The following is a 72,089-nucleotide window of genomic DNA, read 5'->3' as shown; positions in this document are numbered from 1 at the left end:
ATGTATTGTAAACATTTGAACTGGAAAATTTGAGTGTGGAGAAATGCTAATTTTAGCTTTATTATTATTATTATTATTCACCCATTTTATGAAACAGCTTTTCTAACATTCCTTTCCATACGAAAGTTAAAAATATATATATTTCTCTAGCAAAACATGGAGTTCACTATTCTATCTTACTGTAAATGTAAATGTTATTTGCAAGAGAGTCTACGTGGTCCTTAGTAAATGGAATTCTGTGCTACAGCAAAGTCCAGTAATACATTAGCTTTGCACCTAATCTGAAAGAATTGTATTTTCACTGATATTATTCTAGAGAGGGACATTAATTTGTGTTTTAAAGACATTACATTTTCAGCTGCAGCCAAGAGCCATGTATGCAGTACACAAATCCCTGTTTTTCTGACTGGCTTAACTCCACCCTGACACAAGTCAGAACAGCCTGGTGACACCTAACTGATGCCAGCTAGGAATGATCCCAAGGGACCCAAGGGACTAGCTGAGAATAAATGGAATGCAGTAGCAGTCCTCCCTCCTGTCCCCAACGTGGCCCCTATCCTTGGCACAGATGTAGGAGCTGGCACAAACTGGGAACTCCCCCATGCTGTAGGAATTCTTAGCTGGCCATATAAGGCTATATTCCGTCCCATTTGCACTGCTAGGTATGGCCTTATATGCTTGTGTTTGCTTTCTAAGCCTCTCTACTGCTATGCTTCTCATTCTCTTGTGCCCACCCATGTTCTGAGGGGCGGCACATTAAAAAATCACATTTCCCAGATTTTTTTCACCAAAGTACATTACATTTTCTTTTCACATATGCTGGCATGGAAACAGACAAAAAGGTGAAACTAATACTGACAATGCAAAAGAGCAGTATAAACAATATCGCTTATATCAATCATTGTTAACATGGTTGGCCAAAATTGCCACAGCTATAACTCCAGTAGAAGTATACCAGGGATAGAATGGTGTTTTTGTACAAAACAAACACTTCTGGTTGGCTTCCAATTGGTCTGAGGCTTCTTAGTCATTTATGGCATGTCCACAGGGCCTTCTAATCACCATAGGGAGCCCCATAGTAAAGCATGGCAGGCACAGTCCATGCACACTGAACATGGAAATGTAACCACCTGAAACGTAACCACTTTAAAGGGCACAAGTCATCTCTTCTCCTGTACAGAAGTGATGCAGACATTGCTTGAAGCACTTCTAAAAAAATGTATCCTGAGATGCTAAAAAGAGCACAATGGTCTTTGCATTAGAGAGGAAATCAGCAAGTGGCAGTCTTCAAGTCAAGTCAAAGGTCCACCCAAGCCTAACAGTAGTAGTAGATAACCATCAATCCTTCTGGATCATGATGTATGTATGAGAAGTCATCAGGACCTTCACACATATGCCTTTTCAGAGAGTAGAGGCTGCCCAGACCTTCCATCCCTCCTTTAGGCCATTGAGATCCAGACATGCAATGCCTCGATGGCTGCAGTTATATACACATTCAGGACTTGGACCCAGGTCTCCTGTGTGGCAAGCAAGGACTCTACCACTGAACCACAACAGCAAGTCTAACAGGCCATTACAACAACAAACCTAACAGCCCATTAGGGTTCAGACACACCAGCTTCTGTGGCCAAATACACACAGCAGCGATGGGGCTAGTACCACAACAAACTGCCTTTGACTCCTGAGCCAAAATGTCGAGCTAACCTATATTGAGCAGCAACTATATACACGTGGGTATTATTTACCAGATATAGGTATTCTTCCCCACTCTCACACAGACAGCATGCAATACATGGGGTATATTAAAAATGGGAAGAGAAGACAGCATGCAAGATCAGTGCTGAGTCATGGAATAGTACATCTAATCAAGGGTACTTAAGACAGCATTACCACTTCCCTTCCTTCCCTTCACTTCATCTTGTGATGATATGCCCTCTGATCTTACCTAGGAAAGGGTTACAGATTGCAGCCAAAACCTAACAGACAACAGGAGTCAACTCTCAAGGTGGCATTCTGCCCACATTGTACAGATTGAGGTGGGGGATAAGGTGGCACAATAATAATATATTTCCCTCTAAACACTAGCATTGTGAGCTAACATGTCTGATGGTTTCTAGCTAGTGCCTTATGATCATTTGTCCACACCACAATAAAACTACCACACAGCATGCTTGCCTGTCTCTACCCAAGAAAGGCCCCAGTACTAAAACAGCAGGGAGGTTGCAGGTAAGGAATCCAAATAAATTAGCTGAATTGTATGTCTACAATGTCTGCCTGCCCTGTGCCAGCATGTTTTAGTTTTCCATCAGATCTATCAATTTAGCTAGTGGGTTAGGGGGAGTTAAAAAGAAAACCAAACCTATAAAAACCATAGCAGAGCTACTGCCACAGCTGTACTGCAGTGTATAGAAAGGCTTTTTGACATGGCTATTCTTCTCTTACCAAAAAGTGATATAGTTAGTAATAAAATAATAAACATATCAGAGTGATTTCTAAAACATACAGCAATGAAAAAAGCTTAGTATGAAAGAAAAGCCTGATAAATATTATTTTAAAATCAAGAAACCTTAAAAGCAGCATCTTTGCTGTAGCCACGTATGAGATAGGTACAATTAGTTGTTAAACAACTCATTTTAACAAATGTTGTTATGAATTTTAAAAAAGGGGATACTGAAACAAAATTTACCACATTTCTCCTCTTTAGTATATTTGCTCAAATACATTTTTGAGCCAAAAAAGAAGAAACATTCTAAGTAGTTTTCAAATTTGACATACAAAGTCTAATATGTTAATGAATTGGCCACTTAATCTAATTGGGTAGGAAAATTCTACTTAAGAGAAGCAGCATCACCCAAAATCAAACTGTAATATTTTCATGAGAAATTAGGTGGAAACAGTTTCACCAGTTTCAGTCAGCTCTAGTTCTGTCTATGATTCAGCCAGTCACATCCTGTGGTAATCTCTTCTCTTTCACTGAAAGAAGAAGCACTTAATCACTTAGTGTAGATAGATAGATTGAATATTTAATTAAAACAACTTATTTTAAGTGATCTTAAACAAGAGATAAATGTATTTATTGTTCTAACATTTAGAGTGGTACAGGATAAAGCAGAGGAATAACAGCCTCTCTTGGTACTTGGTATCAGATTGCTTCTTTTATGAGCCATAAGGTAGTGATTAGGAAGCTTAGTCCCTAAAAGCTTGTATACTACCCTATAATATGCTGTTATATTTTCCCAAGTTTTAGGATTCTGCTTCCCAAGGTAAGGCAGAAGACAAAGGCAAGTTGCATAAGATGATGTTTTAGGAGCAAAATCATTGATGCAATGTAATATCTTCTCAGCGAGTTTCTATTTCATACTGCTGTATAGGAATGTGTGTGCGTGCATGTGTGTGGGCAAGCTGATGCATGTATGCTCATGTGTGTGTCTTTCAAAGCTGATGGCCCTGAAACAAAACCCCAGATCCAAACAGCAGCTGTTGCTAAGGAAGTTCTGATCCATATCTGGCCCCTGCTTCTGTAGCAAGCTGAACAAAATCCCTAGATCAGACTCCCTTGTCCCTGAAAATATCATTGAAGTTTGGACTTAAAATAGGCCCCATTTCTCATGTTTTCACTCTTCTTGACTTCCTCCTCTCTGCATTCTGAACTGTGCAAATAGTTTAACAACTATTAAAACTATTAAAAACTATTGTTTTTTTTTAAACAAACAGAAAGGTTGGACTTACAAGAAGCTGATAACTATTAATGATGTGTTTGGAAACACAAGAAATAAGACTATACTCTTCTCACAAAGAGTTTACCTTTCAAGTTAAGATATCCAGGCACTCTACCTGAAATAAACAAAAGGTTCTGGTTTGCCTTCTTAGCGAAGGCAGATCTTGACAATTATTTCAGTGCTAGCTTTTAGATACGTATAGGGCAGGGGTGGGAACTTATTTTGCCTAGAAGGTGTCTTAACAAATTTTGACGAGCTGTTGGGGGCCTCGCATAAAATCTTTCAGAAGATATCATTTTAACAAGTTATAGACACAAAAAAACCCAAACCATATGCTAAAAATCAAACATCTACTATAACAGATTTTAATTTTATTTCAAAAAATATTTTTGTCCTGATGTATGTGTTTTTGAGTAGTGTACATAGAGACAATTGCATAATAACTCAAAATAAAGTCTTGCTCTTGTATATTGTGTAGAGAGTTGTAGGGTGTGTGTGTGTGGGGGGGTGTATGTGAGAAGTGGGGTATATGGGAGGTAAGTGGGGAGGGTGTGGGAGGTATGTGTGGGAGGTGTGGGGGGTTTGGGGGGTGTGCGGTAGCTGTTGGGGGTTAGGGAGGTGTGTGAGGGGTTGGGGTGCTGGGGAGTGCGGGATATGGGGTATGTGTGGGTGTCAGGGGGGACCTATGCCCTAGGTTCCAGGAGCTGGCTGCGGGTGAAGGAAGGCAGCAGGGACAGGGGGCACAGGCAGCAGAGCTCACCGGTGTGGTGCAGGTGCAGCCTACTCCCCCATCCAGCCTGTGGCTGCCTCCATGGCACTTTGTTGCCTCCTGCCCTGGGCAGCCCATGCTGTGCTCCCACTCATGCTACTGCAGCCTCTTGGGTACTGCTTAGCTTCCCCCACCTCCAGCAGCTCCTCCTGCTCCTCCTCCTGCTTCTGCTGCACCACTCAGGGCAGCAGGTAATGCAGGGAAGGGTAGTTGCTGTGGGGATGTACTCTGGGCACCACATGCCCAGCCAAGCAGGGGAAAGCTGCATCAGGGCAGCTCCTGCCCTGGTATGTGGGGATCCAGCTCCAGGCTGCCTTCCATCTATTTGGCTGCCTGCAGGTGTCTGCTCATCAGGCCAGGCAGGTGGAGTGCATGGAAAGTGGTCAGGAGCTGGAGCTGCATCTGGACACCCATGCACTTGGGCAGAAGATGCCCAGCTGAAGCTTCCCCTCTGCCTGGAACAGGAGCCATAGGAGGCAGGGGGTGCTGAGCAGCACCTGTGTAGCTGCAGCTGCACTTGAAGCAGCCCCCGGGGAAGCTGTGTACACTGGCCTGCAGGCGCGGGCAGGAGCTTGGTGCAGGCTGCCCCAGGTAGCAGTGGGTGAGTTACAAGCAACTGGTAGGCACCTGCCAGGCTGAATCTGGCCCCTGGGCCGTATTTTGCCCACACCTGGCATAGGGTATGCAGGCATTATGCATTTATGCCCTCAGCTGCAGATGTTGAATGAAATAACAATATTCCCATTGAATTTACTGTGCCATAATTTCTGCCCAGTGTTCATCTAGGTGCAAGGATTGATGACTGCTAGAATGCCTGTAACACTTCTGAGGGAATACTGGCCTCAGATTGTATTGAAATGGCTATTTAATGCACAGACCATCAACACAAGAGCTAAAACCAGATTCACTCACTTATTCAGTAAACCACCTGAACTCTGGTTGTCTCTGTGTCTTTGTCTATCCAACTACCTCCCTCCATTATGCTTCTTCCTATCTATAAGGAGTGCCTACAGGCTGGCACTATGACAGCCTCTGTACTAGGTATCGGTGCTATTTGCTTGTGAGAGAAAACATATCACATCCATTTAAAGTGAGTAGCAGCAGTAGGAGTTCTTGCCTCTAAATTTCTAGATCAGTGATGGCCAACCTCCTGCCCACAGGCCAGATTAAGACTATGGAGTCATTCTCCTGGCCTGCAGGGCTCCCCACAAGTCCAGAAATTTGGTGGTGGAGGAGCAGTGGCAATTAAAACTGCCATCACTCCCCTACTGCCAAATGTCCAAGCCCCGCGGGCCAGATGACATGACCTTGCATGAGCCAGGACCACAGGCACAATCCAGCATGCAGAGTTGGGGCCTGATCTAGGGTGGAGGACTGGGATGGCATACAATCCTGCTCATGGAGCCAGGGACTCATCTGGTATGTGGAACCAGGGCCTAACCAATGCATGGGGCCATCTAGTATGGAGGGTCAGGGCCCAATACATCTAGTGTGTGGGGTCAGGGCTTTGTCCCAATATGGTGCATAGGACCAGGACCCAATTTGGCACATGAGGCTGTGGCCACTTGCTAGACTGGTCCCACAGACTGATCCCATACCACTCATCCAGCCTGTGGGGTGCCACTACTCTAGGATATTTGACCATTCCACATCACCCTGATCATAACCCCACTGCATCCTAAAGGAGGGTAGTGATTTTAGACAAACTTCCAATGCACAGAACAGTGACTGGTATCATTAGATTTCTCCAAACAAAAGTGCAATTCAGACCTAGAGTGCTGAGTGTTTATATTAAAAATTGACAATCTTACTTGAAAATTATGGAGCCTGACAGCTTCAGGAGGAAAAGCTGCAACAGAAGAAAAATTCAGGCCACCACCCTTGACACTGGCGATCACCCCCCTGGTGACCACTTCTTCCCACAGCCTAGTTTTATAATGCTCTTCCCACTTTAAGAAAATGTATCAGAACATAAGAGTGAACCTGAGAGTTGATCTGACCTGACCTTTACCCTACTGCTGAACCCTCTTTCATGTTAATTCCCTTCACAAAGGTCACCACATGTAAGGTCCCTGCAGTGCTTTGTCTTATTTGGCCCTCAATATTATTATTATTATTTTTTACAGCTGATAAGGTACTGATCAGGAAATTCTTGGAGCACATTAAATATGGGGTTTGTTTGCTGCCATTGATAGCTTTAGTGCAGATAGCTGGCCAGATGTTTTCATTAGAGAAGTTGTGAGGAAATGAGAAGAAAAAACAGGAATTCTATTTGTAAGACTTTCAAACCAAGACAAAAGGTCTTAAAGAAGCTACACACCACCATTGGCCCCTGAGTGTATATTCCCTGTGAAGCATTTTCAGTAGTCCTTTGGAGCTTTTTATACAGTTGCATGGGTGGTACTTTAAGATCTAGGGGAATGGTGAGTTGATCTGTAACTGATCCATCAATGAGACAATACTGTATTGACTATGATAGCAACCTTATATCAGCTCAGCTGCTACTCCATGGTTGATAGGAGGTTACACTCTCAAAACTGTTGTGTAAATCTGTGAAAAGTCAATTCACTGAGGATTTTCATAGGAAAAAGGATCTGGGACAAAGAAAAATATCTCTTGCAATATGAATGTGTTATTGTATGCATATGTATATATAAGTTACACACACAATATATACAGTACTTACTTTAGATAAAAATATGCTATTTAAGAGCTTTTCCATGATTACATATGTAAGATATTATCTGTTACATTTAAAATAATCAGGATTTTCCCTTTAAGATTATCATGAGGCTGAGGGGGAAACTGCAAACAGGGAGATAAGTACTGATGAATATGCTACTATTCTAAAACCAATAACTGTTAATGTTGTGTATTACAATCCTACTTTGATTAATTTCTTCATATCAGATCAGAAATGGTCTAAGGATGGATCATGTAATTTCCCTTTAAGTATTCCACTGAGACAATACTTTTTGTGCACTGTAAAAGCTGTAATTTTAGAAACAAAAGTGATTTTTTTACATAATTTAAAGAGTAACCTAAAGGAACCAAATGGGTAGTGTGAGCAATTGTCTTGCAAGTAAGTAAAGTTGCAGTGTAAACATAAGTGAGGACAAAGCAAACCTATTTTTAAATTGGAGTGAATACTTATGGGAATGTTTTGGTAGTTTTCACTCAACCCTTACATTGGTCTTATCCACGTAATCCTTATATGTAAAGCCAGGGAGGGCAGTCTTATGATTAGGGTGCTACCCTGGGTTCCAGAGATCTCAAACTTCCTATGTAACCTTGTCAAGTAAGTCTAGATAAGGATCTGGTTTTAAGGCATGCAACCAGAGCTATAGTAGGCTATACAAGCCGGTTTTAAGCCATACAACCTGGGCTATACAACTACACGTTATCCACTGCGTGGGTAAGAGGGACCCTACCTTAGCCTTTGCTTGGGGCTCCCATATGTCAAATGTTTCTAGCTCTGCTTAGATCCACAAAGGAACACAAAACTTAACTTCTAGTTATCTGATTCCTGGCAAGGAATCCAAAACTCATAATAAAGTGCCTAAACTCACTGTACAGTACATGCAAAGTATGTACAGAGGCTAACTTAGAACAGAATTCACAATAACCAGCAGGCTGAAAAGGGAGATGCTTAAACTGACCAATTGAAAACAATGAAGACAGAGGTGTGTCTGAACTCCCACTCCTCTTAGGGGTTAACTCCAAGCTTTAGGGAGGTGCTTATGTCAAAAGAGATTTCATAGCCTGGCACTGTCTCCTGATGTTAGGCAGCTAATTTGCTGCTGTCAAAAAACAGAGCAGAGGTCATTCACTTCCTTCAAGACACAGCTGCAGGTGCTGCCCTGCTTTTACCTGTTTAAGAGCACTAACCCAAATGCGGGGAAAGCCAGGTTCAATTCTCTTCTTAAGATAGGGATTCTGATTCACATCTCCTACTTCCCCACAAAGTGCTACCGATTCACATCTCCTACTTCCCACTAACAGGTGTGGGAAAACTCTGCGCTCCTCCTATTAGCTGTTTCACTGTGCAGAAAAGAATGGCAGATTCACTGGACCACAAGGAAACAACAAAAGTGGGCATGATCCTATAACCTAAGGTAAAGGCATTCACTTGGGAGGAGAGGGATTATCCATGTTCCCAAGTCTCTTTCTATGTATTAATCAGTTCATATTTCATGTAAATTACATACATGCTTTAATAAACAGTTCTTAAATAAACACTTTTGGGCACTGGGACCCAGTCCCCTCCAATACCCAATGAATATCTAGGCTAGAGAAATTATTTTCAGAGAAGCAATTTAAAACTGGCACAATCTCACCAAAAGTAAGTGCTCAAACTACTAGGACATGAAGTATGAGAGGCTGAAGAAAACAGACACCTAGGAAATTTAGGTTTGACAGGAGGAGTTAGGCACCTCTTCCCTTTGTGAATCTTCTTGCCTATAACACAATACCAAATATGTTTTTGAAAGGCCTTACGAGGGAAAATAGTTTTTCCAGGGTTACAGCGGTAAAGACCAGGGATAAAGCCTAATCTTTAGCTAATTCATCCTCCCTTTCCTGCTTAGCTAAAATCCTAGCTGCTGCTAAAGTCTGGTCTGTGTTGGTGGATCTATGATCTTAAAAAGAGCTAGAGAGCTTTTTACATAGGAGAAAAAAACCAGAAGTCCTAGCAGACAGGAAAACTGCCCTAAGAAAGGTTAGCTTGATTAGTGGAATGACAATCAAAAAGGAGAGATGATGGTTAGCACCTGCAAAGTGAATAACACTGGGCCTTTGCCTCAGTGGCCCATTAATTGGCCATTGACACCCTCAGCTGCCTGAAACAGTAATTCCAAATCTGCTGCACTGTGGAGCAGGAATCAAATCAGACAGCTTCTATTTTGGATGAAAAATCAGCTTCCCTGCTTAATACATGCAAGAAAGGTATGTGCTATATGTGAGCAAATATGGTAGCTCTTGTTATACTATATGATTATTTTCTAGATTCTTAAAATGCTTATTATGATTATAATGCCATATAGTACCATGCTCTTGTACTATGTGGTGCTAGAAAAGATGATGCCATGCATTTTTCAAAGTTTATTAAACTACACAAGAATGCATGACCAGTCACTAGGACCTGACAGTTTTAGATGCATGGGATTCCCAAGATTATGGAACTGTTTCACTCCCATCCAGCCATTTTGAAAACTACTGCTTTCATTTCCGTAAATGGAATGGAAGTCTTTAACACTTCAATTGACTTCTGTGGAAACGGTGATTCACGCCTTTCAGTGCATTGACAAAAACATACAAAATTGCCTTCAGCGGATTTTCCAAACCCTAAACAGGTTCATATGCCACAAGACTCTCTTGTGTGTACAACTGTCTAAAGGATATCTCACTTTATATGAGCTGACAAAAAGTACACTCGCCCTTTTGTCAAAGGATAAAAACCTGTAAACTTTAGACTGAGTTCCAATAGTTTTTACAGTGTCATAAAACTTGAATAACTCCATGGAAAAATGAAAATAGGATCTCACCCATTAATTAGAACTCTGTGAGGTATGTATTTAATACAGGCAATATTCAGATTGGTGCAGCGAAGGACAGACGTTTCCCCGGTCAGTGGGTTCCCACTGCTTCTCCGCCAGGCCCAAAACTGCCACCAAGGAACAGAATGTGTGTCCCTGTTCCTCATAGACATAGCTCCAGAGCAGAGGTGCATGCTCTCAGGCTGCCCTAAACTGTCTACATTGCCTAATTTGGCGGCTTAGTGATAGATTGAGCAGGAGTGGACAGAAAGGATCATGCTTTTTGGCAGTGGTACCAGGCTTAGTGGAGAAATATTTATAGACCTGGCCTGCGTTCGGTAATGTGCTAAGCAGAAATCAGTGGGCAGGGCCAAACTTGACAGGGAGGTGGTAGAGCCTTACCTTTTAGTGGTGAGGAAAGAAAGCATTTAACTCCTGGCACTCAGGCCATTTTAGTATCAGGAACGTATCACCAGTAACTATATGAGAGGCAAAAATTTTTGTGGGTGATACTTTATTGGACCAACTACTTGGTTGGAATAGACCATCATGAAAATACACTTGGAAGCTGTATTTCTAATGAGCACAGGGAGGATAGATTGAAACAAACAGGTTCTGAAACATTTCAGTTTACATCATTCTTCTGGTGTCTAGTTTATCTCCTTTATGACACACTTACAAAAGAAGGATGGTTTTATGTTCAAAGCCCTGGACTGAGATTTAGAGATGAGTTCATGTCTGCAAGACAGTCTAGGTGACCTAATTTCTCAGCTCCTAACCTGTAAAACGGAGCTACTATTTTGTTTTTCTGTCTTGCCCATTTAGATTACATAATTTGGGGGCAGGAGCTGTCTTTTGCTGTGTGAGTGAATCCCATTACAGCTGTAGTCTTGATTTTAATCTCTAGGCTCTACTCTAGCACAGGTAATGATAATTTAGATTGGCATTTTTTGCATGGTCATTATTTTAAATACCTCATAACTACTAAAGCTAGGTGGAAGCCGTTCTTTGAAACATCTAATGAATCAAAACAAAAACGTTTTGTGGAAATGTACAAACAAAATCTCTTGTGCAAAAGTTTTCTCAAATCCAGGATGAAATTTCTCACCCAAAGCGGAGAGAGAAAATAAAGAATAGCAAATAACTGGGTGGTGGATGCAGCCACCTGGATTGATGAAGATCAGCAGAGCAGAGGCTTAACCCTGTGCTGGCTACCCATATTCCTGGTGAAGGTCCTAACCAACAAGGTATTTTGCTCTTGACATTTGTGGGGGAAGTGGGGAGAAGGACTTCAAAAGATCTTGATTTTCTCCCAGTGCTGAATAGGAAAGGTTTTGAAACCTTTCAAAATTTTGCATAATAAAAAACATTACCCTACACTGTTTTACTCTAGAATCCTTTTCATGACCAATGAAAATATCACCAGTATGAGAAATAGCTCTAATTGTGCATTTCCCAGACTTTTGCTCTTTTCTCTTAATTGTGAAGTTCTGTTCAAATAAATGAAGTTTGTAGCCCTTTCCTTTGTGTGGATAGCCTTCTCAATCCCTATACAACTCAATATTCTGTTGTCCTGTTAAGCTAGCCATGCAGAAAATGGTTTCCAGACAAATAATAGGAGTAGCAAACGTATGAACTCTATACCTCAATGAGGTGTTAACTTCAAAGCATATTTACTTGGGAGTCGGGGCCATTTAAATTGTGACATTATTAGGCAAGGAAGTCTAAGGAACAAGTGCTCAGTGGGAGTCGAAGCACTTTTTAAAAAGCATTTTCTTTATGCTCATCCTACCCCAATTCATTTGGGATGAGCTCTTGTTCTATGCCTACCAGTTCCCTAATTAAGACTTTTCTGCTTGCCACAATGTCTAGGTTAGAAAGAGCCTGAAGTTTTCCATGAACTCCTTAATGATTGGCATATTTTTTCTTTCCTCCATCTCCCCCATTGTAATTACAATACAGTGGCTTATCTCTAGCTCAGAGGATGGGTAAATTGTTCTGTTATGCATATAACTGCACCTAACAGCTGTCAGGACAGGCAGGAAATGCTGTGGACTGACCTGAGCAGCACTACACAACAGTGAACCAGTGCAGCAAAGGACAAACTGCGTTCAACACTAACTGCCATTACAGAGTCTCATCAGGGTTTAATCCAGATTAGATGACCTGCTGCTCAGTTTATTGTCGTCTTCTTTGGCCCGTATGTTCTGATCAGTATCATTTCAAATTCTTTACTCACAATCATGTCCAAGCATGGTACATTTATGCAATATGGATAGCCCTATATAATTTTGCTTCTTACATACCCACAGAAATGAAACTCAAATCTAGACTCGAATTTGAGTCTCCCACTGCACAGAACACAATGTCTGTGAACAATGTCCTGTGAAAGGTGGGGTGCACCTACATCCCATAAGCACAACAGTAGTATGTGCAGTTATACCATAGGATTAATCCAGCTAGGAGTGAAGCTGCAGTTGCTCTGGCTTCAGCCACCAGGTATATCTCTAGCTCCAAAGCAGGTTTGTACAACCCACCCTGAAGTTCCTGCTGCCACAGGCTCACTGATATCAGCTGGATTAAAGCATGCTTAGGTACATCTATATATACTGAGGTCACACCTCGAATTAGGGTGCGGACATGCCCAAAGAAAGAACATGTTAAATTCATGCCATATTGGGAGTGTTAGTATAAAAAGCAGCCGTGAGCCTTTTGAAAAGACAGGGAAAATCCAGTGAATTTCATTACTTAAATTCTTATCATATGAATGCTTAAATAAGTCTGTAGATCTGTGATTATTATTACTATGATCTGCAAGTGTGTAACATCTGTTCTTATACATCTTCATTTGCAAATCCCACTAAAAGCAACCAATGCTTTTATGCAGGCTATTTTTAGTCCACACACTCTGAGTATGCTATGACAAAGTGGTACATGAGAGTTTCTTGAATAATTTTTTTCACCGGAGTAACTTCAACCTTTCCAATTGCTCGATGATCACAGCCCATTCTGTTCAAAATGTCTCTAGAAATAATCTTCCTCAACCACTGGAAATCTCTTCATTGCCTACCTTTATCTTATATCTCAAACTCCTTCTGATCATCCTTGGGCTTTTTCCTCAACTGTGTTCCTGTCTATATATACATTCGTTCTTCCTTCCTGTGATGCGTCTCTTCATGCCCTTTCTCCTGTCTGCTCAGCTCACCTGAGTGCTCCTTTTAGCTCCTTCTTTCTTCCATTCTAATCACACTGCTGTCACTTTCCTAATCCTCCTGGGACACCTTCAGAACTTCCTCCTTGGAAAACATTTCTTGCAGATTGACTTTCATCACTAAGATACATATGTATCTAAAAGCCACTATTCGTTATCACTCTATAATGATCTATGACGGCCTCAGCTAGAAAAAGTCAACTCAACAATTGTCCATTGATACCATTACAATATCCTCATGCTTTCTCAGTCTCACTTAAATTGTCTTCTATACTGTGCATAGTGATAGCACCATATGAATGAGATTACCAAAAGTTATATCTATCCAACCAGGAGTGGATCCAGGGTAGTATACCCTGGTTTGCTTGCACCTCTCTGACCCCCTTTGATTGCTGCTCCACCCAAAGTTTAAAAACAACTCCCTTGAGGTAGCAGCAGCATGTCTAGTGAGGGAGTCAATTAACTTCAAGGCTCATTACCATCAACCTGATTTATTCTAAACCAGGGATGGGCAAAATGGGGGATCTAGCCAGTGGCCAGACTCCATTTCTCAGCAGCCTCTGCCCCTGTGCTATGGAGATCTCAATAGTGGCAGTGCCATGACAGTGCGGGGCCAGGTTTTCCATGGAGACAGGCCCCAGCAGTGCTGGCAGTGTGCACAGCTGGGTGGGTAGCTGCTCCAGGGCTGGAGCTGGGATCTTCCAGTGGTGACAGTGTAGTTCTGAGGTGGGGCAGAGCCATGATTTGCTGCCTGCATGCCCCTGCCTGGGGCATTTGGGCAGTGGATTACAGCTCTGCCCTAGTTCTGGACCACAGTCACCGCCATAAGATCCCAGCCCTGGAGCAGCTCCCCGTCAGCTGCATGCCCTGCCTGCACTGCTAGGGCTGGTCTCCATGGAAACACTGACCCCATGCTGTCACAACCCCACCACTCCTGGGGTCTCCATAGAAACCAGCCATAGTGACGCGGGCAGGGGCTGCTGGGAATTACAGTCTGCCATGGACCCAATCTGGCCCACCCCTCTTCTAAGCTCTTCATTCCACAAGTGTTAATGACCTTCTCTTCTTTTTAATGGTCTTGATGTTCCACCAGTCAGGCTGTCCTTTGTTTTGCAATTCTTCCATCTGTTAGCTGCTCCTGGTAACAAAGCTCCTATTTCACAGTCCTGCAGATGATTTTTCTCTCATTGCAATGAAGTTATATATTTTTTTGCTTCAATCTTAAACTGAATAATATCACCCTAGGTCTTTAGCATAATAGTAAAATTTCTCATTTATTTTTACCTGGAGAAAAATGTAATGTTTTATATGTAATGATGCATCTTACCATCTACACTCCCCTTTTCACAATTCTAGATCCACCCATGTACACAACCTCATGCACTTAGTGGGACTGAACAGGTGTAAATAAGGGGCAGGGTTTGGTTTTGTTAGCTGAAGCACACACAAAACTATTGATATATTTTGATTGGAATTAAAAAGTCCAAGATTCTATTTCTGTACCTTGTGGCAACAAGACCAAAATGAGCTGAGCAGCTATTCTGGAAAAAAAATCCTCTATGGGCCCTTCTGCATCTGCTCAAGATGCATAGTACAGAGCTGAAGGAGAATCAGCTGTTCTCATGGTACCAGCTCCCTCCCACCCTCCCCTCAAAGCACAGCCATGTGGTATCAGAACAAAAAGCATTATTCAGCTGCTGCAAGCAGAACACTGAGGTCTATGTTTCATAGTCTATTTGAAGCTTGTGATTTTTAGGGTCAGCAGCCTCCCCCCAGCACCTGTATCTCTTTCACTGACACCCCCTGGGCAGGACAGTGGCAACAGGAAAGTTCTTTTTGAAACCTGGAGGTCTTCAGGTTCCCAGAATTGGCAGCTACCATGTGCCAGAAAATTCAATGACATGTATATTTGAGACCATATTTGGTGTCAAATATATTTACCTTAAGCACTCCAATTATACTGAGGCAATGTTTAAAAGCAACAATATTTTTACCAAGACACCATGAATTAGTCATCTACTCTTTATATCTTTTCCTTCTGAGCATTGCAGATTGCTAAAATATCCATGCATACTTTTTTTTATCATCTGCCTCTTCCTCCTCCTGCCTTGAATCTAGAGACTAGTAGACTGTAATGTGCAAGCTGAGAAATACTAGTTACATTTGAGTGTATGATTCAGAGAAAAACAGGGGGGAAAGAAAACCTGACATTTTGATTGATTTCTGTAGCATTTTAGTCCTAATAGGCATATTAAAAACAGAGACATATACAATGAAAGAAAAATATACAAGAAAATATTCATTATGAGCTAAAAATATGTTCAGCATCTCTCCATTAAGGCCCTTTATTATATCTAAACAAATATTGGTGAACTTGACCTCATGACACAACTGCCCAGGCAGAAAATATCATTAGTCCCATCTGACTGAAAACAAAGACCCAGGTCCCTTCCAACCCTACCAACTATGAAACTATGAAATAGTTCTTATCTTGTCTCAAATCACAGAGTCCATGAAGGAGGCAGAGATTGAACCCACCTCTCTTGAAACTTAGTGTAGTGCTTTAGCATTAGAATTCAGAATTTTGGATGCACACTGAAATTCATAACCATTCTTTGCCTGCTCCAAGGTATGTGATTGGTGGTTCTCAGTAATGGATCTATCACAGATCGCTTTGAGGTTAAGTCAGAAGTTAAGCAAGGCTGCATCATTGCTACAACACTCCTCTTGATATTCCTTACCACAACACTACATCTGACTATCAACAAGCTTCCCATTAGAATAGAGCTAAACTACTGGATGAATAGTAAACTGTTTAATCTCAGCCAACTCTGAGACAAAACTAAGACCACCCTGATCTCAATCATCGAGCTCCAATATGCTTATGATGCTGTAGTGTGTGCTCATCCAGAAGTAGACCTTCAGGTAATTGTCAACGTCTTTACTGAGGCATATAAGAAAATGGGACTTACGCTTAACATTCAGAAAAACAAGGTCCTGCATCAACAAGCTTTTAATGAGCAGTCCCCAGCTCCAGCAATCAGATTCACAGTGAGACTCTGGAAAACACTATTTCCCATACCTCAGAAGCCATCTCTTGCAAAAGACTAACATCAATGAAGAAATCTAACATCACTTCAAATGTGCAAGTGCGACCTTTGGACACCTAAGGAAACAGATGTTTGAAGATTGCAATGTTAGATCTGAAACCAAGCTCACAGTTTATCAAGCCGTCATGATCCCACCTGACTGTATGAAGCTGAGACATGGACAACGTATTGAAAACGTCTTAAGCCACTGGAGATGTACCATCAACGTTGCTTGGAAAAGATCCTTTGAATCCAAGGGGAAGACTAATGCACCAACATTAGTGTCCTCTCGCAAGAACACCATGACCATCAAGGTGATGATCAATCAACATCAGTTTCACTGGGTCAGCCATGTCCTCTGGACACCCAGCTCCAGACACCCAAAGCAAATAGTGTTCTCCCAGCTCAGTCATATGCTCAAGAGGAGGACAGAGAAAGCGCTTCAAGAATGTCCTCAGAGTATGAAATATCAACATCAACTTGTGGCAAACTATTGCCCAGGACTGCCCCACCTGGAGAGGGAGTCTGCTGGAAGGATCTCCGTACTCCAAAACCTTACAATGACAACAGGAGATGGAAAAGTGGGAGTGGCAGAAATAGTGTGTCTCAGACTAAATCAAGACTCCAGAGCCACCCACCTCAGATGGAAACATGTGCCCAAGCTGCAACAGAGTCTGTCAATTCTGAATAGTCCTCATCAGCCAGCTTTGGACCCACAAATAAGATAATCATGGAAGAAAATCATCCTTGACTGCAAGGAATTGCTCGTGCTGATGATGAGTACATTAGCACAAGTCCATAGAACTTTTCTTACATCCGAACAAAAAAAATGTTACTTAAACCTGTCTACACAGACATTTGTACTACTATAAGTATATAAAGTTATACGGTTATATCAGGACAACTTCTTCTCTCCCTTCCAATGTGAACATGCACAAATATAAAAGTACTTACACTAGTATCACTTATCCCCATAAAAAGCACTTTTTTACCAGTATAACTGCAACCACCTTGGGAATTGTACTGATCTGCTTACTGTATCTGAAAAAAAATGATACCCCTAACTGCTATAGTTAAATCAGAACAAAAACTGCATGTAAACAAAAAGTGCATCAGTTCTGTGTATCTGCCTCAACATTTTAATTGTTTAAACAGGCCTCTTTCAGAGGCTCATTGCCTCCAGTGCCTCCTACTGCTGCAACCAGCACTTTACCATGGTGTACACAAAATTCAAAAGCAAATGAACAAAAAGAAAACACAAATTAGATGAGATGAAGGACATTGGCCCTGCGGCTTTGTTGGATATAGCACCTTTGTTGTAAATATGTGGGAAAGGAGAGCCTAACCACAGCTCGCTCAGATTCCTTAGACACACGCCCAGTGATACGTATTTGTGAATATTTTCCACACTTATATCTGCTAACCAAAGTAACCAGTTTTTACTTGTTTAATTACTGCTGAAGAAAGAGGAACTGTCAGTGCTTTAAGAGTTATGCCAAGACACAGGGTGGGTTCTCTCTGATTCATATGCTGCATGGCTACAGAAACCAAGACCCAGCATCAGGAATGCCAAGCAGTTAAAAAAGAAGAAGCAGTCAAGCTCTACAACATATTTTTTACAGTCTAATTCTCAGGCAGTTTCTTACTTTTCCTTCAAGTTCAGCCTTATAAGTGCCAGAATAGCAAAATATACTGATATAGGAGGATCCTTTGGGATATATAAATGAGATCTACCAGATTTTAGAAAGATAGGTTAATGCATTTTTTTATTCCTCTAACTCTTTGTATATTCTGTCCCAACTACAGCAAGTAGATTAAATCTATCCCTGTGTGGTTGACAACACAAACACTTCAGCATAAGAGTGAATTTCATGTAATACGAATGCCAACTGATAAGATGTGAGGATGAGTCACAAGCCTTACTTGTCCTCTTTGCAGGCCTGAAAATATTCCACAAGCTTCTGACTTAAGAGCTCAGATCTGAAAGGTCCTCAAAATCTCCTGGGAGGTAGTATATATAAGAAATCCCAGAAGTCATATATCATACATAAGCATAATATAAAGACCATGGGAAAGGTGGATGGTAAGCACCTTCTAAGAGAGGCTCAACACTGACAGGCCCTAAACCAGGCCTAGGAGTGAGAAGAGATAAAGAAATATGGTTTTAAAAAAAGGGGTTTTCTTCATCTGGTAACAATGGACTGTTGAAAGAAGTATCAGCAGAATGGAAAATAATATAGTACACTTCTATGTCATTGTCTTCATAATTACAAAAACTATTCATATATGTTCCAAGCTACTATGTATCAAAAAATAAAACACACATATTTTTATGTTGAGGAATAGCAAGAGATAAAGAAGGAGATTGCCACCTCTTGATATATCTGTATGAAGTCTAGACTGAACCGTGCTGCATACTGCAGTGAATTTCCAGTATGAACCCGTACAATCCTGGAAACTCAAAATTTGTGCCTGTCATGGAATCCCAGTCCTTGATCTCCCACTGACCTCCTTCATGAGTTGACCAGGTAATTTAACTTTTGTGCTTTTTTCCCATATGTAAAACAGATATAATAATATATACCTTGCAGAAGTGTTTTGAACACTAGCCAGGTATTAGTTGTTCTTGTGGATGGGAAAGGGGAAAGGGGTAGGGGAAAAGTACCAGAAAGATTTTATGTCAAGGTCAGAATCCCTTTTGTACCTTCTTTTGGGACACAATGCTCACAACATTCCAGTAATTAAAAATAATTATTCATGACCAGTTCACATTTGGGGAAACCTAGGCATATACAGATAAAATATTTGCATACCACTATGAAGAGTACATGTATCTCAGTTGGGATTAAAACCAGGAGCTTTCCAATTCCAGTGCAATTCTTTAACCACTAGACAACAAGCACCCTCTCTAAAAAACGTCATAGTGATGATGCACAAAGCTCTTGGGTTAGAGGTGATATCTTTTATTAGACCAACTAAACAGTAGCAAAACAATTCCTTTCTTTGCAAGCTTTCGGGCACGTACACCTTTCTTAAGGCTGAGGAGAATTCAAAGACTGTAAAAGTCCTCCTAGGTAGAAAAGAAACTCCATTTTGCACGGGGGAGGTAGAGAGCAGAAGTTTATTCTCCTGGGTATCTCAGAGTCCTTTTGTAAGAGTGTTGCATTGTGAAGTGCAGATTAGGCTGTCTTCTTCCCTGGAAGTGTCCAATGTCAGAGTAAGACAGGGAGGTGAAAAATCTTTCTTTCTTGGATGAAGGACATTCATCGAATATAGGCTCAACCCCATCACCCTGTGATGAAAGATCTGCTTCTGATATACACTGGTCTAGACCAGAAGTAGCTCTGGTAACAGAAATGAAGTTATGGTAATATAAGAAATTATATAGAGAAGCATCTGGTTTTATTAACTTGTCCTCTACCAACTGAACTAGACTGTCTAGACAGTGTCTTTTATGCTGCACTAGCCTGTATATAGAGTAATGGTTGAAGCAAGAAGCTACTTTGGAAACATATCCAGGATTCAAGGAATAACAAGAGAGGTAGTGTTAAGCTTTGTTTGTTACTAAGGTTTATAGACTTAATTGATGGTATAAGTATTGGTTCCAGGGCCAGGTTCTGAATTCACTGAAAATTCAGAAGAACTCAACTAGATTCAATTTTTCCCCTTAGCAACAAAATCAGAATCTGTCCTTTGTTACTGCTGCATTTCATATAGGCATAAGTAGCACCTAGCTGTGTTTAGGACAATAGTTTTAGTTATTATTTTTACTGCAGTGACATCATGGATAAGGACTCTATTGTACCCGACACCGTTCAAACAAACAACACAAAGGTAGTCCTTGCCCAAAGACATCACAGTATAAGATCTGAACAAAAAGTAATGTGAATAAACAAACACACAGAAGAAGGAATAGTGAAAAAGACTGTGGGAAGGATTAATTTGTAACAATTAGCTGTGCAGTGAAAACTCAGAACCTAACCAGCCTAACCACAATATCAGGCATTATGGATCCAAGCTATACGAGTTAGGTGCTGAGAACAAACACATCCTAGACTACTGTCCAGGCCACATGAAATTTGGACAGGGAGCAGAACAGGTATTATCTAGGTCTAAAAATTTATTATCAGCAGGGAGTTAGGATTATGTACATTTTGTCACATTAAAAGATGTCTAAAGGCAAATTACCACTTAGGGGAGTTGTGATAGGGATCCAATGCATTTTCTGCTCAGTGTATATCAGTTTTGGAAGGTTCTGTGCAAAGCTTGAAACAATTTCCACTGCTAAATGTAAACAAGGCTTTCAGATAGTCCTGTGATGTCGGGATTTAAAGACCAAATGAGATCCGTTTACACAAGTAAAATGAATATTTAAATAAAAAGCAGCCACCATCAAAAAATGTTTCACAAAATGATGTTTTGGTTAATGCAATATACTGTATTTCAGCCAACAAAGGCAGTTTCTGATCAGGACATGCCGTGTTTCTCTCTGGAGATTGTGCAGGCAGGGTGGTCTTCCATGAGGGACGGAAAGGGGGGTTGGTTAACATTACACATCTTTCATATATGCAGGCTGGTAAATGTAAGGCATTACAGCTGTGCAGTTTGTCACCTAAAACTAAGCTGAAAGGATTCTAAATATGGAGACCTACAGGAATATGACCTCGTCACTTTCAACACCTTTTTTTTCCTTTACAATAAAACAAATACTATTTTATTTATGAAACATAAATGATTTACCTTAAGAGTCAATGAATACCTGATAGAGATGGAATAGGGAGGACAGGGTGGGGCAAAAATTATATAAGGTTACCTATTATTTTGCTTGCAGACCACAAGATTGGAGCTCCATTGTGCTAGGCATTCTGCATAAACACAGCAAGAGAGTCCTTGTGTGAGGAGCTTATGTTCTGTATCAATAAGTCAAATGTATTGCCTTCAACAGAAGCAGGAACTAGCCTACATGCTCTCTTCCAGTTCTGCAGGCTGCCCACTAAAACCAGTGGACGCATACAGACAATTGGTGAATCCATCTCCCTTCCACTGCACTACTTAGGGCCTCAAAGCATTCTTATTCAGGAAAGTTGGTTAGGTATGTTAGACATGTTTAAAACCAATGGATGTAATCGCATGCTTCAGTGATTTCCTGAATTGGGGTCCATGTGAATAACTGTCCTCTAATGAAAATATGACATTCAGTTTGGTTCTTTCTTCCAATTCAGCTACACAGCAAAGTTTGTAAAGAACAGTGCAAGGCAATCAGCTTAGGTTCATAGGAATGTGTCTCTACAGTTATATGCACGCTGCATGTGGAAAATCTCTATGCTCATTTCCTAACTTGAAGTAGTTCTTGCTCAGAAAAATTACCCAGATGCCTCCTTTGACATTACTGGGCAATTTAGAAACCTGACTAGTTGGACAATGCTTCTCATGTTGAAAGGTAAAGCAAAATAATTCTTAATGATAAGATGTTGTGGCTATACATTCCAGAGAAACAGCTATTTCATTCATACCTATTATTATTAATATTAATAACTAGCATTTTGTATCCATGCACATGTTTTGATCTGACCATTAAGGATATGAATGTAGGACCATTATATAATGGTTCTTTTATTAATGTTATTAATGCAAAATTGACCTACCTATTCCAGTGTTTATTTGTCTAGCTATGGAAACAACTTAGGCATAAAAGGCACATGAACTTTTCATCCACTTCTTACTCACAAGAAGTATCATAAAGGGACAGATAGTTCTTGCATATGGTAATGCCTTTCTCTGAAAGTAGTCCTACCATAATAAATGTGACTGTTGATACAGTCAAGTACTACTTAATACACATAATGTGGACAAATTTGGCGTTTAATCTTAAAATAATTTTTTCTAGAGCTTCTATCCTCAGACTATCATATATTTAAAAATTTCTTGCCACTAGAACGCCATGATGTTGCTAATCTGCACACAATGGCTACTTAACCTTTACCATGACAGCAGGCACAGAACTCCTTCATTGTCATTTCAAAAGCACATGGGACCTTAAAACACAGGCTGATTGCAGACCCCTTAAAAATGTTATCACAGAAGGCTTAGAATATTCAGCTGAATATCTCTAAGCCTGTGCTTCAATGCTGTGCTAACATCCAAACTAGTTATGCTGTCTATTAGGGCTGTGCAAAATTTTGCTAAGTGTTTCGCTTCAAAGCTGTTTTGATGCATTTCGAGCTCGAAACAGCAAAATCAAAATGAAACAAAAAGCTTTGAAACAGCTTCGAAAGGAAATGAGGGCACTCAAAGCATTTTGAAATGTTTCAAGTTCTGAAGCAGCCTGGTGGTGGGAGGCAGCTCTGGCTCTCCCCTGCCTCCCACCACTGGGCCAGATGATAGGAGGCTAACGCTGCTGCCTGGGGCCAGTGGCAGCATCAGTCTTCCTTGGTGCTGGGTGCGGGCTGCACCCAGCGCCAGTCCCAGGTGGCAGCAGCAACCTCCTGTCATCTGGTACAGATCCGGGGGCCTGCAGCCCCAGGACGAGTCCAGCACAGCCCTGCAGCCCTCCCAGATTTGCATGCCTGACCCCCAGATCTGCATGCCTGATGACAAAAAGCTGCCATTGCTGACAAATGTCATGAGTATTGCTATTTGCAGTTGAGGTGCAGTTTCTGAGAAACCTCTGCACCTATCTCCTTGAAACTTGGCAAGCTTCATGGCCTCAGAAGGGGGTACCGTTTCTGCATTTTTCATCTGAATCAGGCAAGAAATGACAAAGTTTTAGGCACTTTCATGATTCCCCATTACGGCCTATGGGCAAAATGTCGAAATGCAAATGCGTTGAAACAGCAAACCAGTTTTGACAAAACGAAACAGGACAGTGCTTTGAAGTGAAGCAACAAAACAAAACCCTGTTCAGTGAAGTGAAGCAACAAAACAAAACAGCAAAACGGACATCAAAATGAAATGATGGTATTTCGCACAACCCTACTGTCTATCCATCTGAGTTGGATATTATCTAAATTGCTTTTCCTCACCCATCAAGGTAGTTTACAATGAATTATGTGTAACATATCCTAAAGTATCTGAGAGGTGGTAGACAGAGACACACAGATGCAAAATTTCTCTCTCTTTATTATTTATATATAATCAATATAACTAAATATATATAAAATCAGTATCATATTCTATATTCTATATGGTCTCTATAGAGAGAATGCATTATACAATATATGCAACTTCATATGGGAGGGGACAGAAAGAGAGAATGATAGTGATTTTATCTACCTAGAAAATACTATATTAAAAGAACATTATTATGATTACTAACTCAATCCCTCAAAAGTTAGGAAATACTGGATTTTGGTAGCCTATGCAGCCTTAATTTGACCTCTCTGTTCACATGCATTGTGATACAGTCTTTAATGTCATGGTCATGTACTATTTTTTCGTTAGACTGATACCTCATACCCCTTCCCTGGCTCCACATTTGAGGCCCCTTTCCCCACAGTACCTCAACCCAGTTTCTCCTCCAAACACCTCTGTTTTCAGCTCCATCCTCACTATCAAGTTCCCTCTTCTACTATATAGATGCCAGAAGGCTGTGCAACCCTAAGCACAGCCAGGTTTGTCATTGTAACATAACATCTACTGTGTTTTCTAATCTATCTTTTATTTAACTTGTCCCCCATACAACCTAACTTTCTTTTTATATAGCATCAAATCTTTCAAAATCTTTGTTCACCTCTCTGTAAATCACAGATAAATGATCTAAAATGGTATCATACAAATAATCTAAAAATAGCTAAAATGATTTAAAAGTCCAAATCACAAGCTGTGAGCTGGAGAAAGTAAGAATGATGAACCATAAATATAACCAAGCCATATCTTAAACAGATCTTTCAATATAGCAGTAATATAATATAAAATCAAAACATCTGAAGAGACTGCCATTCAAAAAATGCCCAGAGGAGATAGTTTGAGAGGCAATAGACAATACCTAGAAAACAGAGCACAGATTAAAAACATAAGGCAGGGAGTTTCAAATACAATTAAAATGTGGAATACACACACACACACACACACACACATATATATGTGTTGTGTGGATTTTATATATATGGATAAAATGTCTAGCCATCCCAGAGAGAGGGAAATATACAGACACACACACATTGTATTCTAGATGGTGTGCTTTCATTTAGCTGGCCAGCTGTACAGGGCATCTAGACTTATCATGGATATATATGCAGCTGAACATCAAAATGAAAACACATCATCTAGAATACAATGTCTAGTCATCCCAAATATAGACAGACAGATATATTAACATATACATATAGATATTGTCTATATCATTGACTATTAACATATAGATATAGATCTATATAGATAGATATAGATATCTATATATGTATATATCTGGAATGGCTAGACATTGTAGTCTAGATGATGTGCTTTCATTTAGCTGTTCAGTTGTATAGGGCATCTAGATCATAAAAATTCCATTGCCAGCTTTAGAAAAAAGGTCAGTTGTTGAACTGAAAAGTGAAGCCATTTGCAGCCTCAGTGTTTTTCTCCTAGGTTCATCCCACTGGTCTGGTACAATCATTTTTTAACAAGCTGCCTTTGAGCTCAAACCTGTAGGTGAAATGAAGCAAGACACACACTCTCAAACCTGAGCTCATATGTTAGCTAGGGAGCAGAATGGCATAATTGCAAACTACAAAGCAGAACACACTGGGGAAAAGGGAGAGAGAGTTGCCAAAACTAGTGGAAGTCCTCAAGATGCAACAAGCCCTGCTGGCTAGGTAGTTGTGTTGATTAAAATGTTCACAGGAAGAAGAGCTACCTGATAAGAAAAAAATTAAGATGTTACAAAAACAAACTGAAAGAGTCCAACCAAAATTGGGACAGAGATATGTAACAAAACAAATAGACAACCTTGCTTTGAGAACCCTGAGGGCTTGATTTCACAGAGGCTTTTGAGAGATGAGGGGGTCGAGATTTTTCTATGCAAAATTGAAGCCTGTGTCCCTGATTCTTCAGGTTTATTTTTTATGCCTAGAAGCAACTTCTTAAGTTCAAAGTCCTTGTAGAAGCAGGTTAAAACATCTATTTTAGGACTGAAATAGATCAGTACCAAAGAATTGCAATTTTAAGATTGTGGGTATGTACGCACATGTGAGTGTGTGTATATATAGATATGCATACCATGGCACTTAATAAACCATCATCATTTAGTTTATGTGTGGCAGGCCTCCGCAGTCTTCACAATACACAGGTAATCATCACATGGTATTTAGTTGCTTTCCGTATTGATAACTCTATTATTTCAATAGACTTAACTTGAAATAGAAGTTTGTGTAAGTGAGAGTTTCCCCTCTGGATAACTTAGGTTTAAACCAACCAAAGAATACTCCTGTTCCCAATTTTGCAGAGACTTATTACCTTAATCAGTTAGATTAATTAAATAAATTTAATTGCATGCTGAAGATTATCTCCCCAAGGAAACACACCTACAGTGAAGGTTTCTCAGTGCAATTCTTTCCCTACACTTTTGTGAGCCTTTATTAACATTTGTTTTCCATTAAATAAACTAATCCAAAATGAAAATACATACCAATAAAGTTGTCTCAAACATTCACATTAATTCTATTTTTAAGTAAAGATATTTTGGTAGGGGCTTCTCTTTAAAGGCATCAGACAGTGAAGTGCATGGTATGGTGAAAGCTCTTAATTTTTTCTACTTAAGTCAAGGACTATGGAAGTGGTCACTCTACAAGGTCATTTTCTTGTGAGACTTTGTGACAGCTGGAGAAAATTAACTCAAATATCTGCATTCCAGAGAGGTACAAAAAGGGGGAGAGGGGTCAAATGTCTGGTGGAAACCTGTAGGAACAGCAACAGCATTTTCTACGTGAGCTCACTAGATCTGGTTTCCTGACAGACCCCAATGAAAGAAGTAGGAGCTTTTGAAAGGTACAAAGGGCAGTCAGGCACCCAACTTCCCTTGAAAGTCAGCAGTGTTTGGTAACTAACTCCTCTTTGTGCTTTGAACAAATTAACTGAACTAGATCTTTCCTCTGATGTTAGCCTGAGGACTTCTCCGAAAGCCCACCAGTGCCTAAAACTTTATTAACCTTTGAAAAGCTTTTCACAATTCTCATGGCTAGAAGGGACAGAAGGTAACAATACATGTTTAGCACCTCAATGCTGCAGGTTCTATGGTTGCTGTATTCAGAGCTTTTGAGCTGGCTGAAGGACAGCAATTCTGCTTCACAAGAGCTTTAGAGTTTTTAATTTTTTTGTTCTGCATTAGAATGGAAACAAAACATTTTTGCAACATGCTGATAAAAAAAGATCAGGTTTTCAGTTTCTCTCTCTGTTTCTTTCTCTCTCTGGTCAGTATTGCGCCTTATAAACCTTTGTGTCAAAAACCATGTCAAAAATCAATATTTCTCCATGCAACAATTTTGGCTTTGATGAGACTATTTTCATAGACTTCATAGACTTCCTTGACATTAGGGCTGGAAAGGACCTCAGAAGATCAAGTCCAGTCCCCTGCCCCAGGGGCAGGAAGTCAGCTGGGGTCACAGGATCCCAGCAAGATAAATGTCCAATTGACTCTTAAAGGAGTCCAGAGTAGGTGCTTGCACCACCTCTGGTGGCAGTCTGTTCCAGGCCCTGGGGACTCGAACAGTAAAAAAGTTCTTCCTTATGTCCAGCCTGAAACAGTCTTGGAGGAGTTTGTGACCATTCGACCTTTTCATCCCATAAGGCGCTCTGGTGAACAGGCGTTCCCCCAGATCCTGATGCACACCCCTGATGTACTTAGGCAGCCACCAGGTCCCCCCTGAGCCTGCACTTTTCCATGCTGAAGAGTCCCATAGCTCTCAGCCTCTCATCATAAGGTCTGTTTTCCTGCCCTCTGATCATGCGCATGGCTCTCCTCTGGACTCTCTCAAGCTTGATGAAAATAGATTTAATGAAAAAAGTTCTACCAGCTCTATAAGCCATCCAAACCTCATAATACAAAAAGGAAGAGAAACCTTACCTTCCTCAAAAATGTTTCCAGTCCCACTAATCTTCCAAAATGCTTCTAGTTCCATTTCACACTAATCTACAAAACTAGTAACAAATAATGGAGACTATCTGAGACCAGGAAGCTGATTGTTGTAATTAGATGAAATGACTGGAGTGACCATTTTGTATTTTTTAAACCAGTATGGGATTAGTGAGTTAAATAAATATTGTTTAAATAAATCTTTACACTATGTAAGTTTGGGTGTAGGATCTGACTGAATTCAAATTATGTTGCAAGAAGTAGCATAGGAAGGAGAAACAGAAATGTGTGTTATGGTCCACAAGAATAAACATATATTCACGATTTTCAGGTATTCAGAAACCACAATTGGATCAAGATTTTGACAAGAGTTTAGCTTTCATTCTGGCAACTAAACAAGAGACACATTTTTTAAATTTTCTGTACCCAAGAGGTCTCATTGTAATGCTTGTGACTAAATCTTTCTCTGAAAATCCAAATACTTATTTAGGTCCTAAATAGAAACCAAGCTGTTTTGAAAATTGCACCAAGTATGTGGGGCAGAAACCTTTGGAATATTCTGATGATAGAAAATATATATAGTAGAATATAGACTATAAAATACAGATGATGTCATGTGTGGATGTATACAAGAGACATCAAAACCTTCTATTTAATGTGGCAGATGACATGTACCCGGCAAAGCAAACTTTGCCTGCTCTAAGTCAGGAAGCACCTTCTTGCAATCTGAACTTGAAATTCCCCTTCAGAAAAGATTTTACATTTATCATGCCAATCCATTTAGCAGAAGAAATACCAAATAGATTTTTTTTTTAGAAAACATCACCAAGGCAGTATATATATTGGCATCCCTATGTATATATATTTCTTCCTTTCTGTCTCACTCTCTGAAGGTTTATTCCTTCATGAAGAGGTAAATATAATCTACTATGAAAAGGAAAAGAAAAGATTGGACAAAGCAAAAGAAATTTACTGAAAAAAAAATAAACATGCCTGCCTTCCCTAATTAGATAGAGTTTTCTCTTCCTTTTTGCAACACACATATATACTATTGGCATCCCTATGTCTGCCTATGCAGATCCCCATTGAATTGCATTACTTTTGGGGTCTGAGCCAAGATTTTGCTCCAGCATCTCAAGAATCCACCTACAGTACAGGAGCAAATTTTACAATGAAATAAACCTGGCCAAAACTGTTATTTTGAAATGAACCATATTTATATTCTCCAAAGTTTAGATAATTTTTTTAAGTAGCACTTACTTCTTGTTTTGTTTTTTAAATGGGCCAAGAAGCAGAAGTACAAATGTCAGAAGTCATCTTTTTGTCATGTGTTTTCTAGCTGAATTCTTACCTCAAAGAAATCAGGATGCTGAGATAAGAGTCTGACTGTTTGAGTTGCTATCCAAATAAAAAAACAGAGCCTTTCAAGATTTCCCTTTAACTAATTTTTTTAAAAGAAGCCCTTTCTTGATCTTTATTGCCTGTCAGCCCTTCCAACACATTGCTACACATTTTATATGTTTTCTGACATGCCCATTAGTGTACCTAGATATTGCCATAGGGAGAATGCTATACTTGCCATAACATTCTTCTGTGCAGTTCCATCACACATTATAATTCACAAAGGAGGAACATAATGTTTGAAACGCTTAACTGCCACTTGCCAGGTTTTCATATACAAGTAGTATTTTTTATTGTAGTCGCCTGTATTAACATTAAAATACTATATATTTAGTCCCGTATCTATTTGCACCCTATTCTTTGTGGTTGTTTATATGGGGGTAAAATCCTCTCCTCTATTCATAGCCAAAAATAAACAGGCCTCATTTAGGCAAGCTCCACAGTGGTGCAGAGCAACCGATTCCTCCACACAGGTTGCAGTTCTGTTCCGTGGTGCCTAGCTCAGCCCCAAAGCTGAAGCATTTTGGAAGGCTGCTGTGCTTTATGTAAATCTAAATTGTATGCTGAGATGTGGAAACCCCTGGATGCCATGAGATACTTTCATCCTTGATTGAAGATACCAAATAATACAATAATGTTTGGAGGAATACTTAACATTTAAGTCTTCTGTTCACGGGAGGAGACTTGCCATAGCTTGAAGTTGCTGGGACTAATCCTTTATAGTTCTACCCCAATGTTATACTGACTTTAATTGAGTTGCTCTGGCAGAAAACTAGATTAAGAACAGCGTTCCCTTTAAGCTGTGCAGCGTTCTTGGGCACGCAGGCATGCCTGGCAGCACAGCATGAGCACACGTGTGCAGCCGCACATGCACCACAGTTTCGAAGGAACGCTGGTTGAGAAGCTAGAGAAACCTACCCATGAAATGTAACTTAACAGGGTATTTTAAAATTAGAGAAAACCTGAAAAAGAGCAATCAGTATATCCAAATCTTTCCCATACTTACTTAAAAAGACAGACAGTCAAAGAGGGCATTTATGGATGCGTTCCAGGAGAGGGGAAAGGGCACTTTAATTACAGTGGCTCTTAGAGGTCAGGTGTATCAGCATCCCCGCACTGAAAAAAGGGTAGCAGGGGAACTTTAACTAAAGCTTGTCACACAAGCTTTAGTTAAAGCACCCCCACTGCCATTTTTCAGTGCGGAACACCAATACACATGACACTGGAGTCTGCTGGAGCACAGTAATTACCATGCTCCAGCATACTCAATTGAGTCTACTCCGAAGCATTGTACTTACAACGCCTTGGAGCAGCCTCTCTGCACATGTATAGGTGCCCAAGTTTTTTTAACTTTTGTAAGTTCTTAAATTTTGCTTCAGAAAAAAAACCCTCAAACCCATCTCCTTATTCACAAATTGTGTTCTGTGTTTGCAGTTCCCCAAGACTATCCCACAACACAGAATTTGCAAAGAATAAAATATTTGGTATCCAGTAACCACACCTCAAAACTTTTAAGTCAAGTAGTCTAATGAATAGAATATACATTTTTGGTCTGAAAAAACCTGAACTAATACTCAAATATATGCATTGCAATAGCTATGGAACAACTTTATTTGATTGAATCATGGAGACTGATGTTGAAGCTGTGTGAATTCATGAACTCAAATGGACTGGAATATTGTAACCTTGAACCCAATATCTATTGTTTACAAAACAGTACATTTTCTACTGTGTCAGAATCAGAATTTTCTCCATCACAAACCTGCTTTTTCTGCTTCGTTATGCAAAAGAAGGGATAATAATCCTTTGTGAGATTTTCTGCTTCCATAAAAGTGAATGGGTTATTACCACTTCAGATTACAAAACTGGTTCTCTTTTTGCCTTGTGTTGTTATTTGCCATCTGTGCAGAGCAGGTGAAAATGCTGCCATTAGCAATTTACATCTATGTTTCCTTTAGCTAGCTAGGCAAGGTTCAATGCAATGGAGTAGATGCCTCCCGGCTCTACTGCAGAAACAGTGAAGAGAAAAACTGAGTGAGACAAAGCATACCCTAAATACCTTCTGTAATTAATAAATATGACAAGAACAGCCATGGGAAACAAAGGAAGAATGGACAGTTTTACATCGTAAGTCTGGCAGTTTGAAAGTAGTTCTTAGTACTGAAATCTTTTTTGAGGTAAAATCATTAGATACACTTAAAATCCTAAAATCTACCTAGGGCCATGTGTTTATAACTGTCTCCTCCTTTTGTGTCTGTAACTAAGAATCACTGGGCACATCTACATGTACAGTTAATGTTATTTGGCTTTACTGCACAGTAGATTAATCTACTATGCAGTAAAGTGTCTTGTGTAGACATGGCCACTTTTTTACATGTCCCCCTCTGTGCCAAGTCCTCAAGAGGTGCTACAGAATCATCTTTATTTTCACCTGTGGAGACTCATGTTTGCTGCCCAGGAGGTCTCTAAATTCAGTCAACCAATATAGCATCTACCACACATCTTTAATCAGTTATGAGCACAATTAGTGGTAGGGTAAATACTAGGATGTAGGCCATGTCACTGTAGGAGGAAAAAGAAACTTGCTATGATTTGGCTGCTTAAGTAGAATGGGAGCATACAGGCTGCCTGGATCACTGATCCGGTACTGTAGAAAAAGTATTCCTATTAGAAAGTATGCTTCCTATTCGCAAGGAAGTAAGACTGCTTGTGAGTGGAAAAAAGTGGAAAGAATGTGGAACCTTATCTGGTCCACAGAATCAAGCCAGCACAAGCAGAAGTGTAAGGAGCTCCCTGCAAAAGGCTATGGTAATTTTCTTCCCCAGCTAAAAAAAGGAACCATGAAAAGAAATTGTGGAAGAATCACAAGTCATTCCCATGGCTGCTCTTAAGGCAGTGGCTGCACACTACACTTTAAATAGTACTAGAAACTATGTCTGATTCTAACATTACAATAATCAGTGAATCAGATAAATAGTCACCTGTATCCCATAAAACCCACATTTTACTGCACCTGCAACTGATTGTGAGAGCAGCTTGAGAGACAGCCTCAGGCCCGTTCACAATTCAATCCACACTTTTTTTTTTCTGACTTGGGTAGGCATTAGATTTGGCCACAGAACCGCTATGCTCTACCTAACCCATCCATAGGCAAAAAAAGGATATCCTTTTTGAAATCTGGTTCTTTTATTCATGAGGAAAAGCTCAGCTAAGACATTTTGTTATTGTGCTAGCTGGGCTAATGGTGTGTGTGATACGTACAAGATAGACTAGATATTCGCACCTGAGTAGCTAAAGGATTTTCTTACTAATTGTCAGGTTGGGGGGGAAGCTGCATTCTGCACTGTATCCAGACCTTCAGTATTTTACTAATGTTTCTGAATGGTTATAAGTGCACTTGCTTTCATAAAATCAATTTAATAAGGGGACCAATGTTTTGGTAATGCATCAAAAGCAGTTCTTCTCTTCAAAGGGCATCTTTTTCACTCAATCTCTTCTCTAAAGACAGTGACATTAGTTTTGTAAATTAATAAACAGGCCAGCATCTGAGGACTGCATGAAGCCTCCATCACCCCTTATTGTGCTTTCTCTTCTGACCCCACTTTCCAGTGCAGGGCCCTCATCTCAACAACAATACCCTGAAAGCCTGTGTGGCACTCTGGGATCACACTTGAAAAGGCCTTTGGCTAAGGCTGGCTTTCAAGAAGGGGGGACAATTGGCAAGAGGCCTGTGGCTATTCATGCAGAACAGGCAGTGAAAAATGCCTGAAGTCAGTTTCAGGGGTGGGCAATGCCCAAAAAAGAAAGCCCACATAACGTGAATGGCTGCTGCTAGGAGACTAAAACCAAAGGCATGCTACTAGCAGGCCTCCGTGTGCCGACATCAATGGGCTCATCCTATCCCTATTAGGGGCCTAAAATGATGGAGAAACATGAGAAGGGACTATAAGCAGGAAAGGAAAATAATACCAAAGTACACAACGGTCAATGCTTATATTGTTATCCTAAACACTTGGGAGAAAGAAATAATATTTCCTATGTTTAGTATCTGTTTTCTTAATAATTGGTAAATCAGTTACATAACTGAATAAGCAAAATAATCAAGGAATATTTTGTCTGGGGAGGAAAGCTGTGCCTTTTCATAATTAGTTGCTTTTCATGCACATAACTAAGAGTGATTATAAATATACATCAGAGAGGCCAACCTTGATTTAGTACTGTCCAAACCTGATCTTGGATAAACTCCAGTTCTGCTGCATGGGCATGTATGTCCAGTTAGATTCCAGACCCAATGGTGCGGGTCTGAGAGGAATAGCAGTTCTAAATGTAAGTGTTTTAAAGGAAACCATTTGAATGTAATTCAGAAGTATTTTGGTAGCATACAAATGACCTATCCCTGAACTGATCAGGATTTAGTCAGCCACTCGGATATTTTAATATAATTTGCAATGAGGATCAAGAACAGAGAGAACTCATTCAAAAGTTCATTCAAGACAGTTTATTTGAAAGGCACCAAACCTCAGTTCATATTTTTTCCTATTGTAATAAACAATGGCATGAACTTCTTATTCCACCATTGACATTTCATGCAGACTCAGAAACAGTTAAAATCCTGACAGTGACTGATGTGATTTGTCTACAAGACAGGAAAACCTGGTTATCCTCCTGCTTAATTTAAACAGAACTTTGCAAAATGATGAAACTATGCTTTTCAAAACGACTACTATTTTTTTCCTTTATCATCTTCAAAATCCTTTCCCCTTTAATTGTGATTTTTGACTCCTGGCCTCTGAAAAACTTTTTAAAATTTTAAATCTAAATGTTTAGTTACGGATAGTTGTATTTCTAGACTTTAAAAAAGGTATAAAACACTTCATATTATTATAATACATGATGTACTTCAAGTGATGCTGTTTATTACTAAAATAGGAAAAAATATGAAATCCCCCACCACACTTTTCCATAACTATCTGCTTCCTGGGTCTACATTTTCAATAATTTCCCAGTAACAAAAAAACTTTTCCCCTCTTCCATTGTCCTTAAGCTAGGTTGTCACAGCTAAAAGGGAGTAAAGCCCTCCTAACTCCAGCCATAGGGGGAACAGAAGGTACTACTGTCAACAAGTGGCAATAAAGGGAGTAAGAAGTGAGGAGAGCCCTGGCTCCCCACCTTCCCCTCCATTTTTCTTGCTAGCCAGAATAGGGGGTTGGGTGTATGGGAAGAGGTTAAACTGCTCAATGAAAAGGAATGAAGAAATGTATTCTCCTCCAAAGCCCTACAGTCATGTGGCAAAGTACTGGCCCTAACTCAGGGCAGATTTTAGAGCAATAATATAACCTATTTTTCTGGTTTGCATTAATGTTTGCTAGCAATTGAAGCACTCTTTACTAGGGATGTGCGAAATTTCAATGGGTGTTTCATTTTGAAGCTGTTTTGAGACCTTTTGAGCTCAAAACAGTGAAAGCAAAATGAAACAAAAAGCTTCAAAACAGCTTCGAAACCCAACCAGGGCACTCAAAACATTTCAAAAGTTTCAAAACATTTCGAGTTTCAAAGCCAGGCTTACTGCAGCTAAACAGAAACTAAGGAGAGGGGGAAGACAGGGAAAGGACTGCCCTCTGATATCAGCATCTAGCTCCCTGTTCGATTCCCCGGCAGGCTGCTGACACCCAGCGTGCAGATCTGGGGGCCTGTACCCCCCAGGAAGAGCTGGGGAAATAGAACTGGGGGCTGGAGAATCAAACCGGGAGCTGGGGGACTGTTCAGGTCCCTGAACAGTCCCCCAGTTCCCGGCTGGATTCCCCAGATCCCTGATCTTTCCCCCAGCTATCTGATCACTTCCCCAGCTCCCGGGGGTCACAGGCCCCTGGATGCTGTAGGCTGCCAGCTGGGACTGGTGATGGGTGCAGCCTGTGTGGTGTTCCGGGAAGCCTGGTGCTGCTGCTGGCCCCACGCACAGATCCGGGGGTCCGTGTCCCCTCGGAGGAGTCTGGCATAGCCCCACAGTGCACCCGGTGGGCACAGGCCCCGGTTGCCAGCTGGGGCTAGCACCAGCACTGGGCTCTTCCCAGCACTCGGTGCAGGCTGTGTCAGACAGACTTGGGTACTGGTGCTGGCCCCAGCCAGCAGTGGCAGCATGCTGTCATATCACATGCAGATCTGGGGGCCTGTGCCCTCCAGGAAGAGTCCAGCACAGCTCCACAGCCCTCCTGCGGGGCACAGGCCCCAAGATCTGCACACAGAATGACAGCAGGCTGCCACTGCCAGCAAGTGATGCAAGTTTTGTTTGTCAGCAGTTTGAGGTGCAGTTTCCCAGAAACCCCTGCCCTTGTCTCCTTGAAACTTGGCAGGCTTTGTGCTCTCCTAAGGGGTTACTGTTCATGCAATTTTCATCTGAATCAGGCAATAAAGGACAAAGTTATAGGCATTTTCATGATTCCCCATTATAGGGTATGTGCAAAACATCGAAACTCATTGAAACAGCAAAACAGTGTCAATGAAATGAAACAGAACATTGCTTCAAAATTAAACAAAATGATGAAATGAAACACTGTCCCTCTGAAATAGTGAAATGGAAGTTGAAACAAAATGGTGCTGTTTTGCACAGCCCTACTCTTTACCCTTGACCATGGCAGCAGCATCTTTGTGTGATTTCCCTTGCAGTTAAAAATTTTCCAATTAGCAGTTTTACTATTATAGCACAAGTCATCTGATTCATTTTATTTTCTATTCATTAAGAATTGGTACCAATTCCTGCAACCAAAGCTAAAAGTAATTCTACAAATTCACACAAAATATACCAAGACATCTTTGAATAAAACAAATGAGCAAAGATAGGCAAAACCTCGCTGTTGCTGTTCAGCAGAATTATATTGTTCAATTGAAGAAGTATTATAGCTGGGATTCAGTGAGCCCTCAAGATATAAGTCTCTGAGTTTAATGAATGCTTTGGAACCTGTTTGTTTTTTTATCATACTGGTGAACATCTCTGACCCTGTAAATCATGCATTCTTAACTTTGTCGTAGATGTTACCATGTCTTGTGGGCTATTGCAAAACAGTAATACATTTAAAATATTTTAATGTATTAGAGCAGCTAGAGACAAAAAGGAGGAACTAAAACATGAGGCCCAACTTGTCATCTATAAGTAACCCTCCTAATTGTGCAGGAACCATAGGCTGACAACCTTTTCCCTAAATGTTAATAGTGAGATGGTCAAAATCACATAATATTAGCCTAAATGTTCCACTTGGGGAAACAGGAATTTCATTTTGCACAAAACAGCAGTGGCATAACTAGGGCATGGCAACTGGGGGAGCAGCCCTGGGTGGTGACTTGAGAAGAAAGGGTACAGAAAAGAATACTGCGACTGCAGCTCTGCAATCATACTGGTGTCACAGTGGAAGCTGGAAGTCACTGCTGACCTTCTGTGTCACTGCTGTGTTTTAAGGCATGCTTCTGCCATATGTTTCAACTAAAGGCCCACTCCTGGCCATAATGAAGTCAAGGGTACTAAATGGAATATTCAATAAGTACTGGAATTTGCACAAAAGCAAATGCAAAAGTTTAACTTTTTCAGGGTGGTAAAGGTTTTGTCCTCAAATTCAATGGCTGCTTATACACATGCTTGTGGGGGGAGGGGCACAGAGTGTATTTTAATTACAGCGATTCCTGGAGAGCCACTCTAATTAAAACACCTCATTGGCACGCGCATTAAGTTCCCGTGGGTTTAAAAATGGGCATGAGGATGGTTTATCTCAAACCACATTCAATGAGGTTTAAATAATGTGCCCCAGCAGCCATTTTTAAACCTGTGGGGGCTTATACACATGACAATGAGGCCATGCTGGAGTGTTCTAATTAGAATGCAGATCAATCGAGACTGCTGTGATGCATTTTAATTAGAATGTGATGCAACATTTGTATAGGCAGCCAATGAGGCCAGCCCTTATGTTTTTTGTGTGAATGAGGCTCTGAAAATTAATATATCTATTTTCAATTTTTTTTTTGTGAGGATCTTAAATGATCCCACCTTCAACCTTACCTAGTTAAGAATGTTAACTGCATAAGCAAGAAACCTACTGCCTTGCTAAGACAAATTAAGTTTAAACTGCAGTAAGTACTGGATGGATATGCAGTTAAGGGTATATGGAATGATACTGACTCAGTTAAAAAAGTGCTGTGTGTAGAGTACTTCCTCCATTTAATTGCCATACACTGTATTCCACTTATACTGAGGGATTTTGCATACCAAAGCCTCAAATCCTGATTCCTAACTAAGGATCATTTAACTCTGCAAAACCAAGATTGTTTGGAGAGCACAGAAGTCACACATGGATTCCTTGGCTAGCCTACAGGGGCTGCTCTTGCACGTGACTCTCTGCTTCATCTCCCCGGGAAACAAATTGTAGCTCTCAGCCTCTTGGCCAAGGGTCCGTAAGCCTGAGCCTCATGTAACTTGCTGTTTCTGTGCCATTGAAAACACAGAGGAAAAGCAATACATCACAGTAGGTCTGACTTGCCATCAGGTTTGCCCCCCTCCCCACCCCTTTTTCTTTTTCATTCCAAACAGCATTCTTTAAACAGCTCATAACAGTAACCAGAGCCAGGCTGCATGTGGAAAACGAGAATACCCGCCTAATACATAAGCCATTAGTCAGTGCTTGCTCACTATTCAAAAATCAGAAATAGTCATGATTTTCAGTTGTAAAGCAAACATCCACCATTAAACTTCACTGGAATTTTGAGACCAATGGATAGACTCCCAAGACTGATTAGAAAACAAACTAGGCAGTGGGCTGAAATCCGAATAGAATACATTTTTTAAATGTACCTATGAAACAGAAAAAATACTGCTTGAGGTGAACACTCTTGTGGCTAAGGCACCAGTTAAGAACTTTGAAGACCTGCTCTCAACTTTAAGCTCCATCACAAACTCCTACATGACCTTATGCAAATCATTTAATCTCTGTAGACCTAATACACCCATATACCTATGAACAAAGAGGTAAACCTTGAGCTAATAGCCTGAAGCAAAATGCACCATGCAAATGGCACATGAATGAATTGGCTGGGCATTTGTAAGAGTGAGAAATGAATGGGCTCTGGAAACACAGGCATTAAAAAGCATAAGAAAATTGATCCTGCTTCATTTAGAGGAAAATTTGTCACTGTTGCCAAATCACTTGAAGGGGCTATATCACGTGGTTTTTGGTTGAGAAAAAAAAGAACAGGACAGCTTGTCTTGCCACAAGATAATGGGTTCATGTATCCATGGCCTATGTAGCATAACATAGCATTTCATTTGAGGCCTCTAGATGCTATTGCAATCCAAAGAAATGCAAACGTTCTCCTTCTTTCCAAACCTTGCTGATCCAATTTTTTTAATAGTTTGTCAATATTTTGCTCCTAGTTACTAAGAGTCTAAATAGACTGCTTAGAGATGTAAAAAAAAATTTTAAAGTGCTTTTCTTTAAACTCAGCTCATCCCTGCACCAAGTTCAGTGCATGCCCAAAAGAGGCATTGTATTAGTTTGACCCAGTTTGCCCAACATCTATATAGAAAAGGCGCTTCAGCAGGGCTTGTTGGCACTTACTAGCTTATTGAATCAGCTTTAGAGAAAAGCACCAAAAGCCCCACTGAAGTGCCCAATCTATACAGACAGTGCAGAGTTGGGTCAACATAATGCACTGCATTTTCCAGTAAAATGTGGTTTTTGGTTTTTTTCACATATGTCAGGAGTCTTTGTGACTAGTACCTAAGTTGAATACTAGTGATCTCTTCTGAAACTGGTTACAAAGATGGCTCAGAGTCTTTCCAACCTACCTTCAGTGTAACGATGGCTACATAAAAATCTGGACAAGAGCTGGGTTACTATACTGATAAGACCCCTAGATATACTTTTCTTTCACTGTTTCCATCAGCTCAACAATAGAACCAGAACAATCTGAATATATTCTGGGCACTGGTTATCTTAGCAATAGGATTTTATTTGACATGCCAAGCTGGAAAGAATTCAAATGTTACTTATTCTTTTACCTTATAAGCAAATATATACTATTTGTTTTTTTAGAAGATAGTTGTACAAAGCATGTGTCACTTTATTACTTTATCCATGCCCCAAAACAGACTCAGCAGATACCATATCATGCCTCTACCAATGCAGTCACATTTTTCAAATGTCTTAGGTAGTTAGCCCATTTCTTGTAGAACCTCATCTTCCTCACCTTTTTACAATTGGCTACAATCCTGGAAAGAAAAAAACTGAGCTAGACTTCGTGCCAAAGGGAAAATTGCAAAAAATAAACTCAGATAGTAATAAGAGTTCTTTGCCCCCAGCAGTCCTTACTAAATTATATTCACTTCTTAGAAGCCAATGGAAGTTTTGCCTCAGTAAAGAACTTAGAATTGGGCCGACAAATGCACAGAGTGCTTGTAACTTTAATTACTACTGACCAAGGCCAGGTACAGATGTAACACACAAACCAATTTAATTACCCAAAAACTGGCCTACTACACCTGTAACAGAACAGAAGTTGGGAGCATATAGACTGGTTTAAAAATGGCAGAACCCAGTCCAAGATAGACCTGTATTGATGTGTACTCAAATTTAATCAATCTAGGTTAGACCGGTACATCGAACTTCTGTACCAGATCCCCTATTGATTCATGTTCGGTTGCTTTCCGCTAGCATCCTAGGTGCCTTTGCAGCCTCCCACTAACCTGCCGTTTCAGGGAGCCATGCTAGTACTCAGCCCACGCTTGGCTGCTCCAGCTAAGCGCTCAGCAGGCCCCACCCCCAGGCTCTCATAGAATTAAGCCCACAAAGCCGCTGACCCCAGTTCTGCCTCCTGCCCACAGCAAGATGTCAGCCACATCCAGAAAGTGATGTGTGGGGGGTAGTGGGGAGAATGGGGAGGAAATGGAGGCTTCTGCAAGGGCCCAGCTGCCAATCAAGCGCCCAGCTGCTTGGCTAGACTTGGCATTCTTGAGCAGCTCAGGCACCTGCTGGCAGCTGTGTGGGGCCACCCCCAAACTGCTAGCCTTGGCCATTGCAGGCAGCTTGCATAGCCCCCCCACCAAAGGGCAAACGTATTCTATTCACTCCCAAACTCACTGCCACTGCTTCCAGAAACCCGCATAAGTTTGATGAATTCTACCTCGGGCTTTTTGAAGTCTGTACCTAGTCTAAGAGTGGTGTCATAATGGTCATGAGATTGTGTCAGAGGAAGCAGAGTAATCTAACATCTGGAGAAATAGAAGCAGAATAGGGCAGGACACGATTTTAGGGCACTGAAAATAAGTGGTCACTTTTCAACATGAATTTAAGATGTAACAAATCCAGATGTATATGAAGGTATTGAATATTATGGCTGTCTGATTCCTACCAACACAATATTCTACCTAGCTATGGTTCAATAACCTAGTAGTTTGGTAAATCAGAGCTGAAGGAATTGCAAGTAGTGACTCATCTACCAATATGCATATTTTCAAAAATGGATATTATTGATCACATTGCTCTCTAGAGCTGATCCTGCTTCTCCCATGGCTTTGATTCAGGAGGAACTTAAGTACATGCTTAATTATAAGCATTTGTGTAGTGACATTGATTTCATAGCACTACTCACATGCTTTAAGTTAGGCATGTGCTTAAATAAACTCCTAAACGATGGTCTCAGATCAGAGGCTCAGTCAGGAGTAGAAACAGCGCCCGAGCACAGATGACGATTGTCCCCTCTCTCCCTCCCTCTCAAATAACTGCAGGGAATCCCCTACCAGCCTCCACAAGCTTTGGCTGCCAACTATTGAGTTGGCAGTAACAGACTAAAACACCTGTGTACCAGATATATGCAGCTGTACCTGGGCCACGTGCCAGTATGATTTCAGCCAGTTGGTCATGAAGACAGCGGGAGAGTGCTCAGGGAATTCCAGGCTACAACAGAAATATATATTTTTTGAATCTCCTCACTGCTTGTCTTTCCTCATCCAGTTCCTTATTATTTTAATTTGGTTTTGTTTGGGTGTTGGTTTTTTTGTATGTAATACTAAGAGCTGAATTCTCAGCAACAATAGATGGTCTAACCTGTAGAGAATATCTTTCATGGGCACAATATTTAGAATCAACTGAGCAGTGCAAAATGTTCCTACTAAAGCCTGAAGCCAAGTGAAGTTCACTGTCTGTGGCGAGGAGCAGATTCAAATTTCGATTTAGATTAACCCCAAAATATCTAACTTTAAAAAAAAAAAATTCTGTCTCATGCTAGATTTGTTTAACAGTTTCCAGCCTGAGACATTCAGAGTTCATCTTTGCTTAGAAAACTCTTCACACTTTCTTTAGGATTTCACCATTACAAACTATCTACTATTTTAAAATATATTTATAATATGTTATGCCTCCATTTCCCCCCCTCCCCCCCGCACATCACTTCCTGGCTTTGGCTGAAAGCTCGCTGTGGGCAGATGTTACTTTTTCTTTGGCTGCAGTATAGACTTGCTATATTTTCTGTCTTTGTATGGATTCCAACCATTTAAAATTGTTCACCAACTTTTCTGATAAATCAATATATGAAATTTTTCAGATACACTTTTTTATAGACATACATACACATACATATACATGTATCCCTCCCCCAACACACACAAAAGCAGGGTGTCCATACATACAAACAATACATATTCAATATACATACATACACTGTTTTAAATAATATATAACCTGCATATATCACTGAATGCTGTTTTCAGCTAGATACAGTTCTTTCTTTTTTCCCTGGAATATTAAAACAAGAATTCAAAAATAATTATAACTGCATAAAGAGTCAGAATCTGGTATCCTTTCCTCACATTGTATAACAACTCAACATATAGTTAGCCATATTGATGTCAATGTGACTGCTTATGCAATCAGATATTATTCAAAGTGAGTAAATGAATAAAAAATCTGCACCTCTAGGACTTCTGTGTCCAAAGAATTCAACATTAAAATAATAGCAGGTAAGATTGGCAAAGGTTAAGTGAGGTCCTCTTCATGTAAGGATCTTTCTTCACCTGGGCCAGGTAGAGACATTATACTTTTCCAGTTTTGGTGGTCAGAAACTGATCTATACCTGTAACCAAACAGAAGTTCAGAGCACATAGACTTCTTTAAAAATGGCAGATCCTGGTCTAAAGTAGACATGGATTGATGTGGTACCAGACTTAATAGACCTAGGTTAGATCAGTGAATCAAACTTCAGTACCAGGTCTGCTCCGCAATTGAAATAGGCCATTTTCTGCTGGCATCCGGGGGCTCAGCCATGTCTGTCTCCCTAGCACTGCACTGGCTCATAAGGGGCATGGATGTCTCTTGGTAGGTGTGTGGGAGTCTACTGAGAGGTACTCATGGTGTCATGAGCAGATGCAGAGCCTCCCTTACCCTCCCTACCCCCACCAGTGGCAGTGGCAGTGACAGGCTTCTGCAGCCCACCCAGCTCCATAGCACTGCACCTGCTCATGGCACTGTGGGTGTCTCTCAGTGGATTCTCACATACCCACATGCTGCAAGCCAGTGCTGAATCAGTGAGCAGACTAGGCTGGAGATGCCTGTCAGTGCCTCAGCAGCATTCAAAAATCTCCGGCAGCCCCGAGAAGGTGCAGGTCATGCTGGGAGACATGCTCAAGTGCCCTCAACCTGCTGGCCTTAGCCAGTGCATGGAGCCCCGCTCCCCTCTCCCCACCAAAGGGTAAACTGCTGTTTTGTTCACTTCCCACCTAAATTAGGGTGCTTGCAGAAACCTGCATAGGTTTGAGTGACTCTGCCTCAGGCTTTTTGAATGTCTGGTTAAGAGCTTGGGCAGGTTTTAATGACATTCCTTACTGCCGCAACCACCAGTGCATTTCCTTAGTGGACTCTATACTTAAATTTCTATTTGTCTACTGGTATTCCTAACATATATGCATCTCTGAATCTGTCTTTCCTTAATTCCATTGGTAACCAAAGCTGACTCTCATAATTTTACTTTCTCCTCCAGTTTAGACACCTTGTTCTTTACTCTGCCTGCTGTATCAGTATTATTAAAAAAAATCCATGACCCATAACCACTATGTATTTTCGGTTATTTTTTTATGCTGGATGGATAATAATCCACGTTAAGAAACAGGGTGAAGGAAAAGAAAACTGATTTTGAGCCATGTGTTTATTTATTTTGTGTCATTTTTCATAAGTACATATTGTATATTAATCATATACTGCATACATAGTACATCATCATATATACTATACATAGAGGAAGGAGGGATTTTCACAACTGATCCATACTTACTTCCATTAAGATAATTTAAATACAGGTAGAGACAGACATTCTCTATGACACAATAGGGAGGATATAGCATGCAATTCTAAGAGATAGAAGATTGAGGGTTTTTTCCTTAGTTAAGAAGTAGGTGAACTTTGCTCTCACTACAATATCTCTGTGGCTAAGAACAGACATTGAATTTGTCCTTAGACAAGTTGTGCCTGAGTTTGTCCCAGAACAGAAATATCCCAGGAATGGTGTGTACACTCATCACCTTTCTAATCAGGGTTTAGTGAAGCAGCCAAATGCACTGAGGCTTTTCTGCCATTGATTCATGATGTAATTGCAGGATAACTGTTTAGATGTACTTTGTCATGTCCTGGGTGATGCCCTTTGCGATGAACTGTTAGTACTTCTTCTTCTGTGAACCTTGTTAGGATATATCCCAGGATAACAGACATGGATATGTGAATGCATGCACTCTGCCCTGGGAAAAAATAATTAATCCCAGAATATATATGGCAACTATTTGTAGCCTCTAAATGAAAAGACCTTCAAACTCCACACTGCATCAGATTCTAATGGTAGTATGTGAAAGTAGACTAAAGGCAAACTGATTTGGAAACTAATATAATGATCTAGTATGTTTTAAATGGATAAAATAATATAATCAATACTCCTTATTTATTCATTACTGGAATTAAAGGTACATATGAAAGAATGACTAGTCCCTGATATGAAGAGAGGAACTAGATTATCTTGATAGGTAATAAATCATATTTATTCCTAGATATCAGCAACATTAAGCAAGTTATGACCTCTTTTAGAAATGACAAGGCTGGCTAATATTTCTGATTTTGTGTCTTAATTCAACCTGGCTGTTAGAACGCATGCATCCATTTAATTCAAGTAACCTGGATTTGTTTATACCAGGACTAGGGCAAATTTGTGGTATTTCATAATCATATGTCCTGCAACTTCATTTACGTTAGCAGATTTACGCAGGATATAACAAGCAGACTGAAAAAATATATTTCTGAAGGTTACCCCATATTTTTTGTAGGATATCCATATTAATATCTGAGAAACAGAGAATATGCTGTCATGATTTTGTTTAGCTTGCCTTTTATGTCTTATAAAATTTATGGTTTATGCCAGACCTATTTTGCCTCAGTCTCTCTCATACTATTAACTGAATCCAGTGTGATAATACAGAAACTAGGCAAAGGGCAAGTCAGATGTTAAAAGAGAGCTAGGCAACAGGCAGGCCAGCAAAGCAGTACACTCATGCTAACCACAATATAGACACAGACGCTCTTCTAGGCAATGGCAAGCCATATACAGGCACATTTTCAAGCCCTGGAAAGCAAAACAAACATAGTCCAAATGCTGTGGAACAAACTCAGGCCCATAAAGTCCAGACTCAATGAAACAGAGCACACTGCAAACATAGTCCAAAGTCAGTGGAAAGCAAACTCAGGCAAATAAACTCCAGACTCTGTGAAACAGAGCACAGATAGACACACTCCAAGCACAAGTAGAAAAGCAAACAGAGACAAATATAGTCTAAACTTAATGAAGCAGATAAATGAAACAGTAGCTGTCTTACTCTCTCTCCAAGCAAAATCTAAGCAACTTATTCCAAATTCACCAAGCTTCAGCAACAAGGGTCTTCTTGAAGGCAGTTACAAAAAGTTACAATCTCTCCATGGGACAGGAAACTCTTCCTTAGCTCTTATATTATTCAGCTGTTCTGCTGAGGCCCACATTTGGGCTAAATCAGTGACCTTCACATTCTTGCCCTTCTTCAGTCAAATGTAAGCAGCCATCAGTTATTCCAAAGGAACCTTAACACAAAACAAAGTGATCTTAAATATTAATATACAATATCCATACGTGTCTCTGTGTATCCATATTCAATAGAAACATTCAGTCCTAGCAGGTAATCAAATAGGAAAAAAGGAGAAGTAGATTTGAATCTCTGTAAATTAGAAAAAACTGATAAGGGAAACTAAAGACAATAGAGAAATCTATGACTAACAGAGAAAAGGACAATATAAAGGAGCTTTTAAGTATATATGAAGAAAATACATCCCAACAATAGTGGAGGCCCATTCCAAGATGGAGAAAGTAAATTATATCAATGGAGAAAATAGTAGGCTGTGTCCACATGAGTGTGGACGTTTGGTCCCCTGGGGACAACTAGCAGCAGCACACCTTGTGCCATCACAAGCTGTCCCTGGGGAATGCCTGTGCCATGGGCCTTCTGGTGCACGGCATGTTACGCTGGGTGGGGTAGAGGAGGCTGGGGGCAGCACTGGGCTGGATGCAGCAGTCTTACCTGAGGCCTGGGGGCCTCCCGGGTCTGCAGCAGTGGCAATCGTGCTGCTCAGAGCCTGGCTGACAGCTGGAGGATTGCTCCGGCTGACCAGGCTCCAGTTTTGAGAGGTGTGCACTGCTCCCCCACTTTTTTTGGGCACTGGTTTCTTTGACCCCTGGATATCCAGCAAAGCACAGATAACAGCAGAATGTGTAGTATATGGTGCCACAGACGTGTCTGTGGTACCGCATACTACACAACTGCACTCGCCAGGATGCGACCAGTAATGTTCAATAAATATTTGGGTTCTGTATTGAAAATAAGCAAGGCGATATGCAATATTACAATGATGAAGTAAGTTTGTAACCAAAATAGATGTTTAATAACAACTACTGCAGCTAAATATTCTTAAATCAGCATGCCAAAATAACTAACACCCATGGGCATGTCCACATGTGCGCAGGTGTGCTTTGTGGCTCCTCAAAGGTTTTTCAGGTACTGAAAAACACACCCTGCACATTTGATTCAGTTTTCCACACTGGGTATTTGCAGTGCGGAGTCAAATTTAGATACCAGGAAATCCTGGTATCAAAAAAAAAATGTGCCAAAAAGAAGTGGGGCAGCGCATGTGGTAGGAGTATTCACCACCACTAGAGCCTGGCTGGCCAGAGCCATGCTCCAGCTGCCAGCCAGGCTCCATGTGCCTGGATCACCATGTCTGCAGCCCCAAGAGGCCCCCAGGACCCCAGGTAAGGCTGCTGGAACCAGCCCAGGTGCTGGCCCCAGCCTCCCCTACGCTATTCAGGGCAATTTGCCGAATACCAGAGTGTGCATGCAGGGGCGTTCCCTGGGGACAACTATGCTGGGGGCACTACAAACATGTGCCAGTGCTAGTTGTCCCCAGGAAAATATACATGCCTGTTCATCTGGATGCACCCCATATATCCCTGAAGAGTTAGCTGAGAAAATCTCTGGCCCTCCGATGTACATTTTTAAAGTATCTTAAATACTCACACAATTCCAGATGAAAAGCACTAATATACAAATATACCAAAAACACAAGGAGAATGACTCAAGCTAGTTACCATGATAGTAGGAAAATAGTGGAAAATTTGATACAGGATATGATTAATAATAAAAAACTGAAAAAGATTTGAATATAATTAATGCCAGTCTGCATGTTTTATGTAAAATAGGTCTTGTCAAGCAAAACAGTTTCATTTTCTGAGGAAATTAAAAATCAGGCGGATTAAGGTAACTCTGAAGATACAGTATATCACAAGAAACAGTAGTTTAAAAAGTAGCACTATATAAGGAGCATTCATTAATGCACTGTAATTATAGAGCATTGACTTTAGTACCTGTAATGACAGGTAAAAAAATGCACTAAAATGCACTAAAACATGCTGTATAGTGTCAATAAAGCACATAGTAAATGATTTAAGAACTGGCTATCTGAAGATTTAAAAAACAAACAGTCATCAGTGGAGAATCACCATTGAACAAAGGTACATTCGAACATGTTTCCAAAATAATCTTTATTAGGTCCAACAGTATTCAAGATTTCCATCAAAAATATTAAATTAAATATAAAATATCTGGTGACAAAATGTGCATGGCACAAAGACTGACAGAAATGAATGCAGACAGGACAGAGATATGAAGCAAACTGGATCACTGGGTAAACTGGGCTCATTCCACCAAAATGTTTTTGAATACACTCAAAGTTATCCATGTAGGAACAAGAAATGCATGGCATGAGAATGGAGTGGGTGGAAATACCTTCACTATACAAAGGATTTAGGGGCCACAATTGACACATAACTCAACAGGAGCTCCGAAGGTGATCTGGAAGAAATAATTACAAAAAGAAGGTTGAGTGATCACTTGCTTATAGTATATATATACTTCCATGAGTAACAAATACTGGGTAATAAATGTCTTTTAAATCTAATAGAGCAATACAACTAATGGCTTGACCATGAAGACACAAACTCACAATGGAAATAAGGCACATGTTTCTAGTGGTGGTGGTAATTAAACATTGTAACAAATGAACAGGGAAAGTAATAGATTCTCCCTACTATGGTATCTTCAAATCAACACTTTGGATGTGTCTACATGCGTCACTATGGTGACATTGTTACTGTGCCACGATTTAGTACTTCTTTTTGGAAGTACTAAATCACAGTGCAGTAACAGCCCATACTGCACTGTACACACGGCACACAGTTATTTTTAGCAGCTACTTTGCTGTAGAGGTGTGCTTTACAAGGGGACTGAGCCACTATGGCAAAGTAGCTGCTGGTCACCTATAGATGGCCTTGGACACTACGTTGCTGTAGTGTGTTGCTATGGTGATGTAGCATCACGTGTAGACATGCCCTTTACCCCCCCAAAATGATTGGACTCAATAGAAACATAACAGAGTAAATTTAAATAGGCTGTGAGGTCAGATTAGAAGATCTAATAATCCATTATGGCCTTAAACTCCATGAATCTATGAATCATTGCCTCCATGTCATCTGCTGAGGAGTAATGGAAGGTTCTCCTGGCATCTGCTGAGTAACTGAGTTCACTTTTACGTGACTTTTGTTTCATGAGTGGTAACAATAAAAAGATTGCTAAGCACTTTTTGAAAATGTTTAACCGCTGTTGGGAATAAAATTACAGAGGGGTTCCTCAGTGATGCCAGCATTAAAAGTTATTCCTGGAAGAATCATATCTCTGGCTGATCTCAGAGAGATATGGTCTGTGTTATATGTCATGTATGTACAGAATGTGAAACCATTCTTAAGGACCTTTATTGCTGAATGTATCTATTTCCTGGATTTACCTGGTGAATAAACCCCAAGTAGCTTTCATTATCATTATTATTACATCTTTGAAGCTCTTTATGCCATAACTTTTGCATAGTGGATGGTAACATGTGAGGCCAGTAAAAACACTGATGGTTTTTCATGGAACTCAATTACCAGCTTCACATATTAGCTTATTATGATTTCTGAGGTTTCCTCTCATGTTCATTTTGCCAGTTTCCATTAGATTCAGAACTGCTTAGTCCCTCTGTAAGCAAAGTAGTGGACTAAATATGGTGACTAAATTGAGTCCTGTCTGTTGCCTACCATGATGAAAACAAATCCAGGGCAACTTTAAAGAGTCATAAATACCCTCTTAACTATTATTTTTAATGTGCATATATCATTTTTCCCAGAAAGAAGTAGTCAGGGTAGAAACTTCATTGTCTGCTCAATTTCCTATTTCTACTTTATTTATCATATCTTTCTATCATTTGCCTTCCACGCACTGGGGGAGAGGGATATCCCTAGTTATCTCCTGTGTAGGCAAGATATTCTGTACTAAACTGGACACGAGTACTGATTTCCATAGGGTTCAAGTACTGAACCCTATGGCAAACTGTAATTTTTGCTTCTGTTTTAAGTACATTCAAAACTGGAAGTTTTCCATTGAATTATATATGATGGGCAAAATCTTTAGGTAGCATAAACTGAAGTCATGAGAGCTATCCCAGTTTATACCCTTAAGGAATTAATCTAAGTAATGATAACAGATTTAGCTCTCAGTACCCAAGAGCATGCATTGTTCATTTTAACAAGACATTCAATTTGTTTTGCTGTAGTCGTAGAGTGATAATTAGCTACCACACTATTTTTGAGAAGTTATAGTAGCTGAAGGAAATTTGGTACTTAAATAAACGGCAATTAATGTGTTGATTTAACTAAAATTAGAGGAAAAACAGTTTTCTCTTTTCTCATCTGTATGTTTTCAGCTTCAAAAGAATACGTTTAAATAACAGTTAAGCTGCACTTAATGAATCAGAAAATCTTCTAGTTGTGTTATATCCCACATATTCATGTAACACCTATGAAAATGATCCATTGACATTCAGGGCTGACAAGTGACATATTTCAGTGCCACTAATCTTGCGTTCTCCGAAACAAAGAAGAAAAATCGCATGGCTTTTGGTTCCTACTTGCTTGCCTCAGAACCCTCTGTTTGACCTTAGGATCTTGTTTATGATCCCTAACTATAAATAAGCCTTTTATAGAAATGTTTTGTTTTCAGTTAGAAAATTGGATCACAATAGTTTAAGCCATTGTGTGGTTTGATGACACAAACTGTCTACAAGTTACCATCCTGTCCCCATGCGTGCTTGAAGGTGGGAGGGAGGCCATTTTAATAAAATCGGTTCCAAAGCAGCCGTTCTAATTAAAATGCCTCACCATCATGTGTATTAAGCCCCCGTGCATTTAAAAATGCCCGTGGAACATTTTATCTAAACCTCACTTGACAAGGTTTAGTTAAAGTGCCCCATGGCCATTTTAAAATGTGTGGGGACTTAATACATGGGGTACTGAGGCGATGCTGCAGTGTTCTCATTAGAACGTGGAGCAGACTCAATGAATACATAAGTCTCTTTGAAGCTCTGAGCACTCTGGAAAATCAGATCTGTTGTGATAAAGAAGAAGCCAGTTAGACATAAAAGAAACAAACTAAATGACTACATTCAGTGATACATTATATATCAGAAAAAGAAATACCAGAACATGTTTTTCAAAGTATATATAATTCATTCTGAGAAGAGAGTGCTGGATTTCTCCGCTTAATTTGGAGACTACGTGTATGTATACACATGAAAAAATGTCATAGTGACCTCATATTTCATTATTAAATGTTATATTATCACTAGCTGGGAGATGACTGATATTTATTTGTTTAGTATATGCAAATACATGAGCAGAGCATTTTTGATGAAGGCCCTCAGGTTAAAAGGTAAAGGAAGCAAAAAGGAAATTTGACCACTCCAACTGAGACTGAAAAAAGCAAGCAGGATTCACAAAACGTAGAAGCAACTAAAAACAGTTGTTTTATTTATTCACACGTTTATTTTCACCTTGTTATTAAAATGACACACATAACATGTATACACTCCTTCAGTTTGCAGTTACATGTATGGGTAGAGATGTTATTTAATGAGATAGAAGTACCTAAATAGGCTACATTAAGAGACAAACAAAAAAGATTCAGTACATTTTTCTGAAGTGTAGTACATTATCTAGAAATATAGGGCCAATCTGAGCCCCTACTTTGACCCTGATGTTTTCAGTCCACATAAACTAGAACTGAATTTGGCCTGTGGAGTTTTGCAACAGCTGTAGGGTTCCGCAGTTAGTTTATATAAGCATTACTAAGTTTATGCTTGTACAGGGTCGAGTGGTTAGGGCGATACTACACACTGAACTCTTGCTTCTTTTGGGGAAAAGTATATTAAGCTGTCGCTTTTGTATGAAGAAATGGGAACTATTGAACTAAATTTTGAATGACTCTTCCTACACGGCTCACTGGTTTCTCAGTCAGTGCATTCTTTGTTTTGAGGCTTTGTTTACTTAGAGCAAATTTTAACATTTTCACTAAGAAAGCCACTAAAATTCAATTCTACATAATATTTGGGGGTCTTATTTTAGAGGAGAAAGAGTGCTTATAGGAAGTATAAAAAACTGAAATGATAAATGCAGAGTGTAAAATAAACTAACTACTCTTTGAGTTCCCAAGGTTATATAATCTGTTTTGATTACCAGCGGTATCTTTCAACAGATTTAGTATTTTGAATTATTTCTACACATTTCTAATTCTTAGAATACACATAATTTAGAATTCCACATGTGGACCCCCACATTGATGACATTTTGGAAAGTACCTAACTTGAATGTGAAAACCCAACCCATCACTATTAGTAATTATTCATTTCCTTAGATGACTAGTTACCCACTATCAGACAAAGTGTCCTGCAGTATAGTGAGGCAAGTTCACCACTGCCCGCCACCTTGTTTAGTTATTTCACGTGCCAAGCAAACACAGCACTATACTGTAAATCCTTAACTAAAATCACACTAACCATTTGCACAACCTTTCCTTTTACTGTACAGGGCAGTGTAGCACAGTGGAACAATGAGTAAATCCAATGATTTCAGTTGAATTACACAGGCAAAAGGCTGAATCAACACATGGATGAATCAAGCCAACTTCTATCTTCTGTGTTTTCCATCATTACAATTTTAAAAGCGCTGTAACTTCTTCAGCCAGAAGAGACATTTTGATTACTTGTGTCAGAAGATGAAACAATCATATTTTTCTTCTTTTGGTTAGTAATTATTTCACACTTAAAGATTGTGCTTTTGTGCACCTCTTCAAGTATATTTAGGGTTTTATATTTAGGGTGCAGAACAATTTTTGCAAAGTGTTTTGAGTTGCAACATAACCCCAGACCAAACAGAAGTTCACTGTTGGTTCCAGGGGGAAGGGAAATCTAGCTGGGGTTGGGAGCCTGCAGCCAGGTACCCATAGTAAAGGCCAGTGATCATTGTTTCCAGAATGGGAGCGGGGAAAGGCAGCGGAGCGAGCTCATTCTTGGGGCTTGCCAGCTGGTGCTGAAGGGTGGGGTGAGTGAATTGGAGCACCCCACCACCTCTAAGAGGAAGCTGAAAACCCCCCGGACTGAACTCGTTCTGCTCCCTTTCTCTTCTCTCATTCTGAAAACAGTGACAAATCCGGAGCTCCGCAGATACAACTTACAAAAGACGCTACATTTTGTAACATGTTTATCTGATACCTCATGCAATGACAGGGCAAATTTTCACCCAATCAGCCATTTTTAAGCCATGTTTGCAGCCATGCACTTGTGTTTAGTCACAGCAATAAACTGCTTTCTGTGACCACATCAGGCAAAAATTGTCACTTCTGTCTGCAAATATCAGCAGTGACTCACTGACCACTAATAACTGCAGAATCCCAGATGATGAAAAGCTGGAGATGTATAGCTTTACAAATCCTGCTTGTGGTTGATATATTTAATAATGCCAGATAATTTTACCATAGTTTCTTAAGTGTAGAATAAGCTGTTTGGGGGTTTCTCTAGCTCGTTCTCAACTTCTCTGAGTCTTTTTTGTTATCATTTGAGTGTAGTTCTCAGTCTCTGGGTTTTTTGCTTCTCTTTTCAGGAGCTATTAAAGAGATGAAGTAATCATTAACTTGTAGGGCACGGGTTTCTAAGAAAGGTTAGGATTTATGTTGGAGGAGCAAGGCCTACAAACATTGCATTCTGCTTCTAACTTGATATCTTGGTTTTGTCATATGATTCATACTGAGCTCATCTCTAAAATTTTACATTCTCTCCTCTAGCATGTTATATTGGGAAAACTGGGGGAATACCTAATGAGGCTATAAGAAAACTAGACCTGTACCAGAATCAAGTCAAGTCTTCACTGGTTAACTACTGGTAGCTGTTTTCTACTTTCACCTGCATACATTTTTGCAGGAGTGGATCCAAAGGAGATGCAGTGGTATAGAGTTAACACTGCTGGGACAGCGGGCAGGGACTTTTCCTTAAACCACAAAGGAAGTAAGAATTCTCCCCAGTCTTTTCCCTCCATAGCATGTCCCAACCCCTCCCACTCCCTCTTTCTCATACCTACTGCACTGTCACAGCTGACCTAGGGGCAGAGACTCCATAGCCCTTCTGCCATGCTCCAGCTTGGCTCCATAGTGAGCTCAGCCCAAGACAGTAGCAGCAGTAGGTGGGTTCCTTCTCCCTGGTCTGTTCTTTAGGTCTTCCCTGCCAGTGAGGGGACAGAAATTGGGGAAGGAAACCCACCCACTGCTGCTGTCACTGCAGTCTGAATGAGCCTGGCTCCATATGTAGTCAGGCTAGAGTGGCTGTGAAGCAGGGACCCAGGTCAGCTGGGGACAGCAGTAAGGTGGGCAGGGGACGGGGGTGAATGGAAGAGAGAGGAGCGGGGGCTGCAACCACCTATACAGCACTAGCGGATGCTCCCACACTCCCCTTTACAATAACCTGGATCTGCCAATGCTTTTTGGCTCTGGAAAGTCCAAGAATTAAAGCTGCTGAAGTAGATACTTCACAACCTGAGACACCAGGAGAACTAAAAAGATTACAAACCATCTTTTCAATACAATCTCCTCTGGTCATCGGATAAGACATAAACTTTTTGTGCCACGTTTAGCAAGACGGCAGTTTAGTTTTACTTGAGTCACACTGTCACACACAGCTAAATTAGCAAATAATTATATGCATCACATCCTAGTTCTGAAATCAAATACGTTTTCAAAGCAGGAAGGCATAGGGATTCTTTCGATCTATGCTTCATTTCACTTCATAGCAACTAGCTGTATTAAGCACAAGTGCAAATCTACTATCTTCCAAACTGCAAATATACTTTAATCATGTCCATAATAAAATCAAAACAATGTTTTCCTGTGGCAGTTTGGGGAACAGGTTAAAACTGTAGCCTGAGCATAGTCCTCTGGGTGACTATTACATATTATCTATGTTTTTGTAACCTTAATACTCACCGGCTGTGTCTACATGAGACACTTAATGAGCGGTAGAGTAATTCTACTGCGCATTAGCACATTATGGCAAAAGCCAGGCTAATGCACTAATGTTTAGTAGAATTAGTCTACCGTACATTAAGCACATCACAAAAAGACCGTGTGCCAGCACTACAGCACAGTAGCGCCAGTTACTGCATATTTCATTAGTACCTCATATTAGGGGTACTAAACTTAATGTAGTAAGTAATGTAGTAAGTAATGAGCAGTAACAACAGCTCATTAATGCACATGTAGACGTGCCCACTAATATCTATTCCAAAATATTGGTCTCTATCTAACCATGAAATGCATAGCTTTAGCTTCATATTACAGAAAGTGTGTTACCAGTGTGACCTCAATGAGGTTACATATATACCCTGTTGCTAAAAGGTTTTTCACATAAATGTGGAGCAGTCTTTTTCTTTGTGCCAGACTTTTGCTTGTTATTTATAAAATCATAACTATACAAAATTGTCAATGCATTTTATGCACAAATGGCCAGCTAATGTAAACCATGCCATAACCACCCCTCCAAGTACAGGGTGAGATGTGTGGAATTGAGTTTGCTGTTCCAAAGTTGCAGAGCAAAGTGGAGAGTGTTTGTTTGTTCCTGTGCTTCTGGGCATTTCTGGTTGCCATATGGGGCCAGGAAGGAATTTTTTTACCACCTGTTGCTCCAGTGTTAGGGGCTTATTTTCCTTCCTCAGAAACACTGTGTGTTGGCTTCACCCATCACTGAAAATCTCGACAGGAGTGTGCCAATGCTCCTGCCAGGACTAAAGCCCAGAAATTCTTAGTTAGAAATTGTTGGTCCTCTGCTCAGTCAGACTGATCATTGCATTTGGAGTCAAGGAAGAATTGTATCCCATAATCAGATTGGCACAGACTGTGGGGATTTTGGCTTCCTCTGTAGCAGGGGACAGGGAGCATGGCTCTTTCCTGGATCTCTCAAATATATTTTAACAACACTTGCAGTGGCGGAACTTTGACAGCCCTCTTTACCTGTGGCAGTTTTGGGGAAATATGTCTTGCAACTCTACAAGGGTGAATGTGTAGTTTAAGGGGTAAGTTAGACAAGCTCTTGTATGGGATGTCTTGGATAGGGATGATCCTGCCTTGAGCTGGGGGCTGGACTAGACAACCTCTTAAAGTCACTTCCAGCCCTACTGTTCTATGATTCTATGATGGAAGATATGCTAATTTATCCCAGCTAAAGGATCCACCTTTGTTCAGCTGGTAGAGAATTTGTGGATAATTAAAATGATACTTTCTCACTTCCTTTTCAGTACAGAATTCTGGTAGGGACTATTGTACTGGGGGGTAACATTTTTCTTTCTCCATCTACCAGAGAGGGGGCAATTCTTTCTAAGATCTCTTTATGAGTCTGTTATCTGTCTGAATCTACAGACTGGATTTTCAAAGCCATTTACATGATCTGGACACTGAGAATTTCCATGGAAATTGAATATCCAGTTCTGTTAGACACCTGTGAAGATGTCATCATAAACTTCCATGAAAATACATAAAAGCATGTGCACATACATGAAGGACATTCACAAAGCAATCCAATTCTCCACCTTCAGCTTCCTCTTCAGACAGCCTTTATTTTGGCCACCCTTCCGTCGCTTATCTGTGCACTAATGCTTTCTGCTCACATGCTCAGGCCTGATTCTGAATTGCACCATATCTCTCTGCTTTCCATCACTTATCTGTGCACTAATACTGTCTGTTCCCATTCTCAGGCCTGATTCTGAATTGCACCATATCTCTCTGCTTGAGGGCTCAAACCTACAATCTGTTGAGCAATGAAGTCATACAGCACCTTACAATAAAAGTTTAGTATATTGTAGGTCAGTCATTTACACTGCAAATGCCTCAGAGATGTGACCTTATCTTTCTATATATTTGTGAATAATCAGGCCCATGTACAATACTACGGTCTGATCCTGCATGTATTAAAATGGATGGTAAAGGTATTATACAAACAAGTGAGTGTCTCTTTTGCATTTATACAGTGCCTTTTCTCCAAGGAACTCAAAACACTTTGCAATCATTTAAGCCTCACCACATGCCTGTGGGGTACAGCAGGATAAGTAGGCCTGTAGCATTCTTTATAGAGCCAAGTACATTTATTCAAATGTAGCTGAATAATAATAATGCAACCATGACCTTCCATGACACGTACGTTCCTCAGGAACAATGAAACTGTCAACCACAAGGGTGAGACTCATGAGTGTGGGTGACAGAACTTTTTCGGCAGCTGGCCCATGAGTGTAGAACTCACTTCCGTAATAGATTAGGTGACCACGAACCTCACCGCCTCCAATGCAAAATACAAAGCATACTTCTTCAATTTAGATTTCCCACCATATAAACAAACAAGCAGAATAACCTTAATGGAAAGGTCTCACAGTCTTGCATAGAAAATGAGAATCTTTCTACAGGGTTTTTATTTTTAAGTCATGCTATCAAATTTAATAGAGAATTACAGCTCCAGCAGAATTGTTTATCTTGCTTCAGAAAACCTAGGGCAGGGACTCCTGATTAAGTTCTGGAGGTTTCTAATTCATTCATATAGGACCTGATTATGTTTCTAAAGAACCTTATTAATTTTATCCCTATTCATTTTTATAGGGTTTTTGCATAAAGGATGGGGTGGCAAAGGAGAGGGGTCAAAACCCAAACCCTTCCCAATATAATTCTTAGGATTTTACGCCCTAAGACATAGCATATTTGCTCGCAATACAGTAAATAAAATGAAGATTTATTTAATCAGATCTGTCGCCTCAATGTGAAAAGCAATGAAAATCAACTTACAAAAAGATATTTAAAAGTTAAAAGATGCTAGAATCCTTTTCTGAAACTAACAATCTTTGGGAATTCCTAGGTCATAAAAGAATGTGTTTTCAAAAAAAAAAAAAGCCGGGAAAAATAGGATTTTTTAGTATTGGCAATTAAATAAGATCTTTCTGGCTTTCAGAAAGGCTTCTTCACTCATGCACATACACTTCAAAATGTCCCTCTCTCAGAGTCTTCTTGCCAAGGTGGGTATCTTTTTTTTAAAATAAGTATTTCATTTCCTGATCTTAAGCACACTATGTCATGTTTCATTGCTCTGCTTTCGCAACTGTTTTACCATCTTCTGTGTATAATTTAGAATCCTAAACTGAACACAGGCAGCTACTGTTCCTCAGACAAAACTTATTGTCATCTCCTCTGGTTTTGCTAAGATGCCATTTTTTCTTCTTGTTCCTTAGTCGCCTCACTCTTTCGCAAGCACTCCTCAGTCCCCTTATGTTCCCCCTGTGCATATAGTAACGCTGGAGTTGCCACAGTCTCCTTAATGTCTAATCCTCTAACACTGGGAAAGCATTGTATTGCAGCACTAATGCAAGGATGAATTCTGGAATGTGGAGCCTGGAGAGAGGCTTATAGAATAAGAAAGAAAGAAAAAGGGAAGAGGAAAAAGGAATTGAGAAGAGAAAGAAGTCAAAACCACACATGGGACAGAAGGAAAAAAAGGGATTAGGTGACAATATCCGACTGCACTGAAGGGTCAGGAGAATTAAGCTTCAGAGCAGCTTGCTCAATGTGTGCTGGGATAAAAAGACTCTGATATGAATGGAGGTGGTTCAAGTGCAGGCACATTGTGGAATGCAATAGGAGTCTGCGAGGGAACATTTAAGAGAGTTGTGCATTACTTTCATGTAGCAAATAATATATATTGTTTGCCGGGCAAAGATCTGAGCCTCCCCTGTCACTTTTACAAGCTTGTTACAGAGGGTCTAAAAATGAAGGCATGGAATGGAACGGGGCTGAATTAAAATAAATAAAATAATAGAAATAAAGAAAGCAAATCATTTCAGTGCTTACTTCTACGGTTTATTGTTGCTTGCCATGTTTAAATTAACAATACATTTTTAAAGGACAGATCCTTAGCCAGAGGAAATCAGCATATTTGACTTTAGGGGAGTTTTGCCATTTATACCAGCTTATGAACTGACCTAAATACTTCCGATTCTAATTTTCAAAATTACTGGAAACCAAAATCAAATAAGAAAATGCATGTACAAGCAAAGGCATACTTCAGTAGGCCATCTTTAGAGGCAATTGCAGATTTTTATATGTGCTATCAGTGTTAAATCATGATAAACACTGCAAAAATTTGATTTACATAAAAATGGAGGCCTGAACCTCCTCAATGTGACTTCCAGTTTTTAACTAAAAAACTGAAGCTAGATACATCAGTCTGTCCTAGGATTTCTGTCCAAACACAAGCACGTGGCAGTTTAGAAAAAAAAGTGAAAGAAGTTAGAGATAGATATAGGAATTAAATGTTCATTCTACCTTGGTATGTGTAGTTACCATAAAAACAACAGGCAAGTAGACTTTCCTGAGACATTTAAACCAGACTTGTAAATATTTCAAATCTGAAAAAATTAGTACACCTTCTGATATACTTCCCCCCTGCCAAAAAGTACAGCTTCTAGATATAGCATCAAATATTGTCTCATCTGTATTCATCATCACTGCCCTAGTCTAAAGTCAGAAAAGAAAGTTAGAAACATAAGAAAGAGATAAATTAAGAGTAATGAAAAGAAAGAATGATTAAATAACTTTCTAAATGTGCAAACAGGACCCATCCAAAGTCAATCAATGGGCATAAGCATAAGCACAGAGGTAGTTGCTGAAAAGTCACCAAGAAGTGGAACATCAAATCCAAAATGACTGAAGTTAAGAGTAGCTTAATTTCATCATGAAAGGGGCTACCTTCCATTACACCCTTTCAGCATGGAATATGTTCCAAAAAAGAAAAGCATTCTGCCCCACCTTGAATATTTTTGGATGTATTTTGTTGTGAGCCAGATTGGGGAGTGTATGAAACTTTATAGTGTGTGCTATGTTATGTTGCTGTTTAAGGAGAATGGATGACATAACTCATCCCAAATACAGACAGGCTTGCTTGGACTGGTGCGGTTAAAACATGCTTCCTTCCTTTTCCCTAGTGGTAACACTTATGACCTGACCTAAGATTTGACCTGGAAGCTGGGAAAAGAAGAAAAAAGGCCTGGTCTACAAGTTTTTTGACAGAAACAGGCACTGGGGGAAGGATGGTGTCAATTCTTCCCTAGAGAAGTAGATATGATGATGCAATCAATGCACATTTTCAACTATTATAAGCACACAGTTCAGGTACGAGACCCTGATTCCTACATATTTAATGGCAAAATTATCATTGACTTCAATGGGACCAAGATTCCAGTCCAGTCATCTAAAGACATCTTTAAAATGTGGTAAACCTCCCTCACAATGCATCTTCAACACTATTTTTTTCTTATGTCTTATATGATTTGCTTTAATTACAGTCCATCTTGTTACAGTGGGACTCGACTGAATTCTACGGCCACAGTGCCTACAAATCAAAACAGCAGAAACACAGTGTGCATTCCTCTGCTGACAGGATATGATCAGACTGAGTTGGGAAGGATGTAGGAAGTGAAAAATTCCTGCCCTGCCTACAAAGGGAAATATAGAGAAGGTGGTAGGGTGGTAGCACTGCTGTGTTATGTTGCTTGTTCAGGGGTTTTGGGAGGTGGAGGGGCGAGTTTACATGTGTACATATACATGAATGTATGTATGTGCATGTTCTGTACACAAAATATTCTTCCAAGATTGTTCCATATACTTAAAAGTCTCAAATCATTATGTATATGTATCATTAAATAATTAACCTTTTTCTCCTTTTTCCTTTCTTTGGAATCCTTGCCCAAAAACCAATATTTCTCTGGACTTTGATTGGAGAACTATTCACTTTGACAATCATCATCCTTTTCACACCATAATAAAGTGTGCATGTGTGTGTATGAGAGAGAGAGAGAGAGGGAGAAACTTAGTCTGAATTTGGGCAGAAGATAGGGCAAAGTGGCCTAGAGACTTACTGGTGCAGAGAGGCATGAGCTTTCACAGATAACAACCAACTTCTTCAGGTGCTGAAAAGGAGGAAGAGAGAGAGATTTTTTGTTTGTCTTGTGTCTAATATACAATCAACATTGTGTGTGCTTCAGATGATGTCCAGGAAAGCAGTGCAGGATGACATTTGGCCAAGTCACAAACTCCATCCCTGGGCAGAGTGGCTGGGGTGCTACCCTACTCCTAGCCCCCCATTGGGTGCTACCTCCTCAGAAAAGGCAGGCTGGTCAGCAGGGTGGACAGATGAAGAGGCTGGAAAGTAGTATAGCAGAAATACTGCCTCAGACAAATGCAGGAACGTCAACCGCCACCTCTTGAGGCAGACCGGCTTCTCACTATATTTTATTAAGAGTTGTGTCTATGAGAAACAGTGAAGCCTAACTAGCATTTGTATGCCATGCCCTTGAACCTAACTTACATGAAACCTGTGGGCTAGGTTCAGAAGGACAAAGAAAGTTCAGATAGCATTTTGTTCTCATTTTCAGTAAATCACAATGCTGGCTGGAGCCAGAGGTAGCAAAATATATCAAAGCAAGGTTGTTTTTCTCAATACTCTTACCATAAATGGGCTAAACGAGGCAGTTAGCCATGTTATGCTGAAGTTAGGCAGAAGACAGGGCAATGTGGACCATATAGAGTAACTCATTCAGAGAGACATGAACTTCTGTAGGCTGACGAATTAGGTATAAAAAGTGCCATGCCGCTGAACAAGTTTGTCTATAGAGTGTCACTTGACCCTGCGTTCTGTCAGAAATGAGTTATTCTTGGACTCTCAAGGGAAAACTTATCATGAATTCTGAAGGACAGTCCTAGAAACCTGGACAGGGTGAATAAGATTTGCAAAGTATTTAGATTTTGGGTGCTGATTGAAGCCATAGTGTATGACTCCCTGTTAAAACAGTCATCACCATAAAACCTAGCTTACAAATTGTAATGGTTTCCATCTATGTCAAGAGGTTATGGATAGTGAGAATGAGGGATAGTGAATTGGGATTCACTTGGGAATAATGAATACTTTCCCAAGTAAAGGCTTCATTTTGGTCTACCTTGTGTCTAATTTTCTAGCAGTTTGGTATCAATTTCGTAGTACAAGAGCATTGTTACTTCTATAGTGAAGACTCCTCCCAAGATTCTGTAACTTGTATTAAAACACATGGAGTTATGTAAAACAAATCAAATAAGATGATTTGTTCATTTAAATCAACCCCAAATCCCAAAAAAGAACTCCAACTCACCTTTTCCCCAGAAAATGCACAATAAAATAGGTTACCTCTGTGGGTCAACAAATTTGGGTTCTGTGAGGCCAAGATGGGTAGTGCTTATTTTTCACTGATTGCTCTTCCCTGCATTCCTCAGTGCCTGCTTGCCCAAACATTTTTACAAAGCAGCTACTTTTAATTCAGCCCTGCTAATCACGGTCAATACAGGAGATCACAGCGTGATGTTTGGTTGTTTTGTGACAGAACTACCAGTATGTTGATTTAATGTATTTCCTTTGCAGTGATATAGATCTCTTCCTGTGACAACACCCAACTTTTTTTTCCACATCCCCCTTGAGCACATGAAAGCAACTTTCATTTTCATCAATACAGATCAAATCAAGTGTATCATTTCACAGAGGAAGATGTGGTCTTGTCAGCTGAACTCCAAAGTATTATTCTGCAAACATGTCCATTAAGGGGAGAAAGCATATTTTATGAAAATAAGAAGCAGAAATTTGCTGAGCTTTTCATCAACACTAATTGAGAATGTACTCTCAAATATTCTTCAGGTAACTCAGACGCTAGAGTGGGTACCTGGAAAAGTTACAGGCCTGTGCTCACTACTCAAACAGCTTTTACGAAAGTAAATGCCTGGAATCAGACCAAGTATTGTTTCCCACACATTCAGCACCACTGCTGAAGCATGAAGGAAACTCCCACCCTTGTCCTCCCCTCCTCACCCTCACTTCCCATCCCCCACCAACCCACACACAGAGATGTGAGAAAGGAAGCAGATAAATTAGAAGCAGTGAGAAATTTTGTTTCATTTTGTTTTGTACCTTCTTCCATCTCCCACTTCATCCAAGGCAAGCAGCAAGGTGAGGGATGTATTGGCATATAATTGATGGTCAGCTGTGGCACATACATATCTTACCTATTTTTTTTTCTAACTTCATATTTCATAAAATCATAGAAATGAAAGACAAACAGTTCTTATAGACTGTTATTAATCCCTCCTGACATACATGGGATGGTTTCATGCCTCTTTAGATGTCTTATACATTTTCAAAATGCAGTGCAGAATTTTAGTTGCAAGGTTCTCCTTGATCAGAAGTGAATATCAACTTCAAGTGTATTAGGTACCTACCACTATGAAAAAAAAATGGAAATGAGATTTAATCTTAAACATGTTAAATAACTAGTTAATAAGAAGTTCTCTGCTGAAAGTGCTTAGTATCTTTTTCATTTCCATTTTAAAGATCTATGATACATAAAATAATGTTTTTGTTTGAATAAACTCCTGAAAGAGTTAGTTTTTGCCAAGGAAAGATTTTTTTTGTAAGACTGCATTTCACTGCAGTGTGAGGTTCAAAACTCAACGTATGATGCATATATACAGAATAAAATACAGTAATTAATTAATTAACAAATAAATAACATCCTAATTAATATGGCTAGCACTTTCATGGCATGAACTTTGAGGAGTAGTATGATTTTTTTGATTCCTATGTTTAGAGTAGCATTTTTTTTTATTCATATGTTTAAAGGCTTCCTTCTGTTCTTGTGTACAACAGTTTCACAGCATAAAAACTTCATTGAATTCAGTGTAGTTACTTCTGACTTATGTAGCCATAAAACCGTAGGGAGTTGGGGTTTGATAGACTTCTAAAATAAATTCCAATTTGAAATCTAATATTTTCTTGATCACCTCTCCCTTTCTTTTCTGCTAAACTTGGAGAAACTCTTCTCTAAAGGTTTATTGATCTCAGTTACTCCTGTGAATTAACTAAATACCAAATTTATCTAAACCAAACCTAATTTCTCTGCCCATTTCTCAACCTAATGCAGGAACTGGCTTTAAATTACATTAGGATGCCCATGCCATCATTCAGGGCTTTAGTGTGTGGAACAAGGAGTGTTCAGAAGGTTTTTAGCTTTGCAAAGAAAGAAATGTCATTTGCATTATTTTTTAATAGCTTCCCTTGACATAAATGCACTTGCTCCAGTGCAATTGCAGCCTGGCTATACCTGTCTTCTGGAAGTCCTCATCCTGTATGTCCAGAAATTCCTCAGCTGCTGAAATCATCTGATTATCATTGAAACTTTTCCCATGAAGGTTGTCCTTCATCTTGGGGAGCAGATGGAAGCCAGAGGGAGCCAAATCTGCTGAATAGGCTGGAAGGAGAAGCAGTTCAGAACCATGTTTGGTTTCTATAATCACTACAGCCTGGGATGTGTGGAGTGATGTATTCTCCTGGGGAAACAGCACTCCTTAATTCAGCTTACCACAGCACTTAAACTTGATGGCTTTTCTCAAGTGCAGCAGTTAATTAGCATAGGAATCACAGTGATGGTCTTGCCTGTTGAGAAGTAGTCATAATCATCAGTGTCGCAGAAGCAATGGCAGTACTTGTGAAACAAAAAAAGAATTGTGGCAAAAATAAATGCACAATACAATTTAGACAAATGACATATTTTCAGTTCACTTTAAGTCTTTTTGTATATTGGCATTTCTATCCCCCATCATCCTTAAGCCTATAAAACTAAAGGGTCCAGCTTTGGAAACAACTTCTTCTTTTGCATCCTAAAAATTACCTGCACACGTTGTTTTTAAACAAACGGAATTTCAAAAAGTCCACCCGCCCACCCGCCCCAAGGTAATAAGTAACTTTGCACATAAGTCAATAATTAACATTATTAAACAGTAAACATTTGGATGGTATTTTTCATTCATAGAGCACCAAAGCCATAACTAAAACTGGATGGGAGCCATCCTTATTTACCGATGGAGAAAAGGTTCATTTTCCAAAGCAGCTCAGCAGTTAGGGGCATAAGTCATTTTGAAATGAGATATGGGAACCTTAAACCCTCAAGCTCTTTCTGTAATAAAGAAGTTACTTTTTGAAAGGGGATGCCACTCAATTCATTACCGTTATAAAGGGGTTCCACAAGTTCACTGAAGGGTGCCTTGAGTCTAATGAGGCTGAGAACTACTCCTCCATGCCATCTCCTGCAGTGTGGTATAATGAAAACTGAGCTAGCTCAGGTACCAGAAGCAGCATAGTCATGGCAGCAGGGAACTCTGCACAGGCTCATTTACCTGGAAAGCCAGGTGAGTTAGCCTGTATGGAGTTCTGTGCTACCACAGCTTTCAGTACACTGTAGTGTCAGTATAGACATAATGAGATGACTTATTAGATACGTTGACACACTATTTCCAGAAGGGTTGCTTCTGAGCACTACCTGCTCACCCGCTCCTGCTCACACCCACTCCTGCTCCTGTACTAAACTGGTAATGCAACAGTAGAAACATCCCCAGGAAATGATCTGAAGCATGCTGGAGATTGAAGTCGCAAGAGTATCCATGCCAGGAACATCCCGCAGTTCCTTTGCCAGGTCGGTGCATTTCAGCAGAAGCAGGTAGGCATATTTCCTGAGCCATATCTGATGCACTGTACTGCACTGCCTCTCTGAGAAATGGTGAGAGACTTTTCAATAGAGTTGTTTAATATGAGTTAATACAGATAAAACTCACAGTCAAATTTCAATGAACCCATGGGAAGAAATTAATGGTTATAACTTTTTATAAAAAAGTGTATAATATTCTTTTCTCACCCACTCACCAGCAGGTTAAAACAGGTCTTTTGTATTGTATATGTTTTAACAGGCTACTGCATTCACCTGAATCCAAGATGACTTCAAATTTAAGACAACCCATGTCCCCCAGATACTTAGATTCTATACATGGAAAAGTATAAATTTATTATAATTTTCCATGTATAGAATCTCACTAATATAAGTTATCTTAAAATTTTACCCCTTGCTGCTGTGAGGGAGGGGAGAAGTAGTGGCAGAGGGTAAGAGGCCAGACAGTGCCTATGCCAGTCCTCCCTGTACCAGTGCCTCCTTCTGCCTTTCCCCTACCATGCACCCCTCTGCAAGGTGCCCCCCACCACTTGTCCCCATACCTGTGCATGCCTCCCCACTCCCTGGCTCCCTGACCCCATGTCTGCCTGCAGCCTATGCCCCCCCACCTCCTGCTTCCCCCTGCAGCCTGCCTCTGCCACAGCCTGCCCCCTCTGCAGCCTGGCCCCTACCCCCTGAATCTCCCATGCCTGCCCCCATTCCCTGCCCACCCCTCCTTACCTTCTGCTGCACCTCTGCTTCGGATGGCGGCACTTAGCTTCAAATTGGGCTGGGTCAGGGCTAAAGGGACCACAACTGGAGCAGAAGGTAAGAGTGGAGGGGCATCTTAGTGGGGAAGACAGAGGGACAGGCACAGGCCAGGGGGTGCAGGGGCTGTGAGGCAAAGCTGGAGTTTGCCCCCTCCTGTGGTCTCCTCAATGCTTTCCCCAGCCATGTACCCTCTCCCCCGCCAAACAAGCCATTCTGGCCCGGGGCAGGCAGCAGCTCAGCTCAAACTTCAGCCCCAAATCTGGGGCTAAAGCCAGAGCTGAGCCACCATCTGCCTCAGGCTGGTACTCAAATCCAAGACTAGGCTTTTCCCCTCCTATGCTGATGAGGAGGGCGAGGTGGAGAGAAACCTTGTCTTGGATCTGAGTAATTTTGTCTGATATTCTTTATCCCAATGTTACAGAAATGATGTTTTCCCCTTCTTTTCCCACCTAACTTTACAGCCAAGTGTAATCATATTGCAACTAACAAATGCTACATTTAACAGAATGATCTGAAGCAGAAAGCCTTGCTCAATCTCAGCCAATGGTCAAGTTACTTCATGTACTGGCATCTGGATGGGGCATCTCTCTCACATTACTCCGGAGCCTCAGATCTCTTACTACTGTCCACACAAAAGCAATTGTGGAAGAAACTGTGTCATAAGCTAGTTCCTTCCAGCCTTGCTGTGCTTTAATGAAAGGTTGCTATGAGAGACACACTTGAAGTGCAACATTCAGAACTTCATCTGAATTGAAAATTCAGAATCCCAGTTCCTGAATCATTTGGAGATTTTATCTTTTTTTTTCAATTGTGAATAACCTCACTCCCCCATGAAAATTTTAAGTAAAGATGAAAAGGCCATGCAAGTAGACCTGTTTATATACTATTATTCCCTCCAGGCTAATTCTTTGGATAGATTACAACTGTGTTTCACCCTTAACAAAAATACTCGATGGCATGTCAAACCAAATCATCCATTGTCTCTTTAGATACCAAGGATGCCATAAATAAAATGTTTTATTATGGCCTCGCATTCTGTACAAAATAGTATTTGAAATGGTATGACTGTCTAGGGTGAACAGAATGTCACTTTCACTTTGCTTCATCACTCGAAGGCCTGTGCAGATCTGACCTTAGAGAGTCCTTAGAGCCCCCAAGCAAAACTGGGTCATAGTACCCTGTGCAGAATTAGAGACAGAAGAGCTTGCACCTGCAAGAGCTCCTCCTTCACTTTGTTGCTTGCTGGGGCTGCTAGTTTCAATAGCCCCCAAGATGACCTTGAGGGAGGACATATGTCTGTGGAATGTGTGCTGAAGAATAGTTCATCCTCTTTCATTCTTAGCTGCTGACAGCTTCAGAATTGCATTCTCTCTTACTGCTCCCATGACCAAGAGAATCTGTTCCTTTTACATAAAATTGTCTGAGACCAGTATCAGAGTTTGTATTTAATAAATTACGAGAGTGATTTATACTCACACATCTTTACACTTTTAACAGTTCACAGAATAATGATTTATTTATTGGTTCATATAGTAATTACGTAAGTAAGCAGAACAGCTAACAACCATGCAGTAGTGATTCACACATTGTCATGGACATTATCATTACTGTACTGCTTGGGGCCCTTTAAACTTAGGTGCCTTACATACATCACAAAGACACACCCCAAAGAGATTATGCAGCATTCAAAGGAACTCAGGAGCAAAAGTAGCCTCCTAGGCTATTGAGTCAGGTCCTATACTTTTCCAGGCAACTATTTGTCCACAAAGTCCTCAAAATTGCCTCTTCTAACACAACAGACACAAAGCACCTTATGAAAACAAATCCAAGAGCATCCTACTGAATGCAACAAGTGAAAAATGGTATAGAAGGGGTGGTGTGAATGCAATGGCAGAAACATTGTTAATATTTTTCTCTAGGCATACAAGGCAATTTGGAAGAAAGCACAGTGGCATAGTGAAGATGTGACTCAAAATCACAATACAATGAGGTAATGGAGAAAGGCTGGTTCTAAGCTATGAAGAGCCTCAAGAGTAAGCAAAGAGTATCTGATATAGAAATGAAAGTTGTGCCAGTGGAAGGACTCTAAGTGGGTTGGTGTTCTCAGAGCAATAGCCAAAAATATCATTTTAGCCAGGATGCTCTGAATAGATTTGTGGGGAGCCAAAGTGCAGTAATGAACTCAAGAAAAGAGGAATGCAGGCAATTGTTGAAGTGTGTGAGAAGATGCAGTCTTGGATAAAAGCTTTTGCTGTGAGAGAAAAATAAGAAGCCACAATTTAGAATTGTTTAAATACTGTTTCATAATAAAATAATGTAATAATAGTTTAATATTACAATATCCATAAAGTTCTCCAGTTTCAGCTTCTTAAAGAAGAAAACAGCCAATATATTTACCAGGAGAAAATGAGAATCATCCCTGAGGACTGCCAGTAGTAGGAAATATTTTATACGGAATATATGAAGCATAGATATTCAAACATCTCAGCTGAAATTGGCTTTCAATAAGATGGTATTCGTTGTTGTGAAAACATAGGTACCTGTTAGAAGACCCTGATGTTAAAGCAGACAGTGATCCTAAAGTCTCTTCATTTGCACAGCACTGTAAAACAATGCTGACCTGATAAATAAGTTTTTAAAAGAAACTGTAAATACAATTTCTTAGAGGATGAGCAATAGCTATGTATATTTTCATTGCCCCTCCATGTTAGCTTTGTGGCCAAGGCAGCATCTTTTTTTCCCAAGCTATTTGGGAACACTATATTGCTCCATTGAGGCAGATCAAGAAACAACTACAACACATGGGATAATATGCCTTTGAATTAAGCAGAATATTACTTTGCACTTTTGTGTGGTTCATATGGGAAACAAAGCACCTTTATTATTATTAACTTTCAGAGCAACCTTGTCAAGTTCATAAATAGTATTAAAACTATTTCATACATAGGTAAACTGAGAGTCAGGGATATTGTATGGCTATAAAAATTAATGTACCAGACCAGTGGCAAAGCTAGACCAGAACATGGGAATTTTGACTGCTAATACTTACTTTAACTCATCAGAAAAATTACCTCTCAACTGTTATGTAAGGACTGATCTATGACACTATGGGGGAGGGGTCTTCATGTTCCCTCTGACATGTTTGGAATCTGGCCCACAAAGCTTATTTAATGAAGGTTTAATTGTTCTAGCATTTGCAAGTGCTGCTATTATGTGCCAAGAAATCATAACAGTTTTAAAGAGTGAATAAAGAAACGTGAGAGTCAAAAGTTTAAAAATGTTGTCTCATGGGCTTCCACAGACCTCTCCTTGCATTTAGAGTTTAAGAAACAAAACAGTTCAGGGTCAAATGTTTCAGGCTGCCCTAATAACAGTGGCCCTTTTGAACACTTTTCCTTCTGCTCGCTAGAAAGGTTAAAAGAGTAGGAAATGCCCATTATTGTTTGACCTTGTGTCACTGCAACTGACAGGAATCATATTTAAGGCCCAAACATGTAGTTATTTTTAGTCCATGTAATTATTCTTAAGTCAGGGTTGAAGCAAATAAAATCAGCAAACTTAGCAAAGAAAGAAAAGGTAAAATGGTGAACAGCATTATCCTTTTTTTAGCTTGATACCAAGAATTTGTCCTATGCTTCCTCAAGGAATGTTGAATAACTTCCGCCCCATTACATAAGCGCCTACCCATATTTCACTTTCCTGTGTTGCCACTTGGCCATGATGTGTACGAAGGCTTTGTAACCCTCAGTTCTTTTATCATTTCTTAAGGTTGCATCCTGCCTGGAAAAGAGCTAAGGAAGGGAAACAGTTGTTAACACTATTTCCTAATTAAATTTTTTGCATCATATGAATCTTTGAAGAGTTCCTTCCTTTACTCCTCCCCCTCTTCTTGTTTACTAAAATCAGGAGACTCAAAAAGACAGCAGGAGATAGATACAGTGGACCAGCTCCTAATCTCAGGGACAAGAGGCAATGACATGTTCTCCAGTTTTACATCTGGGTTGATCACTTTCTTAACATAGGCAGACACGATTCTTTGGGTAAATGAGATATCTTTGTTAGATCAACTAAATAATTGGGAAAATTGTTCTTTACAAGCCTTCAGACAAACACACTTCTTCAGGCATAGGAAAAGTCTGCTGGTGTTTGCGTACTCTCCTGTGTGGAATCGAAGCTTAAGCCAACATGCAAAAAGCGAGCATTTCCTAACGTATGCCATGGCACACTGGTGTGCCATCAGACACTACCAGGTGTGCTGCAGATCTCAGGGATGTGGCTCCCAGTGGGGCATGGCTCCAGCCAGTGCTGCCACCGCCTTCCTGAACTATGTTCGGCCATGTGCCACCCCCACCCCACTCCACGTCTCACTGTACACCACCCCTCCCCCTCCCACATGGTCTGCATTCAGCCATTGTGCCGTGGGATGGGAGAGGCCATGTAAATGTGCCATTGGATGGAGAAGGTTGGGAAACGCTGCAATAAGCCATATTGGCTTAAGCTTCTGTTCTACCCAGGAGAGTACAGAAGCACCAGCAGACTCTCCCTATGCCTAAAGAAGGGTGTTTGTGCCCAATAGCTTGTAAAGAACATTTTTTCTATTTAGCTGGCCTAATAAAAGATATCACACTTACCCAAAGAACCGTGTCTGCTTATGTTGTTAGACCAACATGTCCATAACCGGCACCCCCAAAACTGTGTAAACATATGCATTTCACTAAAATCAGATCATTCTTGGAATTTTAGAAAAGTAAAAATATAGAAAACTAGTGTTATTGGAAAACTAATAATGGAGATGAGTCAGAATTGGGAAGTTTGAATCATGGCTCAAGTTCTGGATCCAAGCTTCCCCTAAGCTTAGAAGTATCTGTGCTTGTTTTCAGATTCAGTGATCTATAGAGATGGACCAATGTCAAGAAATCTGTAATAATGTAAAATTTACTAACTTCAGGAGAGATTTATAGGGAATTAATATAGGGATAATTAAGGCACAGAGGTAGTTAGCTTTGTCAGTCTGAAGTCAGGCAAAAGGTAGGGTAAAATGGTACTTTAGCACGTGTTCAGATGAGTGGGAACATGAGTTTCCCTGGGGGCAAATAGCTGCAGCACATAGTTGTGCCTCTGCACATGCTCTCTGGAATGTGGCAAATTGCCCTTGGTGGGGCAGGGAAGGCTGGGGCCAGCACCTGGACTGGCCCCAGCAGCCTTACCTGGGGTCCTGGGGGCACACCAGGGCTACAGCAGCAGTGATCCGTGTGTGCTGAGCCTGGCTAGCAGCCAGAGTGTGGCTCTGGCCAGGGGCCAGGCTTTGGTTTTACCTGGAGCACACTACAGCCTTATGCACTTTTCATGTGCACTGCATGCATTGTGCAGTGCATATTCCCACTCACCAGATGTGCCCTTGGGGACTAACTGGTTCAGAGGGACCCATAAAATATCTATGAATTTTCATAAGGAACCACCTGTTTCATTGGCTGTATCTGATGTTTGTTGCCTTTAAGAGCTTTCTGAACAAGTTAGCCTCTAAGGGCACATCCTAATGAGCATGCACATGTAGTGGGCCCGTTTCCCATGGGACAAATAGCAGTGGTACATATTTGTGCCACTGCTATTTGTCCCTGGGCATACCCCTGCACACATGCTCTGGTGCACAGCAATTGCACCTGGATAGGGTAGGGGAGGCTGGATCCAGCACCTGTGCTGGCCCCAGAAGCTTTACCTGGGGCCCTGGTAAAGCAGCCCCAAACCAGACACTCAGAGCTTGGCAGGTAATCAGAGCATGGCTTTGGCTAGCCGGGCTCCATTTCTGAGAGTGCACATCACTTCCATGTACACCGCATCACTTTTTGTAGCAGCAGGAGGGTTTTTTACACCAGAATCTCCCAGTGTCAAAAAAACTGCCACATTGAAAATTAGCAGTGAGGTGAATAGATGCACATGTGCTGTGTGCAGTTTGTGGTGCCTCACAATGCACGTATGCATTTATCAGGATGCGCCCTAAGATACTACCCTGCCCCACCTACTGCCTAGGTGATTAGAAAGAGATCTTCTAATAAATCACACTCTTAACCAAGAGTACCATTTGAGAACATGCAACACTTGAAACACAGACACATATTACATTTAGGGATGTTATTTACAATATTTAGTGAATGCACAAGTGGTACAATAAACATATGAAAAACACAAGGAGGCAGGAGCCCCTGGGTTTTAATCCCAGCAGAAGCAATGGCACCCCCAAATCAAAAGCCACAGCCTGGTCTGCAGCCTATACCCAATGCTTCCAAGGCAGGTGAAAAAAAATAACCCTTTGACACAGGTATGCTGGAGTAGGAGAATTCCTTCCGAACTGTATATAGGAGGCTGCATGGGAAATAACCATCCTAGAGCACAGCCATAGCTAGGGATAGGCATAGACATGGACTGAGCTACTCCTAAACCATAATGATCTCTAGAAAGACACCAAGATCTAGATCTACAATACAGTCATCGTTCCTGCTATCTTCAGATGTGAAAGATGGGTGACCTACCACTGTCATCTTAAGAGCCTGGAGAGGTATTGTTAATGCCTCCAGAAGATCCTCCACATCAAATGAGAAGATTGCCACGTCAACACCAGCATCCTCGCTGAAGCAAGTGTTACCAGCACTGAGTCAGTGACCCTCAAGCACCAACTTTGCTGGACCAGACAAAGCGTGTGGATGACCGATTCTCAACTCCCAAAACAAGTGCTCTACTCACAGTGGCCTGAAATCTAGCAGTGGCCAAAGTAAATGATATTGAAGATATATCTCAAGAAAACAGATGCTGACACCAAAAGTTGGGAGGGGCTGGCTGCCAACCAACTCCAGTGGTGCTGCAACTTCAGCCAAGCAGCAGCCCATTCTGACATAAAGCTTCTTGCCCTCAAAGCAAAGAGAGGGCAGAGGAAGGAAACAAAGAGGAATCCCAGCCTGCAGCCTACT

The 72,089-nt window shown here is 40.4% G+C and overlaps 1 long non-coding RNA gene across 1 annotated transcript; it reads right to left on the bottom strand.

Moving 5' to 3' along the window:
• Positions 1 to 47,163: 47,163 nt before the first annotated feature.
• On the bottom strand, positions 47,164 to 63,359 carry LOC149871633 (uncharacterized). The gene is made up of 4 exons (XR_016440546.1): positions 63,238 to 63,359; positions 62,980 to 63,126; positions 59,719 to 59,769; positions 47,164 to 47,215 (listed from the first exon to the last, which is right to left on the bottom strand). It is a non-coding gene; the product is annotated as an uncharacterized LOC149871633 (long non-coding RNA).
• Between the last annotated feature and the right edge of the window lie 8,730 nt (positions 63,360 to 72,089).

This window comes from Crocodylus siamensis, chromosome 2, assembly GCF_052110815.1.
Source record: "Crocodylus siamensis isolate JL-2025a chromosome 2, ASM5211081v1, whole genome shotgun sequence".
In the NCBI taxonomy this organism is placed as follows: domain Eukaryota; kingdom Metazoa; phylum Chordata; order Crocodylia; family Crocodylidae; genus Crocodylus; species Crocodylus siamensis.
The sequence above is the reverse complement of the archived record's forward strand: the minus strand, read 5'-3'. Positions and strand labels throughout refer to the sequence as shown.